This window comes from Salmo salar, chromosome 20 (assembly GCF_965601325.2).
Source record: "Salmo salar chromosome 20, fSalSal1, whole genome shotgun sequence".
NCBI lineage: Eukaryota > Metazoa > Chordata > Actinopteri > Salmoniformes > Salmonidae > Salmo > Salmo salar.
In genome coordinates, this window is record NC_138310.1 from 92,252,819 (window position 1) to 92,324,907 (window position 72,089).

The 72,089-nt window shown below is 44.4% G+C and overlaps 1 protein-coding gene across 2 annotated transcripts; it reads left to right on the forward strand.

The window, feature by feature from the left end:
- Positions 1 to 731: 731 nt before the first annotated feature.
- On the forward strand, positions 732 to 55,793 carry prcp (prolylcarboxypeptidase (angiotensinase C)). 2 transcript variants are annotated; one of them, XM_045704146.2, is made up of 9 exons: positions 732 to 1,123; positions 10,770 to 10,910; positions 11,615 to 11,716; positions 11,922 to 12,103; positions 19,275 to 19,432; positions 22,594 to 22,763; positions 27,157 to 27,327; positions 45,089 to 45,276; positions 54,029 to 55,793. In XM_045704146.2, the coding sequence occupies exons 1-9, from the start codon at positions 938 to 940 to the stop codon at positions 54,240 to 54,242; spliced, it is 1,512 nt and encodes a 503-aa protein (XP_045560102.1). In that variant the 5' UTR covers positions 732 to 937; the 3' UTR covers positions 54,243 to 55,793. The 2 variants fall into 2 exon arrangements, with proteins under 2 accessions (XP_045560102.1, XP_082822954.1); XM_082966828.1 differs by lacking the exons at positions 732 to 1,123; positions 10,770 to 10,910 and adding an exon at positions 11,251 to 11,261.
- Positions 55,794 to 72,089: the final 16,296 nt, after the last annotated feature.

A 72,089-nucleotide genomic window follows, 5' to 3' on the forward strand; every position in this document is an offset into this window, starting at 1 on the left:
AGATGGAATAGCATCAAAGACTATGGTCAACTCTCTAGGTGTTACAGGGATATTGTAACAAGTAAAAAAAAAATCCTCATTATTGAGTAACAATCCTTCTACATTAAACACTTGACTCACCAGCAGGATATGATTATTGAACCAGTTCTTAAAAATTAAAGTGGGGGAAAAAAATACGTTTATATAACAACGACCACGCAATGAATACTTGTCTATGAGAAAGCAGATAATTTTGCAGGAATCTTATCAATGTTACGTGATAGCTTCATTGTTCATCAATTTGCGACAAGCACACGTCACAGAGTTTCTAAACCCAGAAGCGTAACATCGCGAGATTTATGAGAATTGAGGAACAGACCATGCTGGTGTGTTTTGAGGAGGTTTGAGAAGTCAATGAGAGAAGTGAAACATTTGTCCTTAGTTGTTAATTTTCTCCAAATCTAAAAACGCACAACTTACATTCGAGACAATTTCTTAAGTCGTTGAACATGTTATTACTCCAAACTCGTAGTAAAAGTGATAAACTGACACGTTTTCATTTTCGTCAAAAAACAACTTCATATAAGGAGTGCCTTTTGAATTTTTGACGGCTCGCACATGCGCAGTTCATCGCGATACGAACGTATTAGACGCGATTACGTATTTTTTTTACACATGAGCGTAGCGTCGCCATGACGTCGCCTAAAAAAAGCCTTATAAGGGATTTCTATTGGAGAAGCAGTTTTTAGCCTCTCTTCATACTGTACTGTCTTTGCATTGCACTTTTGATTTGCTGACAGGCAATTTGACTTCCTCTTAGTGAAACATCAACAAATCTTAACTAGGTTCTTCCTTCCTACTCACCGCTGCTGCATCATGCGACTGCAGCCCACACAGATCACTTTATATAGACTGTTCATACAGGTTTTTCTTTAGTATAGTCCTGGCCACTGCAGATATGAGGTCTGGAGGATTCGTTTCGGTATCCAGACCGGCCTTAACGTCTATCGTTCTCATCTTATCGCTCTATTGTTTTCATGTGTTGGCGCTCAAGTCGCAACTTTTGACGAGGCATGGCGGGGTTACAGATCTCAATGCTCAGGACACCGTCATCAACTATGAAACATGGTATTTTGACCAGAAGGTACGTTTCTTTTCGCTATAATAATATCATAAAGTTATTGACGGCTGTCATGATGTCTGTCAACAATCACTGTCTAGACAAAGGGACTAGACTAATCAGCTCTGTAGATTAGCAGGACACACACTGCACGTTTAGGCTATCTGACAGATATGTTAGTAAGAACTTTACAACTTTAAAAAGTTTGCGCTAATGTAGTAATAATAACGTTATAACGGTTGAGTTGATGCATTTTATTTACATGTGCACCAATTTGTGCACAGTTATGTAGCTATGTTTTTTTTTTGTTGTAATGATTATTTACCACAACTAGATTTGGTAGTTGTTTTTTAGGGAATATATTATCTCGTTCCACTATGGCCATTGGCCACCAAGTCATTGAAATTAAATGAGCATTGTTTATATTGACGCTTATTGCCTAATTTACTATTGACCGTAGTTTTTATTTGTTTGTGGTGAACTTATAACTGCACCGCTGGCTTTCCTTGGAGGATTTCCTTAATTCTCTGTGTACTTTAAATCACTTCTAAACTGTCTGGGTATTGTGTCTGCAGACAATCAGCGTATCCGCTCTGCTTCCTGGTAGGACGGGAAAGCCATCCATACTCTGGGCTGTTTTCCTGCCAACACAACTCAATCCCTGCTGGCATCCTGCCCAGAGGAACTGCAGTGTACTGCCATAAAAGTGAATTTAAAGTAGGCTACTATAGACTAAAGAACATTAAAGATCCTGGAGGTTACAGCTTTCCCCCAAGAAATGCATGTGCTATAGGTAGCCTAGTGGTTAGAGTGTTGGACTAGTAACCAAAAGGTTGCTGGATCGAATCCCCGAGCTGACAAGGTACAAATCTGTCATTCTGCCCATGAACAAGGCAGTTAACCCACTGTTCCAAGGGTGTCAGAATTTGTTCTTAACTGACTTGCCTCGTTAAATAAAGGTAAAATACAAATGATTTGAACACTTCATATCCATTTTGTTAGGTTGTCTAGTAAAGCTATGGCTAGATAGCATTATCAACTGTTTTGTAGATAATTGTGATTCATGTGAGTTGAAATGCTTTCTTGTAACTCGTGATCTCAGATTGGTGTGTTAAAAAGGTGTGTTTTAAGATCTATTTTAAATATGTCCACAGTTTCGTCCCCCATCAGGTTCTCTGGCAGGCTATTCCAGAGGCTGGGGGCATAGTAACTAAAGGCTGTCTCTCCATGCCTCTTGGTCCTGGGCTTTGGGATAGTTAAAAGGCTGCTCTCTCCATGCCTCTTGGTCCTGGGCTTTGGGATAGTTAAAAGGCTGCTCTCTCCATGCCTCTTGGTCCTAGGCTTTGGGATAGTTAAAAGGCTGCTCTCTCCATGCCTCTTGGTCCTGGGCTTTGGGATAGTTAAAAGGCTGCTCTCTCCATGCCTCTTGGTCCTAGGCTTTGGGATAGTTAAAAGGCTGCTCTCTCCATGCCTCTTGGTCCTAGGCTTTGGGATAGTTAAAAGGCTGCTCTCTCCATGCCTCTTGGTCCTGGGCGTTGGGATAGTTAAAAGGCTGTCTCTCCATGCCTCTTGGTCCTGGGCTTTGGGATAGTTAAAAGGCTGCTCTCTCCATGCCTCTTGGTCCTGGGCTTTGGGATAGTTAAAAGGCTGCTCTCTCCATGCCTCTTGGTCCTAGGCTTTGGGATAGTTAAAAGGCTGTCTCTCCATGCCTCTTGGTCCTAGGCTTTGGGATAGTTAAAAGGCTGCTCTCTCCATGCCTCTTGGTCCTAGGCTTTGGGATAGTTAAAAGGCTGCTCTCTCCATGCCTCTTGGTCCTAGGCTTTGGGATAGTTAAAAGGCTGCTCTCTCCATGCCTCTTGGTCCTGGGCTTTGGGATAGTTAAAAGGCTGCTCTCTCCATGCCTCTTGGTCCTAGGCTTTGGGATAGTTAAAAGGCTGCTCTCTCCATGCCTCTTGGTCCTGGGCTTTGGGATAGTTAAAAGGCTGCTCTCTCCATGCCTCTTGGTCCTGGGCTTTGGGATAGTTAAAAGGCTGCTCTCTCCATGCCTCTTGGTCCTAGGCTTTGGGATAGTTAAAAGGCTGCTCTCTCCATGCCTCTTGGTCCTAGGCTTTGGGATAGTTAAAAGGCTGCTCTCTCCATGCCTCTTGGTCCTAGGCTTTGGGATAGTTAAAAGGCTGCTCTCTCCATGCCTCTTGGTCCTAGGCTTTGGGATAGTTAAAAGGCTGCTCTCTCCATGCCTCTTGGTCCTGGGCTTTGGGATAGTTAAAAGGCTGCTCTCTCCATGCCTCTTGGTCCTAGGCTTTGGGATAGTTAAAAGGCTGCTCTCTCCATGCCTCTTGGTCCTGGGCTTTGGGATAGTTAAAAGGCTGCTCTCTCCATGCCTCTTGGTCCTAGGCTTTGGGATAGTTAAAAGGCTGCTCTCTCCATGCCTCTTGGTCCTAGGCTTTGGGATAGTTAAAAGGCTGTCTCTCCATGCCTCTTGGTCCTGGGCTTTGGGATAGTTAAAAGGCTGCTCTCTCCATGCCTCCTGGTCCTAGGCTTTGGGATAGTTAAAAGGCTGCTCTCTCCATGCCTCTTGGTCCTAGGCTTTGGGATAGTTAAAAGGCTGCTCTCTCCATGCCTCTTGGTCCTAGGCTTTGGGATAGTTAAAAGGCTGCTCTCTCCATGCCTCTTGGTCCTGGGCTTTGGGATAGTTAAAAGGCTGCTCTCTCCATGCCTCTTGGTCCTGGGCTTTGGGATAGTTAAAAGGCTGCTCTCTCCATGCCTCTTGGTCCTAGGCTTTGGGATAGTTAAAAGGCTGCTCTCTCCATGCCTCTTGGTCCTGGGCTTTGGGATAGTTAAAAGGCTGTCTCTCCATGCCTCTTGGTCCTGGGCTTTGGGATAGTTAAAAGGCTGCTCTCTCCATGCCTCTTGGTCCTGGGCTTTGGGATAGTTAAAAGGCTGCTCTCTCCATGCCTCTTGGTCCTGGGCTTTGGGATAGTTAAAAGGCTGCTCTCTCCATGCCTCTTGGTCCTAGGCTTTGGGATAGTTAAAAGGCTGCTCTCTCCATGCCTCTTGGTCCTGGGCTTTGGGATAGTTAAAAGGCTGTCTCTCCATGCCTCTTGGTCCTGGGCTTTGGGATAGTTAAAAGGCTGCTCTCTCCATGCCTCTTGGTCCTAGGCTTTGGGATAGTTAAAAGGCCAGAGGACCTGAGGGACCTACTGGGTAAATAACTTAAAAGCATGTCTGACATGTATTGGAGTGAACAATCGTGGATTGATTTAAAAACCAATAGAAGAATCTTAAAATGAATTCTAAAACTCACAGGCAGCCAGTGCAGAGACCCTTTAAAAGAAAATACAACAGTTCCATAACTAGTGGTTGTATCCCTTATAGCACCATATTCCCTACAATAGTGAACTACCCATTGGGCTCTGGCCAAAAGTAGTGCAATATATGGGGAATAGGGTGCCATTTGGGAACACAGGCAATGGTTCTGCCTCATCACCACGCACATTTTTTTACATTTTAGTCATTTAGCAGACGCTCTTATCCAGAGCGACTTACAGTAGTGAATGCATACATTTCATTCATTTTTTTCTACGTACTGGTCCCCCATGGGAATCGAACCCACAACCCTGGCGTTGCAAACACCATGCTCTACCAACTGAGCCACACGGGACACACACACACCGACTCTCCCACAAATACACGCACACGCACGCACACACACGCACACGCACGCACACACACGCACACGACACACACACACACACACACACACACACACACACACACACACACACACACACACACACACACACACACACACACACACACACACACACACACACACACACACACACACACACACACACACACACACACACACACACACACACACCAGGGCCGTGCACAGACCTTTCAGGGGGCAGGTACTCAAAATGAAAAAAAATGTCCCCTGATTGATTTATTGTTGTTGTTGACTTTCATATCTCATAACACACCAAATGCCAAGCTAGTTACAGTTACCAAATATTGATGATGATGTTTATAACCTATGGGTTAAATCAAATGTTATGCTGCAGTGGCAGTACTGTTGATTAGTTAAACTAGGTGGCTCCACACACTCCACCGATGACCGCATCTCTCAAGCCATGCATGTTTGAATATATTACGCGTGCGATCTCTGTACCCGGATAGCCTGGGGGGGGGGGGGGGGGGGAAGGTGCATGCGAACTCTGTACAGGGCGGGGTGGGGTAGGCGCAACCAACGGGCAGGGTAGCAAACTTGACAATATCACAACGACTTAAAGGCAGTGCTTTACGAACAATGACAAAACATTTATACAAAAGGAGGATGGGATGGGATGGCTGGCTGGTCTGAAGGGAATCAAGCGATCTAGCAGTTATCCAGGAAATCCTCTTGGCTTCTCTCTTCTCCTGGAATAAAGAATGGAGTCCTGTTTTTAGCATCAATTGTGAACTGTACATTAACCTCTCTGGTATCATCGGGACACTAGCGTCCCACTTCCACAACAGCCAGTGAAATTGCAGGGCGCCAAATTCAAACAACAGAAATCCCATAATTAAAACATACAAGTATTATCCACCATTTTAAAGATTAACTTCTTGTTAATCCAACCGCAGTGTCCGATTTCAAAAAGGCTTCACGGCGAAAGCAAACCATGTGATTATGTTAGGACAGCGCCTAACCACAAAACGCCATACAGACATTTTCCAGCCAAGGAGAGGACTCACAAAAGACAGAAGTGGCGATTAAATTAATCACTTACCTTTGATGATCTTCATCTGGTGGCACTCCCAGTACTCCATGTTACACAATAAATGTTTGTTTTGTTCAATAAAGTCCCTCTTTATGTCCAAAAACCTCAGTTTTGTTGGTGCATTTAGTTCAGTAATCCAAAGGCACAAAGCGCGCTCTCAACACCCAGACAAAAAGTCAAAAAAGTACAATAAAAGTTCGTAGAAACATGTCAAACGATGTTTAAAATCAATCCTCAGGTTGTTTTTGTCATAAATAATCAATAATATTTTAACTGGACAAAAGCTTCATCAATAGAAAAGGAGAAACAAGAATGTCGCTCCCCCGATCGCGCGCTGGACTTCCACTGTCCACTCATTGAAAGTGCTGTATCTCCCTCATTTTTCAGAGTAAAACCCTGAAACAATGCCTAAAGACTGGCCACATGTAGAAGAAGCCATAGAGATCGTGAACTGGGTCCTAAGTCTTTGTATGGTGGATAGGCTTTCAATGGAAATACAGCCTTTCAAAGTAATAGTACTTCCTGGATGGATTTTCGCCTGCCATATCAGTTCTGTTATACTCACAGACATTATTTTAACAGTTCTGGAAACTTTAGAGTGTACCAATTATATGCATATCCTAGCTTCTGGACCTGAGTAGCAGGCAGTTTAATTTGGGCACGCTTTTCATCCAAAATTCCAAATGCTGCACCCTACCCTAATGAAGTTAACTACTGTCCTTTACATTTTAGTCATTTAGCAGACGCTCTTATCCAGAGCGACTTACAGTAGTGAATGCATACATTTCAATTCATACTTTTTTTTTCTTCTTTTCGTACTGGCCCCCCGTGGGAATCGAACCCACAACCCTGGCGTTGCAAACACCATTGCAAACACCATGCTCTACCAACTGAGCCACAGGGAGGCCTTTACTCTGAATACAGCAGTAGAGGCTGCTCAGGGGAGTGACGGCTCAAGATAATGGCTGGAACGGAGTGAATGGAATGGCATGGCATCAAAAACCATGTGTTTGATACCATTCCACCTATTCCGCTCCAGCCATTACCACGAGCCCATCCTCCCCAATTAAGGTGCCACCAACCTCCTATGTTCATCAGTTGTTTCCTACATTGGCTTTGTCATTTATTAATTTTTTGGCCATTTTTTTTCATACTATAACATTTAGTTGTAAGTAATGTTTACCTCACTGCTTTTCAGAAGCTACAGATTTTGCAGCATTTGACTTGACATACAATGTGTCAGCAGATTTCGCCTAATGAGTTTCCTGTAACTAAATGCTACCAGCATATACCACAAGGTGGCAGTATTAGGTTTGGTAGTAAGACATGGACATCAACGCTATGAAGGTTACAGTTCCCTTATGAAACCATATTATAAAACCATATTATAAAAACCATATTATAAAATACATATTATAAAACCATATTATTAAACCATATTATAAAACCATATTATAAAACCATATTATAAAACCATATTATTAAACCATATTATTAAACCATATTATAAAACCATATTATAAAACCATATTATTAAACCATATTATAAAACCATATTATTAAACCATATTATAAAATACATATTATAAAACCATATTATTAAACCATATTATGAAACCATATTATAAAACCATATTATAAAACCATATTTTAAAACCATATTATTAAACCATATTATAAAACCATATTATAAAACCATATTATTAAACCATATTATAAAACCATAGCCATATTATTAAACCATAGCCATATTATTAAACCATATTATAAAACCATATTATAAAACCATATTATTAAACCATAGCCATATTATTAAACCATAGCCATATTATTAAACCATATTATAAAACCATAGCCATATTATTAAACCATAGCCATATTATTAAACCATATTATAAAACCATATTATTAAACCATAGCCATATTATTAAACCATAGCCATATTATTAAACCATATTATAAAACCATAGCCATATTATTAAACCATATTATAAAACCTTATCTATATTATAAAACCATATTATGAAACCATAAGCACAAACACAGGGAAAATCTCCAGCCCAGATTGGCTTAACACTGAGTTAGAACCACTCAGCTAGAATAGCAGCTATAGATTTTTAATCTATTTCCTAGAGTACCTTCTTGAGTGATGTAAAACCTATTTTTGGATCATCCAACAGAATTGGAATTAATATGTAATTTTTTATTTATTACAGAGAATATACTATTTGCAGATGAAATTGACAAAACATTTTCAGTCTGGATTTCAATGTGGTTTTCCTGTCCCGCTAGCCCAGTGCCAAGCTGCAGAGAGGCTCCAGAAGTGGATGAATGAACACATTCAAGCCTGAAATCTTTTCCCTGTCATTGGCTCATAAAATTGGTGGCTCCTTTTGTAGGCGCTGGGAAGGGAGAGAGAGAGAGAGAGAGAGAGAGAGAGAGAGAGAGAGGGAGAGAGAGAGAGGGTGCAAACACAACAAAAACATTCTTTATCAAGTGTTGGGCGGGTTTCAAGTAGGGGACAACTCGTCTTTAGCCACACAGTGGTGGCATTAGGCTGGAGAGAGGGAATAGCGTCCCAAATAGCGTAGTGCACTGTATAGGATTCAATTTGGGAGGCAGATGTGCTAGTGGAACTAACGTGGCATCCCTGGAACTGTCTCTCTCTCTCTGGGTTTTAATACAAATTGAGGCTAATTATCCTAGCGTTCTGCATTGGGGTTGTCACCGACTCACTGCACAGTACAAAGTGCTGTATGGCAGAAGGCCAGGGCCACAAAGATCACACCCTACGGGCACGTTGGAGGGACAGAGAGGTCACCCTCTGGAGAAGGTGCTACTGTACTGTCTCTCACATTGGAACCTTTACAAGGTGTCTGTCAGAGGGGAACTGGAACCTTTACAAGGTGTCTGTCAGAGGGGAACTGGAACCTTTACAAGGTGTCTGTCTGAGGGGAACTGGAACCTTTACAAGGTGTCTGTCTGAGGGGAACTGGAACCTTTACAAGGTGTCTGTCAGAGGGGAACTGGAACCTTTACAAGGTGTCTGTCAGAGGGGAACTGGAACCTTTACAAGGTGTCTGTCAGAGGGGAACTGGAACCTTTACAAGGTGTCTGTCTGAGGGGAACTGGAACCTTTACAAGGTGTCTGTCAGAGGGGAACTGGAACCTTTACAAGGTGTCTGTCAGAGGGGAACTGGAACCTTTACAAGGTGTCTGTCTGAGGGGAACTGGAACCTTTACAAGGTGTCTGTCTGAGGGGAACTGGAACCTTTACAAGGTGTCTGTCTGAGGGGAACTGGAACCTTTACAAGGTGTCTGTCAGAGGGGAACTGGAACCTTTACAAGGTGTCTGTCTGAGGGGAACTGGAACCTTTACAAGGTGTCTGTCAGAGGGGAACTGGAACCTTTACAAGGTGTCTGTCTGAGGGGAACTGGAACCTTTACAAGGTGTCTGTCTGAGGGGAACTGGAACCTTTACAAGGTGTCTGTCAGAGGGGAACTGGAACCTTTACAAGGTGTCTGTCAGAGGGGAACTGGAACCTTTACAAGGTGTCTGTCTGAGGGGAACTGGAACCTTTACAAGGTGTCTGTCTGAGGGGAACTGGAACCTTTACAAGGTGTCTGTCTGAGGGGAACTGGAACCTTTACAAGGTGTCTGTCAGAGGGGAACTGGAACCTTTACAAGGTGTCTGTCAGAGGGGAACTGGAACCTTTACAAGGTGTCTGTCAGAGGGGAACTGGAACCTTTACAAGGTGTCTGTCAGAGGGGAACTGGAACCTTTACAAGGTGTCTGTCAGAGGGGAACTGGAACCTTTACAAGGTGTCTGTCTGAGGGGAACTGGAACCTTTACAAGGTGTCTGTCTGAGGGGAACTGGAACCTTTACAAGGTGTCTGTCAGAGGGGAACTGGAACCTTTACATGGTGTCTGTCTGAGGGGAACTGGAACCTTTACAAGGTGTCTGTCTGAGAGGAACTGGAACCTTTACAAGGTGTCTGTCAGAGGGGAACTGGAACCTTTACAAGGTGTCTGTCAGAGGGGAACTGGAACCTTTACAAGGTGTCTGTCTGAGGGGAACTGGAACCTTTACAAGGTGTCTGTCTGAGGGGAACTGGAACCTTTACAAGGTGTCTGTCTGAGGGTAACTGGAACCTTTACAAGGTGTCTGTCTGAGGGGAACTGTTGGTTCTCAGCTTGACAGCCTGCTGAATCCCAGTTCCATTCCACTGGAAGTCAGGGCCGCATTATAACTGCCTCGATTTAGAGTTAAAGTCAGAGACTTTGAAATGGATTCGTAACACATTGATTCGATTTCTTCTCCTGAGTCTTCATCTCATCTCAAGCTAAATATGAATATCTTAGAGACTAGGTGTCATGCTGGTATAAATTATTCGGCGAGAGAGACAGGTGCAGGAATGGGTAATAGGGATTTTAATTTACCCAAATTACAGCGTGCCGTGTAAAGGCACGGGGACGACGACCAAACAAACACGTAACAAAACCACAGGGTTGAAACCCAAACAAAAGAGCGAGGAGTACCTCGAATAAATAACACGCGCACACAATGATTAACACACGGGACGAGACCCGTAATCATCTGCGCAATGGAACGAAAGCCCAAAACACACAGCACAGGTACTCACACGCACCAACGGACATAGTAACAATGATGGACAGCCCAATGGAAACCAAAGGGCACACCTATACAAGTACTAATCAGTGGGAAATAGGGGACAGGTGTTCGTGATGAACGTTCCGGAGGGATCCGTGACACTAGGTTGGGTTTAAAGTAGCAGCATGTCGTATTTTAGCCATCGTCCTCTTGATTTCTTCATGGGTTTTTCTAAAATGGCGTCGGTCATGTTTTTCTTTTCTTCTGATGTATTTCTCTGTCCTTACAGATTGATCACTTTGGTTTCCTGGAGGATGGCACCTTTAAGCAGAGATACCTGGTTAATAATGAACACTGGGATCAGAAGGGAGGGCCTATCCTGTTCTACACCGGCAATGAAGGAGACATTACCTGGTTCTGCAATAACACTGTAATAATCACTCTACTCTGTTCTGCAATAACACTGTAATAATCACTCTACTCTGTTCTACAATAACACTGTAATAATTACTCTTCTCTGTTCTGTAATAATCACTCTACTCTGTTCTGCAATAACACTAATAATTACTCTGTTCTGTTCTGCAATAACACTGTAATAATCACTCTGTTCTGTTCTGCAATAACACTGTAATAATCACTCTGTTCTGCAATAACACTGTAATAATCACTCTGTTCTGCAATAACACTGTAATAATCACTCTACTCTGTTCTGTAATAATTACTCTTCTCTGTTCTGCAATAACACTGTAATAATTACTCTACTCTGTTCTGCAATAACACTGTAATAATTACTCTACTCTGTTCTGTAATGTATTGATCTTCTCTGTTCTGTAATGTATTGATCTTCTCTGTTCTGTAATGTATTGATCTTCTCTTCTCTGTTCCGTAATGTATTGATCTTCTCTGTTCTGTAATGTATTGATCTTCTCTGTTCAGTAATGTATTGATCTTCTCTGTTCTGTAATGTATTGATCTTCTCTGTTCTGTAATGTATTGATCTTCTCCGTTCTGTAATGTATTGATCTTCTCCGTTCTGTAATGTATTGATCTTCTCTGTTCTGTAATGTATTGATCTTCTCTGTTCTGTAATGTATTGATCTACACAGCATGCCTTACTTGTACTTTTATCCGTAGGGTTTCATGTGGGACGTTGCAGAGGAACTGGGAGCTATGTTGGTGTTTGCAGAACATCGTTACTATGGAGAATCCCTGCCGTTTGGACAAGACTCTTACAGTGTAAATGAACCGTTATGCCTTTGCAGACACACACACACACACACACACACACACACACACACACACACACACACACACACACACACACACACACACACACACACACACACACACACACACACACACACACGTGGTATATAACGTGATGGTTTATTACACGTTTAGAAACAACATTCTTTAAAACGTGCTTTGTGTTCCCAAACAGGACGCCAAGCACCTGAACTACCTGACGTCTGAGCAGGCGCTAGCTGACTTCTCTGTGCTGATCAGAGAACTGAAGAGGACTGTGCTTGGAGCTCAGAAAAGTCCTGTGATCGCCATCGGAGGGTCCTACGGAGGGATGCTCTCTGCCTGGTTGAGAATGAAATACCCTAATGTTGTTGTTGGGTAAGAGATACTGTGTACAGGTCTTCATGTGGTCCTATATATATATATATATTTGTTTATATAGTGAACTACTTTTCACCAGGGCTCATAGGGCTGTGGCCAAAGCAGTGTGATTTATAGGGAATAGGGTGCTATTTGACCTGATGAAAACCTCAGACCAAAACGTCACTATTACTGTCATGCCCTGACCTTAGAGAGCTTTTTATTCTCTTTGTTGGTTAGGTCAGGGTGTGACTAGGGTGGGTAATCTAGGTTGTTCTATTTCTATGTTGGCCTGGTATGGTTCCCAATCAGAGGCAGCCGTTTATCGTTGTCTCTGATTGGGGATCATATTTAGGCAGCCATTTCCCCACTGTGTTTTGTGGGATCTTGTTATGTTTTTGTGTAGTTGCCTGTGAGCACTCCAGAACGTCACGTTTCGTTTGTTCTTTATTGTTTTTTTTGTGCGGTTCACCTCAAATAAAATGTCGAACCGATTTCACGGTGCGCTTTGGTCTGAATGTTCTTACGACGAGCGTGACAGAAGATCCCACCACAACAGGACCAAGCAGCGTGCCCAGGAGGAGAGAGTATCCTGGACATGGGAAGAGATTTTGGATGGGAATGGATCCTGGACTTGGGAGGAAATCCTGGCAGGACAGGATCGCCTTCTTTGGCGGCAGACGCAAGGAGAGAAGGGAGGACAGCGACGACGCCGGGGTTCGCGGCCACAAGGAAAGCCCAAAGGACAGCCCCCCCCCCAAAAAATGGGGGGGGGGGGGCACACGGGGTGGTCGGCGGAGCCGAGGAGCGAACCAGAGCCAATCTGGGAGAAGAGGGAGAAATTGGAGGAGAGTGAACGGAGAGAGTCAGAGACCGTTAGTGAGTTGATGGAGAAATTGGAGGAGAGAGAAATGAGAGAGTTGTTGTGTTGGTGTGTGATGCACGACATTTGCCCTAAGGAGCGTGTTCTCTGTTTGATGCCACCTGAGTCAGCTCTCTGTACTCTTCCTGAGGAGCGTGCTAGCAGTCTGGTAAAAACTGTGCCAGCTCCACGCACCAGGTCTCCAGTGCGCCTCCACAGCCCAGTACGTCCTGCGCCAGCTCCTCGCACTCGCCCTGAAGTGCGTGTCCCCAGTCCGGAACCTCCGGCGGCGGTCCCCAGTCCGGAACCTCCGGCGACGTTCCCCAGTCCGGAACCTCCGGCGACGGTCCCCAGTCCGGAACCTCCGGCGACGGTCCCCAGTCCGGAACCTCCGGCGACGGTCCCCAGTCCGGAACCTCCGGCGACGGTCCCCAGTCCGGAACCTCCGGCGACGGTGCCCAGTCCGGAACCTCCGGCGACGGTCCCCAGTCCGGAACCTCCGGCGACGGTGCCCAGTCCAGACACGGCGTCCAGTGTAGAGGTCGACCGATTATGATTTTTCAACGCCAATACCGATTATTGGAGGACCAAAAAAAGCCGATACCGATTAATCGTCCATTTTTTTAAATGTTATTTATTTGTAATAATGACAATTACAACAATACTGAATGAACACTTATTTTAACTTAATATAATACATAAATAAAATCAATTTAGCCTCAAATAAATAATTAAACATGTTAAATTTGGTTTAAATAATGCAAAAACAAAGTGTTGGAGAAGAAAGTAAAAGTGCAATATATGCCATGTAAGAAAGCTAACGTTTAAGTTCCTTGCTCAGAACATGAGAACATATGAAAGCTGGTGGTTCCTTTTAACATGAGTCTTCAATATTCCCAGGTAAGAAGTTTTAGGTTGTAGTTATTATAGGAATTATAGGACTATTTCTCTCTATACGATTTGTATTTCATATACCTTTGACTATTGGATGTTCTTATAGGCACTTTAGTATTGCCAGTGTAACAGTATAGCTTCCGTCCCTCTCCTCGCTCCTACCTGGGCTCGAACCAGGAACACATCGACAACAGCCACCCTCGAAGCAGCGTTACCCATGCAGAGCAAGGGGAACAACTACTCCAAGTCTCAGAGCGAGTGACGTTTGAAACGCTATTAGCGCGCACCCCGCTAACTAGCTAGCCATTTCACATCGGTTACACCATCCTCATCTTGGGAGTTGACAGGCTTGAAGTCATAAACATCGCAATGCTTGAAGCACAGCGAAGAGCTGCTGGCAAAACGTATGAAAGTGCTGTTTGAATGAATGCTTACGAGCCTGCTGCTGCCTAACACCGCTCAGTCAGACTGCTCTATTAAATCATAGACTTAATTATAATATAATAAACACACAGAAATACGAGCCTTAGGTCATTAATATGGTCGAATCCGGAAACTATCATCTCAAAAACAAAATGTTTTTCCTTTCAGTGAAATACGGAACCATTCTGTATTTTACCTAACGGGTGGCATCCCTAAGTCTAAATATTCCTGTTACATTGCACAACCTTCAATGTTATGTCAGTTGGTAGAGCATGGTGTTTGCAACGCCAGGGTTGTGGGTTCGATTCCCACGGGGGACCAGTACGGGGAATTTTTTTAATAAAATGTATGCATTCACTACTGTAAGTCGCTCTGGATAAGAGCGTCTGCTAAATGACTAAAATGTAAATAATTACGTAAAATTCTGGCAAATTATTTCGCAACGAGCCAGGCGGCCCAAACTGTTGCATCTACCCTGACTCTGCGTGCAATGAACGGAAGAGAAGTGACACAATTTCACCTGGTTAATATTGCCTGCTAACCTGGATTTCTTTTAGCTAAATATGCAGGTTTAAAAATATATACTTCTATGTATTGATTTTAAGAAAGTCATTGATGTTTATGGTTTGGTACAGTCGTGCAACGATTGTGCTTTTTTCGCAAATGCGCTTTTGTTAAATCATCCCCCGTTTGGCGAAGTCGGCTGTCTTTGTTAGGAAGAAATAGTCTTCACAGTTCGCAACGAGCCAGGTGGCCCAAACTGCTGCATATACCCTGACTCTGTTGCAAGAGAAGTGACACATTTTCCCTAGTTAAAAGAAATTCATGTTAGCAGGCAATATTAACTAAATATGCAGGTTTAAAAATATATACTTGTGTATTGATTTTAAGAAAGGCATTGATGTTTATGGTTGGAGCAACGTGTACCTAAGCGATTATATGCAACGCAGGACAGGCTAGATAAACTAGTAATATCATCAACCATGTGTAGTTAACTAGTGATAATGATTGGTTGATTGTTTTTTATAAGATAAGTTTAATGCTAGCTAGCAACTTACCTTGGCTTCTTACTGCATTCGCGTAACAGGCAGGCTCCTCGTGGAGTGCAATGTAAAGCAGGTGGTTAGAGCGTTGGACTAGTTAACCAGAAGGTTGCTAGATTGAATCCCCGAGCTGACAAGGTAAATATCTGTCGTTCTGCCCCTGAACAAGGCAGTTAACCCACCGTTCCTACAGGGGCGGAAATCCCGGGGGGGACGGGGGACACACGACCCCCCCATCCTGGGAAAAATATGATTTGTCCCCCCCAATATATCACTGAAACATAACTATGTAATTTAAATAATATTAATAATACGCAATGAAAGCAATTGTGCTGATTATAGACACTTAATAGCGCGTTTTTAAGTTTCAAAAGATTGCAACCCCCCCACCCTTTGCCTCACAATGGTTTGATCCACTGCCAGTTTCTTAGCTTGCTCGGTAACAGAGAGTTCGTATCTTCTGTCTGAAAGGCACTCAATGCACGTAACTGGCGTGAGGTTAATCCAGTCAATCGCGCACACACACTAGCTGAATATGCAGAGCTAGCGCGCAAATATTAACTATTAAGCTAGCTAGTACCTATTCCATTTATGTGGCGTCGTCAAAGATGGAGTCAGCATGCAGATGATGTAAGTTAGTGCTTCAAAGTCCCTGTGATAAGGTTAGCGATAAACTGAAATCCAAACTGAACAGAACTACACTCTCTTCCACCATTGTCTTAAATATATTTAATGGTCTCGTTGCAAAAGCTAAATTGTCGCAAGTGAACTTTTATGTATTTATTTTATTTCACCTTTATTTCACCCGGGTAGCAAAGATTATAGCAAACACCACTGAAACTGAATTGGTGCTCGCTAGCTTTGCAAATTCAGCTATTGTTGGAAGCCAGCCAATATGAAACAAACTATTAAAATTACAAAAGGTTGCAGCATATGTTGTGTAAATGGTGAACTCATACAGCTGTCAACTCTTGTCATTTTAATCCATTTCACATTTGCTAGCTACCTTTTAGATCGAAGCCCAAATAGAATGATAGAAGATGATAGAAGCCCATCTCCTACTGTAAATAACCTACACACTGTGTGTGTGTGTAGCCAGCCAGCCAGGTAGAAAAATGGCAGAAAAATAAAAGACGGACATCAGAGTATTTATCAATACACCAAAACGCATAGTAAGAACCCTAGTAGCCTAATATCTCAAAGACTAGTTGATAAAATGTTCATAAGAAAGAAATGAAATTCTAATGGAAATGTTTCACAATGATGTCATTGGGCAGAGCAGGCAACATATGGCACGCAGACAGCAGAGTTGGGGACAGATATGCAGGGACAGACTGGCAGAGACAGGGAGTCTCAGGTAAGTTTGTTGAGTCTTTGTTTGGCAACATTATGAAAGGTTCTCAATTTTTTTTACTTGTAAAATAGGAACATAATTGGAAAATGCCATGGATACCCCCACTCCCAACTTAAACTGGTGACTGAACTAAGATTTGTTAAAGGCAATGGTATTGCTGTTGTGATTAGTTGTGTAGTTTTGGGTACCGGTAGTTAGGAGTACGGCAAACACCTTATTTCTTTGGTTCCTCAATATACATTTACCATATTACAATGTAGGCTATGTGTTACAGCACTACTTTTGGTGTCCCCCCCCCCAGGAATTGCTCTTGAGAAGATTTCATGTAATTGTCCCCTCCAAAGATTATATCACATTTTCGCCCCTGCGTTCTTAGGCCATCATTGAAAATAAGAATGTGTTCTTAACTGACTTGCCCAGTTAAATAAAGGTGTAAAAAAATAAAAGAATAAAATAAAAATAAAAAACGGCCAAATCGGCGTCCAAAAATACCGATTTCCGTTCGTTATGAAAATTTGAAATCGGCCCTAATTAATCGGCCATTCCGATTAATCGGTCGACCTCTAGTCCCGCTCCAAGGCCGGAGCCTTCCTCGGCGCCGGTGCACAGTCTGGGTGTGGCGTTCAACTCAGCTCCATGGCCGGACCCGTGGGCTGGGCTGGGACAAAGTCCCGCACCGGAGCCGCCACCGACGCTAGATGCCCACCCGGACCCTCCCCTATAGAGTCAGGTTTTGCGGCCGTAGTCTGCACCTTTGGGGGGGGGGGGGGGGGGGGGTAGTGTCATGCCCTGACCTTAGAGAGCCTTTTATTCTCTTTGTTGGTTAGGTCGGGGTGTGACTAGGGTGGGTTATCTAGGTTGTTCTATTTCTATGTTGGCCTGGTATGGTTCCCAATCAGAGGCAGCCGTTTATCGTTGTCTCTGATTGGGGATCATATTTAGGCAGCCATTTCCCCACTGTGTTTTGTGGGATCTTGTTATGTTTTTGTGTAGTTGCCTGTGAGCACTCCAGAACGTCACGTTTCGTTTGTTCTTTATTGTTTTTTTTGTGCGGTTCACCTCAAATAAAATGTCGAACCGATTTCACGCTGCGCTTTGGTCTGAATGTTCTTACGTGACAATTACAAGAAGGTGCTATAAGGAGTTTTAAAGTGTTCAGGCTTCTTTTTGTATTTTTTAAGAGATAAATACCCCCTAAATGTTACTGTAAAGTGCAGAATTGTATCTTAGTGTCTGTGTGGATAACAATGGGTTCTAACTGTCTCTCTGTGTATTCCAGAGCTCTGGCTGCCTCTGTGTGGTTAACAATGGGTTCTAACTGTCTCTCTGTGTATTCCAGAGTTCTGGCTGCCTCTGTGTGGTTAACAATGGGTTCTAACTGTCTCTCTCTGTGTATTCCAGAGTTCTGGCTGCCTCTGTGTGGTTAACAATGGGTTCTAACTGTCTCTCTCTGTGTATTCCAGAGCTCTGGCTGCCTCTGTGTGGTTAACAATGGGTTCTAACTGTCTCTCTGTGTATTCCAGAGTTCTGGCTGCCTCTGTGTGGTTAACAATGGGTTCTAACTGTCTCTCTGTGTATTCCAGAGTTCTGGCTGCCTCTGTGTGGTTAACAATGGGTTCTAACTGTCTCTCTGTGTATTCCAGAGTTCTGGCTGCCTCTGTGTGGTTAACAATGGGTTCTAACTGTCTGTGTATTCCAGAGCTCTGGCTGCCTCTGTGTGGTTAACAATGGGTTCTAACTGTCTCTCTGTGTATTCCAGAGCTCTGGCTGCCTCTGTGTGGTTAACAATGGGTTCTAACTGTCTCTCTGTGTATTCCAGAGCTCTGGCTGCCTCTGTGTGGTTAACAATGGGTTCTAACTGTCTCTCTCTGTGTATTCCAGAGTTCTGGCTGCCTCTGTGTGGTTAACAATGGGTTCTAACTGTCTCTCTGTGTATTCCAGAGCTCTGGCTGCCTCTGTGTGGTTAACAATGGGTTCTAACTGTCTCTCTCTGTGTATTCCAGAGTTCTGGCTGCCTCTGTGTGGTTAACAATGGGTTCTAACTGTCTCTCTGTGTATTCCAGAGTTCTGGCTGCCTCTGTGTGGTTAACAATGGGTTCTAACTGTCTCTCTGTGTATTCCAGAGTTCTGGCTGCCTCTGTGTGGTTAACAATGGGTTCTAACTGTCTCTCTCTGTGTATTCCAGAGTTCTGGCTGCCTCTGTGTGGTTAACAATGGGTTCTAACTGTCTCTCTGTGTGTATTCCAGAGTTCTGGCTGCCTCTGTGTGGTTAACAATGGGTTCTAACTGTCTCTCTCTGTGTATTCCAGAGTTCTGGCTGCCTCTGTGTGGTTAACAATGGGTTCTAACTGTCTCTCTGTGTATTCCAGAGCTCTGGCTGCCTCTGTGTGGTTAACAATGGGTTCTAACTGTCTCTCTGTGTATTCCAGAGCTCTGGCTGCCTCTGTGTGGTTAACAATGGGTTCTAACTGTCTCTCTGTGTATTCCAGAGTTCTGGCTGCCTCTGTGTGGTTAACAATGGGTTCTAACTGTCTCTCTCTGTGTATTCCAGAGTTCTGGCTGCCTCTGTGTGGTTAACAATGGGTTCTAACTGTCTCTCTCTGTGTATTCCAGAGCTCTGGCTGCTTCTGCTCCCATATGGCAGTTCCCTGACATGGTTCCATGTGGAGACTTCTATAAGATAGTCACCCAGGACTTCGCCAGGAGTGGACTGAACTGTGACGTTAACATCAGGAGGTCCTGGAAGGCCATCGACAACATCACAGCAACTGGTAGGATGAATTAGCCTGTCTTTGAATGACAACATCACAGCAACTGGTAGGATGAATTAGCCTGTCTGAATGACAACATCACAGCAACTGGTAGGATGAATTAGCCTGTCTGAATGACAACATCACAGCAACTGGTAGGATGAATTAGCCTGTCTGAATGACAACATCACAGCAAGTGGTAGGATGAATTAGCCTGTCTGAATGACAACATCACAGCAACTGGTAGGATGAATTAGCCTGTCTGAATGACAACATCACAGCAACTGGTAGGATGAATTAGCCTGTCTGAATGACAACATCACAGCAACTGGTAGGATGAATTAGCCTGTCTGAATGACAATATCACAGCAACTGGTAGGATGAATTAGCCTGTCTGAATGACAACATCACAGCAACTGTAGGATGAATTAGCCTGTCTGAATGACAACATCACAGCAACTGGTAGGATGAATTAGCCTGTCTGAATGACAACATCACAGCAACTGGTAGGATGAATTAGCCTGTCTGAATGACAATATCACAGCAACTGGTAGGATGAATTAGCCTGTCTGAATGACAATATCACAGCAACTGGTAGGATGAATTAGCCTGTCTGAATGACAACATCACAGCAACTGGTAGAATTAGCCTGTCTGAATGACAACATCACAGCAACTGGTAGGATGAATTAGCCTGTCTGAATGACAACATCACAGCAACTGGTAGGATGAATTAGCCTGTCTGAATGACAATATCACAGCAACTGGTAGGATGAATTAGCCTGTCTGAATGACAATATCACAGCAACTGGTAGGATGAATTAGCCTGTCTGAATGACAACATCACAGCAACTGGTAGGATGAATTAGCCTGTCTGAATGACAACATCACAGCAAGTGGTAGGATGAATTAGCCTGTCTGAATGACAACATCACAGCAACTGGTAGGATGAATTAGCCTGTCTGAATGACAACATCACAGCAAGTGGTAGGATGAATTAGCCTGTCTGAATGACAATATCACAGCAACTGGTAGGATGAATTAGCCTGTCTGAATGACAACGTCACAGCAACTGGTAGGATGAATTAGCCTGTCTGAATGACAATATCACAGCAACTGGTAGGATGAATTAGCCTGTCTGAATGACAACGTCACTGCAAGTGGTAGGATGAATTAGCCTGTCTTTGAATGACAATATCACAGCAACTGGTAGGATGAATTAGCCTGTCTGAATGACAACATCACAGCAACTGGTAGGATGAATTAGCCTGTCTGAATGACAACATCACAGCAACTGGTAGGATGAATTAGCCTGTCTGAATGACAATATCACAGCAACTGGTAGGATGAATTAGCCTGTCTGAATGACAATATCACAGCAACTGGTAGGATGAATTAGCCTGTCTGAATGACAACATCACAGCAACTGGTAGGATGAATTAGCCTGTCTGAATGACAACATCACAGCAACTGGTAGGATGAATTAGCCTGTTTTTGAATGACAACATCACAGCAACTGGTAGGACGAATTAGCCTGTCTTTGAATGACAACATCACAGCAACTGGTAGGATGAATTAGCCTGTCTGAATGACAATATCACAGCAACTGGTAGGATGAATTAGCCTGTCTGAATGACAACATCACAGCAACTGGTAGGATGAATTAGCCTGTCTGAATGACAATATCACAGCAACTGGTAGGACGAATTAGCCTGTCTGAATGACAACATCACAGCAACTGGTAGGACGAATTAGCCTGTTTTTGAATGACAACATCATAGCAAGTGGTAGGATGAATTAGCCTGTCTTTGAATGACAACATCATAGCAAGTGGTAGGATGAATTAGCCTGTCTGAATGACAACGTCACTGCAAGTGGTAGGATGAATTAGCCTGTCTGAATGACAATATCACAGCAACTGGTAGGATGAATTAGCCTGTCTGAATGACAACATCACAGCAACTGGTAGGATGAATTAGCCTGTCTGAATGACAACATCACAGCAACTGGTAGGATGAATTAGCCTGTTTTTGAATGACAACATCACAGCAACTGGTAGGACGAATTAGCCTGTCTTTGAATGACAACATCACAGCAACTGGTAGGATGAATTAGCCTGTCTGAATGACAACGTCACTGCAAGTGGTAGGATGAATTAGCCTGTCTTTGAATGACAACATCACAGCAACTGGTAGGATGAATTAGCCTGTCTTTGAATGACAACATCACAGCAACTGGTAGGATGAATTAGCCTGTCTGAATGACAACATCACAGCAACTGGTAGGATGAATTAGCCTGTCTTTGAATGACAACATCACAGCAACTGGTAGGATGAATTAGCCTGTCTTTGAATGACAACATCACAGCAACTGGTAGGATGAATTAGCCTGTCTTTGAATGACAACATCACAGCAACTGGTAGGATGAATTAGCCTGTCTGAATGACAACGTCACTGCAAGTGGTAGGATGAATTAGCCTGTCTTTGAATGACAACATCACAGCAACTGGTAGGATGAATTAGCCTGTCTTTGAATGACAACATCACAGCAACTGGTAGGATGAATTAGCCTGTCTGAATGACAACATCACAGCAACTGGTAGGATGAATTAGCCTGTCTTTGAATGACAACATCACAGCAACTGGTAGGATGAATTAGCCTGTTTTTGAATGACAACATCACAGCAACTGGTAGGACGAATTAGCCTGTCTTTGAATGACAACATCACAGCAACTGGTAGGATGAATTAGCCTGTCTGAATGACAACGTCACTGCAAGTGGTAGGATGAATTAGCCTGTCTTTGAATGACAACATCACAGCAACTGGTAGGATGAATTAGCCTGTCTTTGAATGACAACATCACAGCAACTGGTAGGATGAATTAGCCTGTCTGAATGACAACATCACAGCAACTGGTAGGATGAATTAGCCTGTCTTTGAATGACAACATCACAGCAACTGGTAGGATGAATTAGCCTGTCTTTGAATGACAACATCACAGCAACTGGTAGGATGAATTAGCCTGTCTTTGAATGACAACATCACAGCAACTGGTAGGATGAATTAGCCTGTCTGAATGACAACATCACAGCAACTGGTAGGATGAAAGCCTTTTTTTTTTCAAAGCTAGTTTAAAGCATAGTTTTAACTCATGAGGACTATTTTCCTCATCTCTGTACAGATGATGGCCTCCAGTGGCTGTCTGGTGAGTTTAGCTTATGTTCCCCGCTCAAGAAGACGGACTTGGATGGTTTTAAGGCCTGGCTCCAAGAGACCTGGGTGAATCTGGCCATGGTTGACTATCCTTACGAAGCTAATTTCCTCCAACCTCTCCCACGCTGGCCAATACAGGTACATATATATATATATATATACAATTTTGTATACCTTTCATAATAATGTGGCAGGGCTGACTCCTTTTGTGGCAGGGCTGAAATGCAGTGGAAATGTTTGTTTTTTTGGGGGGGGGGGGGGGGATTCAGTTCATTTGCATGGCAAAGAGGGACATTGCAATTCATCTGATCACTCTTCATAACATTCTGGAGTATATGCAAATTACCATCATACAAACTGAGGCAGCAGACTTTGAAAATGTATATTTTTGTCATTCTCAAAACTTTTGGCCACGACTGTACATAGGGGACATGGTGCCATTTGACTGTACCCTGTACGACTGTACATAGGGAACATGGTGCCATTTGGGACTTGTATATTTCCTGTGGGGTTGTGAGGTGGCTTTTCTCTTCAGAACAGCAGCTACAACTTTTCAACTGCACAGACAGACAGACAGACAGACAGACAGACAGACAGACAGACAGACAGACAGACAGACAGACAGACAGACAGACAGACAGACAGACAGACAGACAGACAGAGATAATTTATTTTCCGTTTTGTACTTTAACCATTTTTACATCGTTACAACACTGTAAATAGACATAATATGACATTTGTAATGTCTTTATTCTTTTGGAACTTCTGTGAGTGTAATATTTGCTGTTCATTTTTATTGTTTATTTCACTTTTGTTTATTATCTATTTCACTTGCTCTGGCAATGTTAACATATGTTTCCCCATGACAATAAAGCCCCTTGAATTGAATTGAGAGAGAGATAGAGGGAGACAGAGATACCGAAAGAGAGAGGAGAGAGAGAGAGAGAGAGGAGAGAGAGAGGAGAGAGGAGAGAGAGGAGAGAGGAGAGAGGAGAGAGAGAGAGAGAGAGAGAGAGAGAGAGAGGACATTTTACACAGTAGGCCTCAGAAGTGCATCTGTAGCGTTTTCTGCTCCACTAAACCCTGTTTGTCTGACATGGCAACAGTACTATGTAACTTGATGATATCAGCTGTATACTTTTTAACTCTTAAAGCTGCAATATGTCACTTTTTGGGCGAGCCGTCCAAATTCACATAGAAATGTGAGTTATAGATCTGCCATTGTCATTTGAAAGCAAGTTTAAGAAGCGGAAGATACGTTCTATGTGCGCTATTTCTATGCTTCCCGTTCTTAAGTTTTGTTTTTGCCTCTTTTACTTTCAGGTTTTGTACACCAGCTTTAAAACAGCTGGATATATAATATTTTTGATTATGGAAAATATATTAATTATTTGAAATTATGTTCCGGCCCCCTGACCATCCACTCAAGAAAAAATGTAGGGTGTTAAAGAAGGTCCCTGTACTATAGATGCTATTATAGAAGGCTGAATGACTCAGTGATCCCTGTATTATAGAGACTGTTAAAGAAGGTCCCTGTACTATAGATGCTAATATAGAAGGCTGAAGGACTCAGTGATCCCTGGACTGTAGAGACTGTTATAGAAGGCTGAAGGACTCAGTGATACCTGTATTATAGAGACTGTTATAGAAGGCTGAAGGACTCAGTGATACCTGTATTATAGATGCTATTATAGAAGGCTGAAGGACTCAGTGATCCCTGTATTATAGAGACTGTTATAGAAGGCTGAAGGACTCAGTGATCCCTGTATTATAGAGACTGTTATAGAAGGCTGAAGGACTCAGTGATACCTGTACTATAGATGCTATTATAGGAGGCTGAAGGACTCAGTGATCCCTGGACTGTAGAGACTGTTGTAGAAGGCTGAATGACTCAGTGATACCTGTATTATAGATGCTATTATAGAAGGCTGAAGGACTCAGTGATCCCTGGACTGTAGAGACTGTTGTAGAAGGCTGAATGACTCAGTGATACCTGTATTATAGAGACTGTTATAGAAGGCTGAAGGACTCAGTGTTACCTGTATTATAGAGATTGTTATAGAAGGCTGAAGGACTCAGTGATCCCTGGACTGTAGAGACTGTTGTAGAAGGCTGAAGGACTCAGTGATCCCTGTATTATAGAGACTGTTATAGAAGGCTGAAGGACTCAGTGATCCCTGTATTATAGAGACTGTTATAGAAGGCTGAAGGACTCAGTGATACCTGGGTCAGGGTTCCATAGCCGCAGGCAGAACAGTTGAAACTGAAGCAGCAGCACATCCAGGTGGACTGGGGTCAGCAAGGAGTCATCATGCCAGGTAGTCCTGAGGCATGGTCCTAGGGCTCAGGTCCTCCGAGAGAGAGACAGAAAGAGAGAAAGATCGAAAGAGAGCATACTTAAATTCACACAGGACACCGGATAAGACAGGAGAAATACTCCAGATATAACAGACTGACCCTAGCCCCCCGACACATAAACTACTGCAGCATAAAAACTGGAGGCTGAGACACTGTGGCCCCATCCGATGATACCCCCAGACAGGGCCAGACAGGCAGGATATAACCCCACCCACTTTGCCAAAGCACAGCCCCCACACCACTAGAGAGATATCTTCAACCACCAACTTACCATCCTGAGACAAGGCCGAGTATAGCCCACAAAGATCTCCGCCACGGCACAACCCAAGGGGGGGGGGGCGCCAACCCAGACAGGAAGACCACGTCAGTGACTCAACCCACTCAAGTGACGCACCCCTCCCATGGACGGCATGGAAGAACACCAGTAAGCCAGTGACTCAGCCCCTGTAATAGGGGTAGAGGCAGAGAATCCCAGTGGAGAGAGGGGGAACCGGCCAGGCAGAGACAGCAAGGGCGGTTCGTTATGGAAGGCTGAAGGAATGTGACCCATCATTCTTTGTACCAGCTCCCCTGACACGGCACGTCACCAACCAAGGCACACATTAACCCTAAACCCTAAACCCTGAACCCTAAACCCTAAACCCTGAACCCTGAATCCTAAACCCTAAACCCTAAACCCTGAACCCTAAACCCTGAACCCTAAACCCTAAACCCTGATAGTGCTTGCTCTCCCTCCTGGGGTGCTCCAATCATCCTATAACATATATAAATATATCACTTTCAGTGCAACTTAATTTTTTTTTTTTTTTTAAATAAACATTTGCGGTCCTCATCGATATATATATATAAATCCTAAATCCCCTAGTGGTGCAGCAGGTTAGCAGACACGGAGAAGCTAAATGGACATTTGAAGCCGTTGTGGCTCAGTGCCTGTAATGTATGCCTGCCCTATGGGTGGTTTAAGCGGTTTAGCCAGTGAGCTTTTTTAATGACAAAGCTAATGTGATTATGTGAGTGACTGTGGGAAGGGAGTATTGAGGGCTTAAAGGGGGGGAAATCTGTTGGCAAAGATGAATGTAGGAGACTAATCCTATCTGAAAAGTAGAGAGGAGATGCTTTAGACCAATTGCAGGAGTTTTTTTTTTCGTTTTTTTTTCATGGTATAAATCTGTGGTTCAGACATGCCTGTTGCTCTACCCCTCCTTCTCATATATCCATCGACATCCTCCCCCTTCCTCCTCAACCTCCTCCTCCTCCTCCTCCTCCTCCCTAGCCCGCCTGTAGACAAAAGCCTCAGTAACAGCCTCCATTCTGCCAGAACTCCAGTCCAATGTCCTAACAAGCAGCCACAGTCTCTCCAGTCTCTCCAGCAGCCTTACAAAGACTGACAAGAACAAAAAACAGCGACAGAACAGGACAGGCAGCAAACTCTGCTGCTACCATGACAACTACCAATACAGTAACTATGTCTGAAAGCAAACCCCACGAACGATGAAGGGGGAAAAAAAAAAAAAATGTATCTCAACTGCACTAATCGTCACTATAGATGAAACAGTCACTTTTATAAAGTTGAGAAGTTGTCCTGGTAGGGTGAGATTGGGGCGGAGGGGGGCGGGGGGGGGGGGGGGGGGGAACCATAGCTAGGTCGTTAAATCCTTTAACATCCTCATGCATGGCTAAATGAAATATGTCTTCTCTCTTTGCAAAGCGCAGAGCTATACATTCAAGTTAAGCCTTTAGTTCCATTCCACTCAATTTCATATGTAAATTAGACACTACATTTTTTTTATAGTGAAATCAACCGGTGAACAGCTCTGAGACGAGAGAGAGAGAGAGAGAGAGAGGAGAGAGAGAGAGAGAGAGAGAGAGAGAGAGAGAGAGAGAGAGAGAGAGAGAGAGAGAGAGAGAGAGAGAGAGAGAGAGTTACCTAAAAAAAAAAAAAACTCTTACTTATTACCTAGTATTACTATTTAATTAGCGGGTAAAGTATTTTCACTCTGCCATTGTTAGACATGTATTAATTCATTAGTAATTGTTCCATCTTTGTGCCTCGTGACGAACACTGACCAAAAATATCCTGTATTTAGTATACTGAGACAATAATTGTCATTTCTGCCTACTTTTTTAAATATATTTTTTAATTCCTCTACATCTTTTCTTGTTTTGTTCCCAGGTGGTGTGCAAGCACCTTGGTTTTGACCCCAGCGTTGTGTCAGACTACCAGTTGTTAGGGGGTATCTCCGAAGCTGCTAGAGTCTACTACAACTACACAGGAAACTGTCCCTGTCTCAACACCTCCTCTACGGCTACAGGGAACCTGGGCTTCATCGGCTGGTACTACCAGGTAACACAAACTCACAGGCTGTTTCTAAAATGGCACCCTATTCCCTATATAGAGCTCTGTTCAAAAGTAGTGCGCTAATTAGGGAATAGGGCTCTGGTCAAAGGTCGTGCGCTAATTAGGGAATAGGGCTCTGGTCAAAGGTCGTGCTCTAATTAGGGAATAGGGCTCTGGTCAAAGGTTGTGCGCTAATTAAGGAATAGGGCTCTGGTCAAAGGTCGTGCTCTAATTAGGGAATAGGGCTCTGGTCAAAGGTAATGCTGTGTATATTTAATGTGTATTTAATCATCAGAGTCATGGAGGTGTATTTAATCAGAGTCACGGCGGTGTGTTTAATCAGAGTCACGGCGGTGTATTTAATCATCAGAGTCACGGCGGTGTATTTAATCATCAGGGTCACAGCGGTGTATTTAATCAGGGTCACAGCGGTGTATTTAATCAGAGTCACGGCGGTTTATTTAATCAGGGTCACAGCGGTGTATTTAATCATCAGAGTCACGGCGGTGTATTTAATCAGGGTCACAGCGGTGTATTTAATCAGAGTCACAGCGGTGTATTTAATCAGAGTCACGGCGGTTTATTTAATCATCAGAGTCACAGCGGTGTATTTAATCAGAGTCACGGCGGTGTATTTAATCAGAGTCACGGCGGTTTATTTAATCAGGGTCACAGCGGTTTATTTAATCATCAGGGTCACGGCGGTGTATTTAATCAGAGTCACAGCGGTGTATTTAATCATCAGAGTCACGGCGGTGTATTTAATCATCAGAGTCACGGCGGTGTATTTAATCAGGGTCACAGCGGTGTATTTAATCATCAGAGTCACGGCGGTGTATTTAATCAGAGTCACAGCGGTGTATTTAATCAGGGTCACAGCGGTGTATTTAATCAGGGTCACAGCGGTGTATTTAATCAGAGTCACAGCGGTGTATTTAATCAGAGTCACGGCGGTGTATTTAATCAGAGTCACGGCGGTGTATTTAATCATCAGAGTCACGGCGGTGTATTTAATCATCAGAGTCACAGCGGTGTATTTAATCAGGGTCACGGCGGTGTATTTAATCAGAGTCACGGCGGTGTATTTAATCATCAGAGTCACGGCGGTGTATTTAATCATCAGAGTCACAGCGGTGTGTTTAATCAGAGTCACGGCGGTGTATTTAATCATCAGGGTCACAGCGGTGTGTTTAATCAGAGTCACGGCGGTGTATTTAATCATCAGAGTCACAGCGGTGTGTTTAATCAGAGTCACGGCGGTGTATTTAATCATCAGAGTCACGGCGGTGTATTTAATCATCAGAGTCACGGCGGTGTATTTAATCAGAGTCACAGCGGTGTATTTAATCAGAGTCACGGCGGTGTATTTAATCAGAGTCACAGCGGTGTATTTAATCATCAGAGTCACGGCGGTGTATTTAATCAGAGTCACAGCGGTGTATTTAATCAGAGTCACGGCGGTGTATTTAATCAGAGTCACAGCGGTGTATTTAATCATCAGAGTCACAGCGGTGTATTTAATCAGGGTCACAGCGGTGTATTTAATCAGAGTCACAGCGGTGTGTTTAATCAGAGTCACAGCGGTGTGTTTAATCATCAGAGTCACAGCGGTGTGTTTAATCAGAGTCACGGCGGTGTATTTAATCATCAGAGTCACAGCGGTGTATTTAATCAGAGTCACGGCGGTGTATTTAATGTGCTAGCACGAGCAGCAGGAGCTTCCTTCTTTTGCGGGAGTGAAGTGACAAACTGTCCAAACTCAGAATAAAATATACTTCCCAAAAATAAGATGGTCGCTGTGGTGGAACGTTGATTTTGATTGGTTATTTTCTGCATTTATCAGAGTCCCATCAGGCACTGTCCATGTTAACAGGATCAGGTAGCTTGATTTCAGATGTGTCCATGGAAACAGGATCAGGTGGCCTGATTTCAGATGTGTCCATGGAAACAGGATCAGGTGGCCTGATTTCAGATGTGTCCATGGAAACAGGATCAGGTGGCCTGATTTCAGATGTGTCCATGGAAACAGGATCAGGTGGCCTGATTTCAGATGTGTCCATGGAAACAGGATCAGGTGGCCTGATTTCAGATGTGTCCATGGAAACAGGATCAGGTGGCCTGATTTCAGATGTGTCCATGGAAACAGGATCAGGTGGCCTGATTTCAGATGTGTCCATGGAAACAGGATCAGTAGAGAAATTGTTCTTCTTGCAAAGCGTGTAAACGTTTAAACCAAACTATTATATTAATCTGACTATCCACAATAATCTCATTATTGTGTGTATGTAACCGTACAATATATTTTTTGGCTTAGTTGTGGTCAATTTACAGTGTTCAAAATTATTATATTTATGTCCCCCCCGTCCCCCGACTATCTGCTCCAACCAAACTCGTCCCGAGGCTGAATGTAGTTCCCTACCCCTGGAATAGAGAATATTAGTTCCCTACCTCTGGAATAGAGAATAGAAGTTCCCTACCTCTGGAATAGAGAATAGTAGTTCCCTACCTCTGGAATAGAGAATAGAAGTTCCCTACCTCTGGAATAGAGAATAGTAGTTCCCTACCTCTGGAATAGAGAATAGTAGTTCCCTACCTCTGGAATAGAGAATAGTAGTTCCCTACCTCTGGAATAGAGAATAGTAGTTCCCTACCTCTGGAATAGAGAATAGTAGTTCCCTACCTCTGGAATAGAGAATAGTAGTTCCCTACCTCTGGAATAGAGAATAGTAGTTCCCTACCTCTGGAATAGAGAATAGTAGTTCCCTACCTCTGGAATAGAGAATAGTAGTTCCCTACCTCTGGAATAGTAGTTCCCTACCTCTGGAATAGAGAATAGTAGTTCCCTACCTCTGGAATAGAGAATAGTAGTTCCCTACCTCTGGAATAGAGAATAGTAGTTCCCTACCTCTGGAATAGAGAATAGAAGTTCCCTACCTCTGGAATAGTAGTTCCCTACCTCTGGAATAGAGAATAGTAGTTCCCTACCTCTGGAATAGAGAATAGTAGTTCCCTACCTCTGGAATAGAGAATAGTAGTTCCCTACCTCTGGAATAGTAGTTCCCTACCTCTGGAATAGAGAATAGTAGTTCCCTACCTCTGGAATAGAGAATAGTAGTTCCCTACCTCTGGAATAGTAGTTCCCTACCTCTGGAATAGAGAATAGTAGTTCCCTACCTCTGGAATAGAGAATAGTAGTTCCCTACCTCTGGAATAGAGAATAGTAGTTCCCTACCTCTGGAATAGAGAATAGTAGTTCCCTACCTCTGGAATAGTAGTTCCCTACCTCTGGAATAGAGAATAGTAGTTCCCTACCTCTGGAATAGTAGTTCCCTACCTCTGGAATAGAGAATAGTAGTTCCCTACCTCTGGAATAGAGAATAGTAGTTCCCTACCTCTGGAATAGAGAATAGTAGTTCCCTACCTCTGGAATAGAGAATAGTAGTTCCCTACCTCTGGAATAGAGAATAGTAGTTCCCTACCTCTGGAATAGAGAATAGTAGTTCCCTACCTCTGGAATAGAGAATAGTAGTTCCCTACCTCTGGAATAGAGAATAGTAGTTCCCTACCTCTGGAATAGAGAATAGTAGTTCCCTACCTCTGGAATAGAGAATAGTAGTTCCCTACCTCTGGAATAGAGAATAGTAGTTCCCTACCTCTGGAATAGAGAATATAGTTCCCTACCTCTGGAATAGTAGTTCCCTACCTCTGGAATAGAGAATAGTAGTTCCCTACCTCTGGAATAGAGAATAGTAGTTCCCTACCTCTGGAATAGAGAATAGTAGTTCCCTACCTCTGGAATAGAGAATAGTAGTTCCCTACCTCTGGAATAGAGAATAGTAGTCCCTACCTCTGGAATAGAGAATAGTAGTTCCCTACCTCTGGAATAGTAGTTCCCTACCTCTGGAATAGTAGTTCCCTACCTCTGGAATAGAGAATAGTAGTTCCCTACCTCTGGAATAGAGAATAGTAGTTCCCTACCTCTGGAATAGAGAATAGTAGTTCCCTACCTCTGGAATAGAGAATAGTAGTTCCCTACCTCTGGAATAGAGAATAGTAGTTCCCTACCTCTGGAATAGAGAATAGTAGTTCCCTACCTCTGGAATAGAGAATAGTAGTTCCCTACCTCTGGAATAGAGAATAGTAGTTCCCTACCTCTGGAATAGAGAATAGTAGTTCCCTACCTCTGGAATAGAGAATAGTAGTTCCCTACCTCTGGAATAGAGAATAGTAGTTCCCTACCTCTGGAATAGAGAATAGTAGTTCCCTACCTCTGGAATAGTAGTTCCCTACCTCTGGAATAGAGAATAGTAGTTCCCTACCTCTGGAATAGAGAATAGTAGTTCCCTACCTCTGGAATAGAGAATAGTAGTTCCCTACCTCTGGAATAGAGAATAGTAGTTCCCTACCTCTGGAATAGAGAATAGTAGTTCCCTACCTCTGGAATAGTAGTTCCCTACCTCTGGAATAGAGAATAGTAGTTCCCTACCTCTGGAATAGAGAATAGTAGTTCCCTACCTCTGGAATAGAGAATAGTAGTTCCCTACCTCTGGAATAGTAGTTCCCTACCTCTGGAATAGAGAATAGTAGTTCCCTACCTCTGGAATAGAGAATAGTAGTTCCCTACCTCTGGAATAGAGAATAGTAGTTCCCTACCTCTGGAATAGAGAATAGTAGTTCCCTACCTCTGGAATAGAGAATAGTAGTTCCCTACCTCTGGAATAGAGAATAGTAGTTCCCTACCTCTGGAATAGAGAATAGTAGTTCCCTACCTCTGGAATAGAGAATAGTAGTTCCCTACCTCTGGAATAGAGAATAGTAGTTCCCTACCTCTGGAATAGAGAATAGTAGTTCCCTACCTCTGGAATAGAGAATAGTAGTCCCTACCTCTGGAATAGAGAATAGTAGTTCCCTACCTCTGGAATAGAGAATAGTAGTTCCCTACCTCTGGAATAGAGAATAGTAGTTCCCTACCTCTGGAATAGAGAATAGTAGTTCCCTACCTCTGGAATAGAGAATAGTAGTTCCCTACCTCTGGAATAGTAGTTCCCTACCTCTGGAATAGAGAATAGTAGTTCCCTACCTCTGGAATAGAGAATAGTAGTTCCCTACCTCTGGAATAGAGAATAGTAGTTCCCTACCTCTGGAATAGTAGTTTCCCTACCTCTGGAATAGAGAATAGTAGTTCCCTACCTCTGGAATAGTAGTTCCCTACCTCTGGAATAGTAGTTCCCTACCTCTGGAATAGTAGTATCGTAGTTCCCTACCTCTGGAATAGAGAATAGTAGTTCCCTACCTCTGGAATAGTAGTTCCCTACCTCTGGAATAGAGAATAGTAGTTCCCTACCTCTGGAATAGTAGTTCCCTACCTCTGGAATAGAGAATAGTAGTTCCCTACCTCTGGAATAGAGAATAGTAGTTCCCTACCTCTGGAATAGTAGTTCCCTACCTCTGGAATAGAGAATAGTAGTTCCCTACCTCTGGAATAGAGAATAGTAGTTCCCTACCTCTGGAATAGAGAATAGTAGTTCCCTACCTCTGGAATAGAGAATAGTAGTTCCCTACCTCTGGAATAGAGAATAGTAGTTCCCTACCTCTGGAATAGAGAATAGTAGTTCCCTACCTCTGGAATAGAGAATAGTAGTTCCCTACCTCTGGAATAGAGAATAGTAGTTCCCTACCTCTGGAATAGAGAATAGTAGTTCCCTACCTCTGGAATAGTAGTTCCCTACCTCTGGAATAGAGAATAGTAGTTCCCTACCTCTGGAATAGTAGTTCCCTACCTCTGGAATAGAGAATAGTAGTTCCCTACCTCTGGAATAGAGAATAGTAGTTCCCTACCTCTGGAATAGAGAATAGTAGTTCCCTACCTCTGGAATAGAGAATAGTAGTTCCCTACCTCTGGAATAGAGAATAGTAGTTCCCTACCTCTGGAATAGAGAATAGTAGTTCCCTACCTCTGGAATAGAGAATAGTAGTTCCCTACCTCTGGAATAGAGAATAGTAGTTCCCTACCTCTGGAATAGAGAATAGTAGTTCCCTACCTCTGGAATAGAGAATAGTAGTTCCCTACCTCTGGAATAGAGAATAGTAGTTCCCTACCTCTGGAATAGAGAATAGTAGTTCCCTACCTCTGGAATAGAGAATAGTAGTTCCCTACCTCTGGAATAGAGAATAGTAGTTCCCTACCTCTGGAATAGTAGTTCCCTACCTCTGGAATAGAGAATAGTAGTTCCCTACCTCTGGAATAGTAGTTCCCTACCTCTGGAATAGAGAATAGTAGTTCCCTACCTCTGGAATAGAGAATAGTAGTTCCCTACCTCTGGAATAGTAGTTCCCTACCTCTGGAATAGAGAATAGTAGTTCCCTACCTCTGGAATAGTAGTTCCCTACCTCTGGAATAGAGAATAGTAGTTCCCTACCTCTGGAATAGAGAATAGTAGTTCCCTACCTCTGGAATAGAGAATAGTAGTTCCCTACCTCTGGAATAGTAGTTCCCTACCTCTGGAATAGAGAATAGTAGTTCCCTACCTCTGGAATAGAGAATAGTAGTTCCCTACCTCTGGAATAGAGAATAGTAGTTCCCTACCTCTGGAATAGAGAATAGTAGTTCCCTACCTCTGGAATAGAGAATAGTAGTTCCCTACCTCTGGAATAGAGAATAGTAGTTCCCTACCTCTGGAATAGAGAATAGTAGTTCCCTACCTCTGGAATAGAGAATAGTAGTTCCCTGCCTCTGGAATAGAGAATAGTAGTTCCCTACCTCTGGAATAGAGAATAGTAGTTCCCTACCTCTGGAATAGAGAATAGTAGTTCCCTACCTCTGGAATAGAGAATAGTAGTTCCCTACCTCTGGAATAGAGAATAGTAGTTCCCTACCTCTGGAATAGAGAATAGTAGTTCCCTACCTCTGGAATAGAGAATAGTAGTTCCCTACCTCTGGAATAGAGAATAGTAGTTCCCTACCTCTGGAATAGAGAATAGTAGTTCCCTACCTCTGGAATAGAGAATAGTAGTTCCCTACCTCTGGAATAGAGAATAGTAGTTCCCTACCTCTGGAATAGAGAATAGTAGTTCCCTACCTCTGGAATAGAGAATAGTAGTTCCCTACCTCTGGAATAGTAGTTCCCTACCTCTGGAATAGAGAATAGTAGTTCCCTACCTCTGGAATAGAGAATAGTAGTTCCCTACCTCTGGAATAGAGAATAGTAGTTCCCTACCTCTGGAATAGAGAATAGTAGTTCCCTACCTCTGGAATAGAGAATAGTAGTTCCCTACCTCTGGAATAGAGAATAGTAGTTCCCTACCTCTGGAATAGAGAATAGTAGTTCCCTACCTCTGGAATAGAGAATAGTAGTTCCCTACCTCTGGAATAGAGAATAGTAGTTCCCTACCTCTGGAATAGTAGTTCCCTACCTCTGGAATAGAGAATAGTAGTTCCCTACCTCTGGAATAGAGAATAGTAGTTCCCTACCTCTGGAATAGAGAATAGTAGTTCCCTACCTCTGGAATAGAGAATAGTAGTTCCCTACCTCTGGAATAGAGAATAGTAGTTCCCTACCTCTGGAATAGAGAATAGTAGTTCCCTACCTCTGGAATAGAGAATAGTAGTTCCCTACCTCTGGAATAGAGAATAGTAGTTCCCTACCTCTGGAATAGTAGTTCCCTACCTCTGGAATAGAGAATAGTAGTTCCCTACCTCTGGAATAGAGAATAGTAGTTCCCTACCTCTGGAATAGAGAATAGTAGTTCCCTACCTCTGGAATAGAGAATAGTAGTTCCCTACCTCTGGAATAGAGAATAGTAGTTCCCTACCTCTGGAATAGAGAATAGTAGTTCCCTACCTCTGGAATAGAGATCCCTACCCTGGAAGTAGTTCCCTACCTCTGGAATAGAGAATAGTAGTTCCCTACCTCTGGAATAGTAGTTCCCTACCTCTGGAATAGAGAATAGTAGTTCCCTACCTCTGGAATAGTAGTTCCCTACCTCTGGAATAGAGAATAGTAGTTCCCTACCTCTGGAATAGAGAATAGTAGTTCCCTACCTCTGGAATAGAGAATAGTAGTTCCCTACCTCTGGAATAGAGAATAGTAGTTCCCTACCTCTGGAATAGTAGTTCCCTACCTCTGGAATAGAGAATAGTAGTTCCCTACCTCTGGAATAGAGAATAGTAGTTCCCTACCTCTGGAATAGTAGTTCCCTACCTCTGGAATAGAGAATAGTAGTTCCCTACCTCTGGAATAGAGAATAGTAGTTTCCTACCTCTGGAATAGAGAATAGTAGTTCCCTACCTCTGGAATAGAGAATAGTAGTTCCCTACCTCTGGAATAGAGAATAGTAGTTCCCTACCTCTGGAATAGAGAATAGTAGTTCCCTACCTCTGGAATAGAGAATAGTAGTTCCCTACCTCTGGAATAGAGAATAGTAGTTCCCTACCTCTGGAATAGTAGTTCCCTACCTCTGGAATAGAGAATAGTAGTTCCCTACCTCTGGAATAGAGAATAGTAGTTCCCTACCTCTGGAATAGAGAATAGTAGTTCCCTACCTCTGGAATAGAGAATAGTAGTTCCCTACCTCTGGAATAGAGAATAGTAGTTCCCTACCTCTGGAATAGAGAATAGTAGTTCCCTACCTCTGGAATAGAGAATAGTAGTTCCCTACCTCTGGAATAGTAGTTCCCTACCCTGGAATAGTAGTTCCCTACCTCTGGAATAGAGAATAGTAGTTCCCTACCTCTGGAATAGAGAATAGTAGTTCCCTACCTCTGGAATAGAGAATAGTAGTTCCCTACCTCTGGAATAGAGAATAGTAGTTCCCTACCTCTGGAATAGTAGTTCCCTACCTCTGGAATAGAGAATAGTAGTTCCCTACCTCTGGAATAGAGAATAGTAGTTCCCTACCTCTGGAATAGTAGTTCCCTACCTCTGGAATAGAGAATAGTAGTTCCCTACCTCTGGAATAGAGAATAGTAGTTCCCTACCTCTGGAATAGAGAATAGTAGTTCCCTACCTCTGGAATAGAGAATAGTAGTTCCCTACCTCTGGAATAGAGAATATTAGTTCCCTACCTCTGGAATAGAGAATAGTAGTTCCCTACCTCTGGAATAGTAGTTCCCTACCTCTGGAATAGAGAATAGTAGTTCCCTACCTCTGGAATAGAGAATAGTAGTTCCCTACCTCTGGAATAGTAGTTCCCTACCTCTGGAATAGAGAATAGTAGTTCCCTACCTCTGGAATAGAGAATAGTAGTTCCCTACCTCTGGAATAGAGAATAGTAGTTCCCTACCTCTGGAATAGAGAATAGTAGTTCCCTACCTCTGGAATAGAGAATAGTAGTTCCCTACCTCTGGAATAGAGAATAGTAGTTCCCTACCTCTGGAATAGAGAATAGTAGTTCCCTACCTCTGGAATAGTAGTTCCCTACCCTGGAATAGTAGTTCCCTACCTCTGGAATAGAGAATAGTAGTTCCCTACCTCTGGAATAGAGAATAGTAGTTCCCTACCTCTGGAATAGAGAATAGTAGTTCCCTACCTCTGGAATAGAGAATAGTAGTTCCCTACCTCTGGAATAGAGAATAGTAGTTCCCTACCTCTGGAATAGAGAATAGTAGTTCCCTACCTCTGGAATAGAGAATAGTAGTTCCCTACCTCTGGAATAGAGAATAGTAGTTCCCTACCTCTGGAATAGTAGTTCCCTACCTCTGGAATAGAGAATAGTAGTTCCCTACCTCTGGAATAGAGAATAGTAGTTCCCTACCTCTGGAATAGAGAATAGTAGTTCCCTACCTCTGGAATAGTAGTTCCCTACCTCTGGAATAGAGAATAGTAGTTCCCTACCTCTGGAATAGAGAATAGTAGTTCCCTACCTCTGGAATAGAGAATAGTAGTTCCCTACCTCTGGAATAGAGAATAGTAGTTCCCTACCTCTGGAATAGAGAATAGTAGTTCCCTACCTCTGGAATAGAGAATAGTAGTTCCCTACCTCTGGAATAGAGAATAGTAGTTCCCTACCTCTGGAATAGTAGTTCCCTACCTCTGGAATAGAGAATAGTAGTTCCCTACCTCTGGAATAGAGAATAGTAGTTCCCTACCTCTGGAATAGAGAATAGTAGTTCCCTACCCCTGGAATAGAGAATAGTAGTTCCCTACCTCTGGAATAGAGAATAGTAGTTCCCTACCTCTGGAATAGAGAATAGTAGTTCCCTACCTCTGGAATAGAGAATAGTAGTTCCCTACCTCTGGAATAGAGAATAGTAGTTCCCTACCTCTGGAATAGTAGTTCCCTACCTCTGGAATAGAGAATAGTAGTTCCCTACCTCTGGAATAGAGAATAGTAGTTCCCTACCTCTGGAATAGAGAATAGTAGTTCCCTACCCCTGGAATAGAGAATAGTAGTTCCCTACCTCTGGAATAGAGAATAGTAGTTCCCTACCTCTGGAATAGAGAATAGTAGTTCCCTACCTCTGGAATAGTAGTTCCCTACCTCTGGAATAGAGAATAGTAGTTCCCTACCTCTGGAATAGAGAATAGTAGTTCCCTACCTCTGGAATAGAGAATAGTAGTTCCCTACCTCTGGAATAGAGAATAGTAGTTCCCTACCTCTGGAATAGAGAATAGTAGTTCCCTACCTCTGGAATAGAGAATAGTAGTTCCCTACCTCTGGAATAGAGAATAGTAGTTCCCTACCTCTGGAATAGTAGTTCCCTACCTCTGGAATAGAGAATAGTAGTTCCCTACCTCTGGAATAGAGAATAGTAGTTCCCTACCTCTGGAATAGAGAATAGTAGTTCCCTACCTCTGGAATAGAGAATAGTAGTTCCCTACCTCTGGAATAGTAGTTCCCTACCCTGGTGGAATAGTAGTTCCCTACCTCTGGAATAGTAGTTCCCTACCTCTGGAATAGAGAATAGTAGTTCCCTACCTCTGGAATAGAGAATAGTAGTTCCCTACCTCTGGAATAGAGAATAGTAGTTCCCTACCTCTGGAATAGTAGTTCCCTACCTCTGGAATAGAGAATAGTAGTTCCCTACCTCTGGAATAGTAGTTCCCTACCTCTGGAATAGAGAATAGTAGTTCCCTACCTCTGGAATAGTAGTTCCCTACCTCTGGAATAGAGAATAGTAGTTCCCTACCTCTGGAATAGTAGTTCCCTACCTCTGGAATAGAGAATAGTAGTTCCCTACCTCTGGAATAGTAGTTCCCTACCCCTGGAATAGAGAATAGTAGTTCCCTACCTCTGGAATAGTAGTTCCCTACCTCTGGAATAGAGAATAGTAGTTCCCTACCTCTGGAATAGAGAATAGTAGTTCCCTACCTCTGGAATAGAGAATAGTAGTTCCCTACCTCTGGAATAGAGAATAGTAGTTTCCTACCTCTGGAATAGAGAATAGTAGTTCCCTACCTCTGGAATAGAGAATAGTAGTTCCCTACCTCTGGAATAGTAGTTCCCTACCTCTGGAATAGAGAATAGTAGTTTCCTACCTCTGGAATAGAGAATAGTAGTTCCCTACCTCTGGAATAGAGAATAGTAGTTCCCTACCTCTGGAATAGTAGTTCCCTACCTCTGGAATAGAGAATAGTAGTTCCCTACCTCTGGAATAGTAGTTCCCTACCCCTGGAATAGAGAATAGTAGTTCCCTACCTCTGGAATAGAGAATAGTAGTTCCCTACCTCTGGAATAGAGAATAGTAGTTCCCTACCTCTGGAATAGAGAATAGTAGTTCCCTACCTCTGGAATAGAGAATAGTAGTTCCCTACCTCTGGAATAGAGAATAGTAGTTCCCTACCTCTGGAATAGTAGTTCCCTACCTCTGGAATAGAGAATAGTAGTTCCCTACCCCTGGAATAGAGAATAGTAGTTCCCTACCTCTGGAATAGAGAATAGTAGTTCCCTACCTCTGGAATAGTAGTTCCCTACCTCTGGAATAGAGAATAGTAGTTCCCTACCTCTGGAATAGTAGTTCCCTACCTCTGGAATAGAGAATAGTAGTTCCCTGCCTCTGGAATAGAGAATAGTAGTTCCCTGCCTCTGGAATAGAGAATAGTAGTTCCCTACCTCTGGAATAGTAGTTCCCTACCTCTGGAATAGAGAATAGTAGTTCCCTACCTCTGGAATAGTAGTTCCCTACCTCTGGAATAGAGAATAGTAGTTCCCTACCTCTGGAATAGAGAATAGTAGTTCCCTGCCTCTGGAATAGAGAATAGTAGTTCCCTACCTCTGGAATAGAGAATAGTAGTTCCCTACCTCTGGAATAGTAGTTCCCTACCTCTGGAATAGAGAATAGTAGTTCCCTACCTCTGGAATAGAGAATAGTAGTTCCCTACCTCTGGAATAGTAGTTCCCTACCTCTGGAATAGAGAATAGTAGTTCCCTACCTCTGGAATAGAGAATAGTAGTTCCCTACCTCTGGAATAGTAGTTCCCTACCTCTGGAATAGAGAATAGTAGTTCCCTACCTCTGGAATAGTAGTTCTCTACCTCTGGAATAGAGAATAGTAGTTCCCTACCCCTGGAATAGAGAATAGTAGTTCCCTACCTCTGGAATAGAGAATAGTAGTTCCCTACCTCTGGAATAGAGAATAGTAGTTCCCTACCTCTGGAATAGTAGTTCCCTACCTCTGGAATAGAGAATAGTAGTTCCCTACCTCTGGAATAGTAGTTCCCTACCTCTGGAATAGTAGTTCCCTACCTCTGGAATAGTAGTTCCCTACCTCTGGAATAGAGAATAGTAGTTCCCTACCTCTGGAATAGAGAATAGTAGTTCCCTGCCTCTGGAATAGTAGTTCCCTACCTCTGGAATAGAGAATAGTAGTTCCCTACCTCTGGAATAGTAGTTCCCTACCTCTGGAATAGTAGTTCCCTACCTCTGGAATAGTAGTTCCCTACCTCTGGAATAGAGAATAGTAGTTCCCTACCTCTGGAATAGTAGTTCCCTACCTCTGGAATAGAGAATAGTAGTTCCCTACCTCTGGAATAGTAGTTCCCTACCTCTGGAATAGTAGTTCCCTACCTCTGGAATAGTAGTTCCCTGCCTCTGGAATAGAGAATAGTAGTTCCCTGCCTCTGGAATAGAGAATAGTAGTTCCCTACCTCTGGAATAGAGAATAGTAGTTCCCTACCTCTGGAATAGAGAATAGTAGTTCCCTACCTCTGGAATAGAGAATAGTAGTTCCCTACCTCTGGAATAGAGAATAGTAGTTCCCTACCTCTGGAATAGAGAATAGTAGTTCCCTACCTCTGGAATAGAGAATAGTAGTTCCCTACCTCTGGAATAGTAGTTCCCTACCTCTGGAATAGTAGTTCCCTACCTCTGGAATAGAGAATAGTAGTTCCCTACCTCTGGAATAGAGAATAGTAGTTCCCTACCTCTGGAATAGAGAATAGTAGTTCCCTACCTCTGGAATAGAGAATAGTAGTTCCCTACCTCTGGAATAGAGAATAGTAGTTCCCTACCTCTGGAATAGAGAATAGTAGTTCCCTACCTCTGGAATAGAGAATAGTAGTTCCCTACCTCTGGAATAGTAGTTCCCTACCTCTGGAATAGTAGTTCCCTACCTCTGGAATAGAGAATAGTAGTTCCCTACCTCTGGAATAGAGAATAGTAGTTCCCTACCTCTGGAATAGTAGTTCCCTACCTCTGGAATAGTAGTTCCCTACCTCTGGAATAGAGAATAGTAGTTCCCTACCTCTGGAATAGAGAATAGTAGTTCCCTACCTCTGGAATAGAGAATAGTAGTTCCCTACCTCTGGAATAGAGAATAGTAGTTCCCTACCTCTGGAATAGAGAATAGTAGTTCCCTACCTCTGGAATAGAGAATAGTAGTTCCCTGCCTCTGGAATAGAGAATAGTAGTTTCCTACCTCTGGAATAGAGAATAGTAGTTCCCTACCTCTGGAATAGAGAATAGTAGTTCCCTACCTCTGGAATAGAGAATAGTAGTTCCCTACCTCTGGAATAGTAGTTCCCTACCTCTGGAATAGAGAATAGTAGTTCCCTACCTCTGGAATAGTAGTTCCCTACCTCTGGAATAGAGAATAGTAGTTCCCTACCTCTGGAATAGTAGTTCCCTACCTCTGGAATAGAGAATAGTAGTTCCCTACCTCTGGAATAGTAGTTCCCTACCTCTGGAATAGAGAATAGTAGTTCCCTACCTCTGGAATAGAGAATAGTAGTTCCCTACCCCTGGAATAGAGAATAGTAGTTCCCTACCTCTGGAATAGAGAATAGTAGTTCCCTACCTCTGGAATAGAGAATAGTAGTTCCCTACCTCTGGAATAGAGAATAGTAGTTCCCTACCTCTGGAATAGAGAATAGTAGTTCCCTACCTCTGGAATAGAGAATAGTAGTTCCCTACCTCTGGAATAGAGAATAGTAGTTCCCTACCTCTGGAATAGTAGTTCCCTACCTCTGGAATAGAGAATAGTAGTTCCCTACCTCTGGAATAGAGAATAGTAGTTCCCTACCTCTGGAATAGAGAATAGTAGTTCCCTACCTCTGGAATAGTAGTTCCCTACCTCTGGAATAGAGAATAGTAGTTCCCTACCTCTGGAATAGAGAATAGTAGTTCCCTACCTCTGGAATAGTAGTTCCCTACCTCTGGAATAGAGAATAGTAGTTCCCTACCTCTGGAATAGAGAATAGTAGTTCCCTACCTCTGGAATAGAGAATAGTAGTTCCCTACCTCTGGAATAGAGAATAGTAGTTCCCTACCTCTGGAATAGAGAATAGTAGTTCCCTACCTCTGGAATAGAGAATAGTAGTTCCCTACCTCTGGAATAGAGAATGGTAGTTCCATTTCAGATGCATATTTCTCTTCAGGGTCTTCCAGATCAAGGAATGTATTTGTGAGGACCCTCTAGTCTGGTCCTCTGTATGGACCCAGTTAGTCTGGTCCTCTATATGGACCCAGTTAGTCTGGTCCTCTGTATGGACCCAGTTAGTCTGGTCCTCTGTATGGACCCAGTTAGTCTGGGCCTCTATATGGACCCAGTTAGTCTGGTCCTCTGTATGGACCCAGTTAGTCTGGTCCTCTGTATGGACCCAGTTAGTCTGGGCCTCTATATGGACCCAGTTAGTCTGGGCCTCTATATGGACCCAGTTAGTCTGGTCCTCTATATGGACCCAGTTAGTCTGGTCCTCTATATGGACCCAGTTAGTCTGGGCCTCTATATGGACCCAGTTAGTCTGGGCCTCTGTATGGACCCAGTTAGTCTGGGCCTCTATATGGACCCAGTTAGTCTGGTCCTCTGTATGGACCCAGTTAGTCTGGTCCTCTGTATGGACCCAGTTAGTCTGGGCCTCTATATGGACCCAGTTAGTCTGGGCCTCTATATGGACCCAGTTAGTCTGGTCCTCTATATGGACCCAGTTAGTCTGGTCCTCTATATGGACCCAGTTAGTCTGGGCCTCTATATGGACCCAGTTAGTCTGGGCCTCTATATGGACCCAGTTAGTCTGGTCCTCTATATGGACCCAGTTAGTCTGGTCCTCTGTATGGACTCTCTAGTCTGGTCCTCTATATGGACCCAGTTAGTCTGGTCCTCTATATGGACCCAGTTAGTCTGGTCCTCTGTATGGACTCTCTAGTCTGGTCCTCTATATGGACCCAGTTAGTCTGGTCCTCTGTATGGACCCAGTTAGTCTGGTCCTCTGTATGGACCCAGTTAGTCTGGTCCTCTATATGGACCCAGTTAGTCTGGTCCTCTGTATGGACCCAGTTAGTCTGGTCCTCTGTATGGACCCAGTTAGTCTGGTCCTCTGTATGGACCCAGTTAGTCTGGTCCTCTATATGGACCCAGTTAGTCTGGTCCTCTGTATGGACCCAGTTAGTCTGGTCCTCTGTATGGACCCAGTTAGTCTGGTCCTCTGTATGGACCCAGTTAGTCTGGTCCTCTATATGGACCCAGTTAGTCTGGTCCTCTGTATGGACCCAGTTAGTCTGGTCCTCTGTATGGACCCAGTTAGTCTGGTCCTCTATATGGACCCAGTTAGTCTGGTCCTCTGTATGGACCCAGTTAGTCTGGTCCTCTGTATGGACCCAGTTAGTCTGGTCCTCTATATGGACCCAGTTAGTCTGGTCCTCTGTATGGACCCAGTTAGTCTGGTCCTCTGTATGGACCCAGTTAGTCTGGTCCTCTGTATGGACCCAGTTAGTCTGGTCCTCTATATGGACCCTGTTAATCTGGTCCTCTGTATGGACTTTCTAGTCTGGTCCTCTGTATGGACCCAGTTAGTCTGGTCCTCTATATGGACCCTGTTAGTCTGGTCCTCTCTATGGACCCAGTTAGTCTGGTCCTCTATATGGACCCAGTTAGTCTGGTCCTCTGTATGGACTCTCTAGTCTGGTCCTCTATATGGACCCAGTTAGTCTGGTCCTCTATATGGACCCAGTTAGTCTGGTCCTCTATATGGACCCAGTTAGTCTGGTCCTCTATATGGACCCAGTTAGTCTGGTCCTCTGTATGGACTCTCTAGTCTGGTCCTCTATATGGACCCAGTTAGTCTGGTCCTCTGTATGGACTCTCTAGTCTGGTCCTCTGTATGGACCCAGTTAGTCTGGTCCTCTGTATGGACCCAGTTAGTCTGGTCCTCTGTATGGACCCAGTTAGTCTGGTCCTCTGTATGGACCCAGTTAGTCTGGTCCTCTGTATGGACCCAGTTAGTCTGGTCCTCTGTATGGACCCAGTTAGTCTGGTCCTCTGTATGGACTCTCTAGTCTGGTCCTCTTTATTTGTGGGGACCCTGTTAGTCTGGTCCTCTATATGGACCCAGTTAGTCTGGTCCTCTGTATGGACTCTCTAGTCTGGTCCTCTTTATTTGTGGGGACCCTGTTAGTCTGGTCCTCTGTATGGACCCAGTTAGTCTGGTCCTCTGTATGGACCCAGTTAGTCTGGTCCTCTGTATGGACTCTCTAGTCTGGTCCTCTATATGGACCCAGTTAGTCTGGGCCTCTATATGGACCCAGTTAGTCTGGTCCTCTATATGGACCCAGTTAGTCTGGTCCTCTGTATGGACCCAGTTAGTCTGGTCCTCTGTATGGACTCTCTAGTCTGGTCCTCTATATGGACCCAGTTAGTCTGGTCCTCTATATGGACCCAGTTAGTCTGGTCCTCTATATGGACCCAGTTAGTCTGGTCCTCTGTATGGACCCAGTTAGTCTGGTCCTCTGTATGGACCCAGTTAGTCTGGTCCTCTATATGGACCCAGTTAGTCTGGTCCTCTGTATGGACCCAGTTAGTCTGGTCCTCTGTATGGACCCAGTTAGTCTGGTCCTCTATATGGACCCAGTTAGTCTGGTCCTCTGTATGGACCCTGTTAGTCTGGTCCTCTGTATGGACCCAGTTAGTCTGGTCCTCTGTATGGACTCTCTAGTCTGGTCCTCTTTATTTGTGGGGACCCAGTTAGTCTGGTCCTCTTTATTTGTGGGGACCCTGTTAGTCTGGTCCTCTTTATTTGTGGGGACCCTGTTAGTCTGGTCCTCTTCATTTGTGGGGACCCTGTTAGTCTGGTCCTCTTTATTTGTGGGGACCCTGTTAGTCTGGTCCTCTGTATGGACTCTCTAGTCTGGTCCTCTTTATGGACCCAGTTAGTCTGGTCCTCTTTATTTGTGGGGACCCTGTTAGTCTGGTCCTCTGTATGGACTCTCTAGTCTGGTCCTCTTTATTTGTGGGGACCCTGTTAGTCTCTACAGTAAAATGTTTCGATGTCTGAAGAGCAGTAGGTCACCTTGGTTTCAGTCCTTAACTGCTCCTTTCCCCCTCTCCCTCCCTCAGGCGTGTACAGAGATGGTGATGCCGCTCTGCACTGACGGGGTGCAGGACATGTTTGAGCCCCAGGACTGGAACTTCCAGGCCTTCTCAGATGAGTGTCACTCCCTGTTCGGGGTGCGTCCACGGCCTGACTGGGCAGACACCGTTTACGGAGGACTGGACATCGCTTCTCACAGTAACATCATCTTCAGGTAAACTAACAGCTGCTGATTTTACTGAGTGAGGGACAGAAGATTTACCTGTGACCGTGTAACTAGAGATTGCGACTGGAATTGTTCCCGGACACGTCAATCTAACTTGGACCATGGCTAAGTACAGCCCTCGCCATGTGTTATTTACCATAATTAACAGGTTCTCATGTCTTATAGCTTAAATAATACACTGTTACCCAGAGGTTCAGCCATCTTAATTAATACACTGTTACCCAATAGAGGTTCAGCCATCATAAATAATACACTGTTACCCAGAGGTTCAGCCATCTTAAATAATACACTGTTACCCAATAGAGGTTCAGCCATCTTAAATAATACACTGTTACCCAATAGAGGTTCAGCCATCTTAAATAATACACTGTTACCCAGAGGTTCAGCCATCTTAAATAATACACTGTTACCCAATAGAGGTTCAGCCATCTTAAATAATACACTGTTACCCAATAGAGGTTCAGCCATCTTAAATAATACACTGTTACCCAATAGAGGTTCAGCCATCTTAAATAATACACTGTTACCCAGAGGTTCAGCCATCTTAAATAATACACTGTTACCCAATAGAGGTTCAGCCATCTTAAATAATACACTGTTACCCAATAGAGGTTCAGCCATCTTAAATAATACACTGTTACCCAGAGGTTCAGCCATCTTAAATAATACACTGTTACCCAATAGAGGTTCAGCCATCTTCATTAATACACTGTTACCCAATAGAGGTTCAGCCATCTTAAATAATACACTGTTACCCAATAGAGGTTCAGCCATCTTAAATAATACACTGTTACCCAATAGAAGTTCAGCCATCTTAAATAATACACTGTTACCCAGAGGTTCAGCCATCTTAAATAATACACTGTTACCCAATAGAGGTTCAGCCATCTTAAATAATACACTGTTACCCAATAGAGGTTCAGCCATCTTCATTAATACACTGTTACCCAATAGAGGTTCAGCCATCTTAAATAATACACTGTTACCCAATAGAGGTTCAGCCATCTTAAATAATACACTGTTACCCAATAGAGGTTCAGCCATCTTCATTAATACACTGTTACCCAATAGAGGTTCAGCCATCTTAAATAATACACTGTTACCCAATAGAGGTTCAGCCATCTTAAATAATACACTGTTACCCAGAGGTTCAGCCATCTTAAATAATACACTGTTACCCAGAGGTTCAGCCATCTTAAATAATACCACTGTTACCCAGAGGTTCAGCCATCTTAAATAATACACTGTTATCCAATAGAGGTTCAGCCATCTTAAATAATACACTGTTACCCAATAGAGGTTCAGCCATCTTAATTAACACACTGTTACCCAGAGGTTCAGCCATCTTAATTAATACACTGTTACCCAGAGGTTCAGCCATCTTAAATAATACACTGTTACCCAATAGAGGTTCAGCCATCTTAAATAATACACTGTTACTGTCACGTCCTGACCAGTATAAGGTTAATTGGTATTGTAGTTTGGTCAGGGCGTGGCAGAGGGTATTCGTTTTATGTGGTTCGGGGTGGTGTGTTTTGTTGAAGGGGCATTTGGTTTAAGTATTCCGGGGGTTTTGGGCACTGTTTGGTTTTCAGGTATTCTATGATTTTGTCTAGTATGTCTGTTTCTATGTTTGGTTAGTTGGGGTTGGGACTCTCAGTTGAAGGCAGGTGTTGTCTATCTGCCTTTGATTGAGAGTCCCATATATGAGGGTGTGTTTGTGTTTGTTATTTGTGGGTGATTATTCTGTGTTTAGCCTTGTGCCTTACCAGAATGTTTTTGTTGATCGTTCGTTCTTTGTTATTTTGGTGTTCATTTTGTATTTATTAAAAAGCAAGATGAGCATACACATACCTGCTGCGTTTTGGTCCTCCATTTCCAACGACAACCGTGACAGAACCACCCACCAACTATGGACCAAGCAGCAGAAGAAGGAGCAGAGGGACTTCGAGTTGGACTGGCGGGAGAAGTGGACCTGGGAGGAAGTACTGGACAGGGCCGGACCTTGGCACCAGGCTGGGGATTATCGCCGCCCGCAGTGGGAAATTGAGGCAGCCAAGGCAGAGAGGCGGAGGTACGAGGCCATGTACGCGCTGAGGGTGAAGCACGAGAGGCACCCCCAAGAATTCTTGGGGGGGGCACACGGGTAGTTTGGCTAGGCCTAGGAAGAGCCGTAAGCCAGCTACCCGTGGTTATATGGAGGAGCGTATGGGGTGGAGAGCGCCATGTTTCGCTGAGGAGCGCACTATCTCACCCATACGCACGCACAGTCCGGTGAGCGTTGTTCCAGCCCCTCGCAGGTGCCGTGCTAGAGCGGGCATCCAGCCTGGTAGGAGGATGCCTGCGCAGCGCATCTGGTCGCCGGTACGCCTCCGAGGACCAGGCTACCCAACTCCCGCTCTACGCACGGCTACCATCAGGCCCCTGCACAGTCCAGTCTGCCCTGTACAAGCACCCCGCTCGTACAGGGCTACTAGTTCCATCCAGCCAAGACGGGTTGTGTGCAGGAGGTAAGATCAAGACCGACTGTGCGCCTCCATAGCCCTGGGTTTCCAGCTCCTGTCTCTCGTGCGGACCCGGAAGTGCGTCAACCCAGTCCGACTCGTCCTGTTCCCGCTCCCCGCACTAGCCTGGAGGTGCGTGTTCCCAATCTGGTACGCCCAGTACCCGCTCCCCGCACCAGGCTTCAAGTGCGTAAACCCAGCCACGCCAGTCAACAGTCACCGGAGCTGCCCGCCAGTCAACAGTTGTCATCAGAGCTGCCCGCCAGTCAACAGTCGTCATCAGAGCTGCCCGCCAGTCAACAGTTGTCATCAGAGCTGCCCGCCAGTCAACAGTTGTCATCAGAGCTGCCCGCCAGTCAACAGTCGTCATCAGAGCTGCCCGCCAGTCAACAGTCGTCATCAGAGCTGCCCGCCAGTCAACAGTCGTCATCAGAGCTGCCCGCCAGTCAACAGTCGTCATCAGAGCTGCCCGCCAGTCAACAGTCGTCATCAGAGCTGCCCGCCAGTCAACAGTCGTCATCAGAGCTGCCCGCCAGTCAACAGTCGTCATCAGAGCTGCCCGCCAGTCAACAGTCGTCATCAGAGCTGCCCGCCAGTCAACAGTCGTCATCAGAGCTGCCCGCCAGTCAACAGTCGTCATCAGAGCTGCCCGCCAGTCAACAGTCGTCATCAGAGCTGCCCGCCAGTCAACAGTCGTCATCAGAGCTGCCCGCCAGTCAACAGTCGCCGGAGTGGCCAGACTGCCCTGAACTGCCGGAGTGGCCAGACTGCCCTGAACTGCCAGAGTGGCCAGACTGCCCTGAACTGCCGGAGTGGCCAGACTGCCCTGAACTGCCGGAGTGGCCAGACTGCCCTGAACTGCCGGAGTGGCCAGACTGCCCCGACTGTCCCGAGTTGCCAGACTGCCCCGACTGTCCCGAGTTGCCAGACTGCCCCGACTGTCCCGAGTTGCCAGACTGCCCCGACTGTCCCGAGTTGCCAGACTGCCCCGACTGTCCCGAGTTGCCAGACTGCCCCGACTGTCCCGAGTTGCCAGACTGCCCCGACAGCCTGGAACGGCCTGAGCCGGAGCCACCTCCAGAGATAGGTGGGTTGGGGAGGGGGGGTGTAGCACAGTGCCGTCGTTGACGGCAGCCACCCTCCCTTCCCTCCCTTTAGTAAGGGGGAATTTTTCTTTTTGGTGTTGCTTGGGGTTATTTTTGTTAAGGTGCTGTTGGGGTTAGCACCTTTAAGGGGGGGGTACTGTCACGTCCTGACCAGTATAAGGTTAAATGGTATTGTAGTTTGGTCAGGACGTGGCAGAGGGTATTCGTTTTATGTGGTTCGGGGTGGTGTGTTTTGTTGAAGGGGCATTTGGTTTAAGTATTCCGGGGTTTTTGGGCACTGTTTGGTTTTCAGGTATTCTATGATTTTGTCTAGTATGTCTGTTTCTATGTTTGGTTAGTTGGGGTTGGGACTCTCAGTTGAAGGCAGGTGTTGTCTATCTGCCTTTGATTGAGAGTCCCATATATGAGGGTGTGTTTGTTATTTGTGGGTGATTATTCTGTGTTTAGCCTTGTGCCTTACCAGACTGTTTTTGTTGATCGTTCGTTCTTTGTTATTTTGGTGTTCATTTTGTATTTATTAAAAAGCAAGATGAGCATACACATACCTGCTGCGTTTTGGTCCTCCATTTCCAACGACAACCGTGACAGTTACTCAATAGAGGTTCAGCCATCTTAATTAATACACTGTTACCCAATAAAGGTTCAGCCATCTTAAATAATACACTGTTACCCAATAGAGCTTCAGCCATCTTAATTAATACACTATTACCCAATAAAGGTTCAGCCATCTTAAATAATACACTGTTACCCAATAGAGGTTCAGCCATCTTAAATAATACCCTGCTGTTCTCTGGATCCAGGATGCTGATTGGACAAGCAGCATTCCAAGCCGTGCTGTTTTGGCCGTTACAGGCACACTATGCCTGCAGACAGTTTCCATCTGAAAATGATCACTGCGCCTCCATAAGAATATCATGGTCATAGATGTGATAAAGGAGTCAGTGGAACGCGACGTTCCATTGACCCAGACGTTCCATTGACCCAGACGTTCCGTTGACCAGACGTTCCGTTGACCAGACGTTCCGTTGACCCAGACGTTCCGTGTTGACCCAGACGTTCCGTGTTGACCCAGACGTTCCGTGTTGACCCAGACGTTCCGTGTTGACCCAGACGTTCCGTTGACCCAGACGTTCCGTTGACCAGACGTTCCGTTGACCCAGACGTTCCGTTGACCCAGACGTTCCGTTGACCAGACGTTCCGTTGACCCAGACGTTCCGTTGACCCAGACGTTCCGTTGACCAGACGTTCCGTTGACCAGATTGGCTCACATTCAACAAATCTGATCTAACAAAGTGGATATTCGTCAAATGCTACATGATTTGTGTAGTGTAACAGGCCCACAATATGGTTACTGAAGTCCGATTTGGATATACAGTTGAAGTCGGAAGTTTACATACACTTTGGTTGGAGTCATTAAAACTTGTTTTTCAACCACTCCACAAATTTCTTGTTAACAAACTATAGTTTTGTCAAGTCAGTTAGGACATCTACTTTGTGCATGACACAAGTAATTTTTCCAACAATTGTTTACAGACTGATTATTTCACTTATAATTCACTGTATCACAATTCCAGTGGGTCAGAAGTTTACATACACTAAGTTGACTGCCTTTAAACAGCTTGGAAAATTCCAGAAAATGATGTCATGGCTTTAGAAGCTTCTGACAAGCTAATTGACATCATTTGAGTCATTTGGAGGTGTACCTGTGGATGTATTTCAAGGCCTGCCTTCAAACTCAGTGCCTCTTTGATTGACATCATGGGAAAATCAAAAGAAATCAGCCACGATATCAGAAAAAAATTGTAGAACTCCACAAGTCTGGTTTATCCTTGGGAGCAATTTCCAAACGCCTGAAGGTACCACGTTCATCTGTACAAACAATAGTACGCAAGTATAAACACGATGGGACCAAACAGCCGTCATACCGCTCAGGAAGGAGACACGTTCTGTCTCCTAGAGATGAACGTACTTTGGTGCGAAAAGTGCAAATCAATCCCAGAACAACAGCAAAGGACCTTGTGAAGATGCTGGAGGAAACAGGTACAAAATGATCTATATCCACAGTAAAACGAGTCCTATATCGACATAACCTGAAAAGCCCGTCAGCAAGGAAGAAGCCACTGCTCCAAAACCGCCATAAAAAGCCAGACTACGGTTTGCAACTGCACATGGGGACAAAAATCTTACTTTTTGGAGAAATGTCCTCTGGTCTGATGAAACAAAAATAGAACTGTTTGGTCATAATGACCATCGTTATGTTTGGAGGAAAAAGGGGGAGGCTTGCAAGCCGAAGAACACCATCCCAACCGTGAAGCACGAGGGTGGCAGCATCATGTTGTGGGGGTGCTTTGCTGCAGGAGGACTGGGGCACTTCACAAACTAGATGGCATCATGAGAGGGGACAATTATGTGGATATATTGAAGAAACATCTCAAGACATCAGTCAGGAAGTTAAAGCTTGGTCGCAAATGGGTCTTCCAAATGGACAATGACCCCAAGCATACTTCCAAAGTTGTGGCAAAATGGCTTAAGGACAACAAAGTCAAGGTATTGGAGTGGCCATCACAAAGGCCTGACCTCAATCCCATAGAAAATTTGTGGGCAGAACTGAAAAAGTGTGTGTGAGCAAGGAGGCATACAAACCTGACTCAGTTACACCAGCTCTGTCAGGAGGAATGGGCCAAAATCCGCCCAACTTATTGTGGGAAGCTTGTGGAAGGCTACCCGAAACGTTTGACCCAAGTTAAACAATTTAAAGGCAATGCTACCAAATACTAATTGAGTGTATGAAAACTTCTGACCCACTGGGAATGTGATGAAAGAAATAAAAGCTGAAATAAATAATTCTCTCTACTATTATTCTGACATTTCACATTCTTATAATAAAGTGGTGATCCTAACTGACCTAAGACAGGGAATTCTTACTAGGATTAAATGTCAGGAATTGTGAAACTGAGTTTAAATGTATTTGGCTAAGGTGTATGTAAACTTCCGACTTCAACTGTATTTGCTGCATAACATCCCTTTTCAGGTTTCGAATCAAATCAAATCAAATTGTATTAGTCACATGCGCTGAATGCAACAGGTGTAGAGCTTACAGTGAAATGCTTACCTACAAGCCTTTAACCAACAATGCAGTTAAAAAAAAAAATAAGAATAAGAGATAAAAGTAACAAGTAATTAAAGAGCAGCAGTGAAATAACAATAGCGATACTATATACAGGGGAAGTGGCTGCTAAATGCTATCTCCCATTCGTGTAAGCTGGTTAGCATAGCTAGCATACAGAAATCAGTGTTGGTAGTCAAAGTCGTTTTTGAACTGTAATACAGTTGATTTGTGACGATGACATAAATGTGTTGGGGTTGACATCCATACAAACATTATACTCAGATTTTTACCTCAACATAATGTGAAATATACATATACACAATATTCTAATTATAGGCTAATTTGGCTGGGGTGGGGGGGGGGGCAATAAGGAGATTCGGTATCATTCCCCCACAGTATCTTTCCCCCCCATGCGTTTCCATGGCAATTCCATTGTTTTGGTTGAGTTTGATTTAACGAATCTACAGTATGTTGCTGTCTGTGGTTTTTACTATCTCTTGTATTTATCTCAACTCACACATTATTTCCCCAGGCTTCCAGTCTATCATTTAGTTTGTTACAGCGGGGGTTGATTTAAGCCTATCATTTAGTCTGGTACAGGGGGAGTTAATTTAAGCCTAGCATTTAGTCTGGTACAGCGGGGGTTAATATAAGCCTCACTGTCTGCCTGTCTGACCTCGGGAAACAATGTTTAACTTTTGAATTATCAATATCCGTACCATACATAGAATGAATGGTTCCCCAGACACGACAACTTTTTCCGAGCCAGTCGAAATCACACATCATCGTCATTATCGCGGACATATCCAAGTAAATGCAATAGAAAAAAAGGCTCAAAGAAAGGAAAATGCACTAGTGTCCTGTAATTCCAGGTTCAATGTTTGACGTGACTGAGTTAGCTGAGCTAGCTGAGTTAGCTGAGCTAGCTGAGTTAGCTGAGCTAGCTGAGTTAGCTGAGCTAGCTGAGTTAGCTGAGTTAGCTGAGCTAGCTGAGTTAGCTGAGCTAGCTAGCAGGTGACTAGAACGTTATCCAGCCTGAATAGCGACCATTTTGTTTAGAACCGACGACCAAGCCTTTTGCATAGCAACTATTTTAACATAATGAATGACTGGCAGGCGTCTGTAGCAACATGACCAAAATAACTAACAACCAGAGTTTTGTCCAGACTATATCTTCTGGTGGAAGAATTACATTGTATGAATTTACTTATCAAAATAACTTTTAAATTAAAATATCAAATTTATTGTTATTTTAATATGTTGGCAACAGTTTTAGGCACACGTCGGGCCGAACGTTTAAGGCTATCACGTCGGGTCGAAGAACGGCATTTTCCTGTGACTGCTGTATCATGAATACACTGCCTCTTACCTGTGACTGTATTCATGCTGCAGCACTGCCTCTTACCTGTGACTGTATTCACGATTCAGCACTGCCTCTTACCTGTGACTGTATTCATGCTGCAGCACTGCCTCTTACCTGTGACTGTATTCATGCTGCAGCACTGCCTCTTACCTGTGACTGTATTCATGCTGCAGCACTGCCTCTTACCTGTGACTGTATTCACGATTCAGCACTGCCTCTTACCTGTGACTGTATTCACGATACAGCACTGCCTCTTACCTGTGACTGTATTCACGATACAGCACTGTCTCTTACCTGTGACTGTATTCACGATTCAGCACTGCCTCTTACCTGTGACTGTATTCACGATACAGCACTGCCTCTTACCTGTGACTGTATTCATGCTGCAGCACTGCCTCTTACCTGTGACTGTATTCATGCTGCAGCACTGCCTCTTACCTGTGACTGTATTCATGCTGCAGCACTGCCTCTTACCTGTGACTGTATTCATGATTCAGCACTGCCTCTTGTGCCTTATTGCTTAAATAGAGGTTAATCCATTTGATGTTATTCTATGTTAACTTTCTCTGCTTCACCTGCTTCACCTTTTGATCCTCCTTCCTTAAAAAAAGGTAATATAATGTGATTGATTGATCCCTCTCCTCTAAACTCTTACAGTAACGGTGGACTGGACCCGTGGTCAAGTGGCGGGGTGACCCGAAACATCTCGGACTCGTTGGTTGCCATAGTGATACCTGACGGAGCTCACCACCTGGACCTACGCTACAACAACGAGTATGACCCTCACACCGTTCTCTCAGCCCGCGTCCTGGAGGTGAAATACTTCAAACTGTGGATCACACAGGCCAGGAAACTACAAATACCAGGTTAAATCACTCTGAACAACAACTACCAAGCTAAATCACTCTGGATTACAACTCCCAGGTTAAATCACTCTGAACTACAACTCTCATGCTAAGTCACTCTGAACTACAACTCCCAGGTTAAATCACTCTGAACTACAACTACCGAGCTAAATCACTCTGAACTACAACTCCCAGGTTAAATCACTCTAAACTACAACTACCCAGCTATATCACTCTGGATTACAACTCCCAGGTTAAATCACTCTGAACTACAACTGCCAGGCAAAATCACTCTGAACTACAACTACCAGGCTAAATCATTCTGAACTACAACTACCAAGCGAAATCACTCTGAACTACAACTCTCATGCTAAGTCACTCTGAACTACAACTCCCAGGTTAAATCACTCTGAACTACAATTGCTAAATCAAACAGAACTAAAACTGCCAGACTAAATCACTCTGAACTTAAACACCCAGGGTCGGCCTGAAATTTCACCCTATTCCCTATATAGTGCACTACTTTTATCCAGGACCCCTAGGACTCTGGTCAGAAGTAGGGCACGAGATGCAGCCCCAGCCTCTCAAACTACCTGAAGCTAAAAGACCAGAGCATATAACATGTGGCTTTGTTGCAATGCCCACTCTAGCATACTACTAAAAAGGGAGCAATGTATTGAATGTGTATTCTAAGTGATATGCTAGTGTGGACGTTGAAACTAAGCCAATGTTTGCATCCCAAAAGTTACCCTATTCCCTATATAGTGCACTACTTTTGACCAGAGGCCCCTATGGACCCTCTTTTTTAAAAGGAGTTCACTATGTAGGGAATAGGATGCCATATAATACTCTACCACCAGAATGTACTGATGTATTTTCAGTGGAATATTGTTTTCAGATGTGATGAGTTTAAGGAAGAACTACTTGCACCAATAATCAGGTTTAGTTAAGTAGCTATTTCAATGTTGATGTATTGATTCCAATGATTGGTTACAGTGTTTTCTGTTTCATGACAAAGTCTTTTTTTTTTTACGAGTGGCAGAAAGGGCTAGAATATCAAATTTAAAACTAAAGAAATATTTTCTTTAATTTGAAAATTAAAGACATTTTCACATAACACCAGATTCAGTTACAGTATTTATGAATTGTGTTTAATTGAAGTTTGATAGCTTACACAAACTGTATATCAGAACAACACTTGTGTTTATTGGATAATTAGTACAGAAAATATTTATTTAACAACTCTCGTTAAGTGTTTACAATTCTTTTTAATTTACCATTTCTGTTAAACTAGAATTAGCATTAGTCAGTGATTCTAAAGGTTTTTCAAACAAACAATTGATAACATTCACTTGTAGTTTACAGTTTTTATACTACGGCATGAGTTGTATTTGGTCCAGGAATTGACCCATATTTAACAACAATGGCAGCAGAAGGGCTGGACCCAGCAGTGTCTCTCAATGTAGTGTTACCATGATTCATTGACTTTAATGGCTATGGCTGTTAATCAATATCCCTTTAATGTCTTACTGCTATTGCCATGTGTTGTGCCCAGATTAAAAGCAATTTTACTTTGATGCTGTTTCTGTCTATCTTGGCAACTCTAAACTCACGAACGGAATACTCGCTAAATAAATCATGTGTGTACTACATTGAACATTCGAAAGATATGGATATTTGATGGACGAGTCATTGGCGTAACAATTATTCATGTGTAGACGTGCTGAAACATCAGAGGGCTACTTCTATAATCTATATATTCATCCCGTCTCGCTGAGCGTTCCCCGTCATTCTGAGCGTTCCCCGTCACGCTGAGCGTTCCCCGTCGTTCCCCGTCACTCTGAGCGTTCCCCGTCGTTCCCCGTCACACTGAGCGTTCCCCGTCACACTGAGCGTTCTCCGTCACGCTGAGCGTTCCCCGTGACTCTGAGCGTTCCCCGTCACGCTGAGCGTTCCCCGTCACGCTGAGCGTTCCCCGTCACGCTGAGCGTTCCCCGTCACGCTGAGCGTTCCCCGTCGTTCCCCGTCACGCTGAGCGTTCCCCGTCACTGAGCGTTCCCCGTCACTGAGCGTTCCCCGTCACTGAGCGTTCCCCGTCACTCTGAGCGTTCCCCGTCGTTCCCCGTCACGCTGAGCGTTCCCCGTCACGCTGAGCGTTCTCCGTCAGGCTGAGCGTTCTCCGTCAGGCTGAGCGTTCCCCGTCACGCTGAGCGTTCCCCGTCACGCTGAGCGTTCCCCGTCAGGCTGAGCGTTCTCCGTCAGGCTGAGCGTTCTCCGTCACGCTGAGCGTTCCCCGTCACGCTGAGCGTTCCCCGTCACTCTGAGCGTTCCCCGTCGTTCCCCGTCACGCTGAGCGTTCCCCGTCACTGAGCGTTCCCCGTCACTGAGCGTTCCCCGTCACTCTGAGCGTTCCCCGTCGTTCCCCGTCACGCTGAGCGTTCCCCGTCACGCTGAGCGTTCCCCGTCACGCTGAGCGTTCTCCGTCAGGCTGAGCGTTCTCCGTCAGGCTGAGCGTTCTCCGTCAGGCTGAGCGTTCCCCGTCACTCCGAGCGTTCCCCGTCACTCCGAGCGTTCCCCGTCACTCTGAGCGTTCCCCGTCACACTGAGCGTTCCCCGTCGTTCCCCGTCACGCTGAGCGTTCCCCGTCACGCTGCTCGTTCCCCGTCACACTGAGCGTTCCCCATCACTCTGAGCGTTCCCCGTGACTCTGAGCGTTCCCCGTCACGCTGAGCGTTCTCCGTCAGGCTGAGTGTTCTCCGTCAGGCTGAGCGTTCTCCGTCAGGCTGAGCGTTCCCCGTCACGCTGAGCGTTCCCCGTCACTGAGCGTTCCCCGTCACTCTGAGCGTTCCCCGTCACTCTGAGCGTTCCCCGTCACTCCGAGCGTTCCCCGTCACTCCGAGCGTTCCCCGTCACGCTGAGCGTTCCCCGTCGTTCCCCGTCGCGCTGAGCGTTCCCCGTCGCGCTGAGCGTTCCCCGTCACTCTGAGCGTTCCCCGTCACTCTGAGCGTTCCCCGTCACTCTGAGCATTCCCGTCACGCTGAGCGTTCCCCGTCGTTCCCCATCGCGCTGAGCGTTCCCCGTCACTCTGAGCGTTCCCCGTCACTCTGAGCGTTCCCCGTCACACTGAGCGTTCCCCGTCGTTCCCCGTCACACTGAGCGTTCCCCATCACTCTGAGCGTTCCCCGTCAGGCTGAGCGTTCCCCGTCACTCTGAGCGTTCCCCGTCACGCTGAGCGTTCCCCGTCACACTGAGCGTTCTCCGTCAGGCTGAGCGTTCTCCGTCAGGCTGAGCGTTCCCCGTCACTCTGAGCGTTCCCCGTCACTCTGAGCGTTTCCCGTCACTCTGAGCGTTCCCCGTCACGCTGAGCGTTCCCCGTCACACTGAGCGTTCCCCCGTCACACTGAGCGTTCCCCGTCACTCTGAGCGTTCCCCGTCACGCTGAGCGTTCCCCGTCGTTCCCCGTCACACTGAGCGTTCCCCGTCATGCTGAGCGTTCCCCGTCGTTCCCCGTCACGCTGAGCGTTCCCCGTCGTTCCCCGTCACGCTGAGCGTTCCCCGTCACGCTGAGCGTTCCCCGTCGTTCCCCGTCACGCTGAGCGTTCCCCGTCACGCTGAGCAAGGCTTCATTATACACTTAGTAGACAAAACATTAAGGACACCTGCTCTTTCCATGACATACTGACCAGGTAAATCCAGGTTATGATCTCTTATTGATGTCACTTGTTAAATCCACTTCAATCAGTGTAGATGAGGGGGAGGAGACAGGTTAAAGAAGGATTTTTAAACCTTGAGACCATTGAGACATGGATTGTGTCTGTGTGCCATTCAGAGGGTGAATGAACAAGACATAAATATTGAAGTGCCTTTGAACGGGGTGTGGTAGTAGGTACCAGGCACACCGGTTTATGTTAAGAACTGCAACGCTGCTGGGTTTTTCACACTCAACAGTTTCATGTTGAATGGTCCTCCACCCAAAGGACATCCAGCCAACTTGACACAACTGTGGGAAGCATTGGAGTCAACATGGGCCCAGCGCCCCTGTGAAACCGGCTTTCAACACCTCGTAGAGTCCATGCCATGACGAATTTAGGTTGTTCTGAGGGCAAAAAAGGGGGGGGTGCAACTCAATATTAGGAAAGTGTTCCTAATGTTTTGTTCACTCAGTGTATATATTCATTCTGTTGCCAATCACCACAGTAGCATGTGGTTGTGATTTAATAACAAAAAGCATAGAAAGCCAAATCGGAGGAGACCAATAACGGCGCTGGTGGGAGGGGATAGAGGTTGGTGGGGTAAATCCACAGGCTTGCGTCCCATTTGGCACCATATTGCCTATATATATATATATAGTGCACTACGTTTAGACCAGGACTCAAGTTGTGCACTATATAATAGGCAATAGGGTACCATTTGGGATGCAAGGGATTGAAGTGTTGACCCTTACCCCATGCGGACCAGCTTGTGGGATTCCCCCTGGAACAGATTCATACAGCTGGGAACCTCAAAGCTTTTTAAATTGCTGTACCTAGACGGGCCATGGTCCCCCGTCAGTTTACCCCTGCTAGCAATATTATTACTACTACACATGGGGGGCCAGAGAGGGTGGGAAGGAGGGAGGGAGGGCCAGAGAGGGTGGGAAGGAGGGAGGGCCAGGGTGGGAAGGATGGAGGGCCAGGGTGGGAAGGAGGGAGGGCCAGGGTGGGAAGGAGGGAGGGCCAGGGTGGGAAGGATGGAGGGCCAGGGTGGGAAGGAGGGAGGGCCAGGGTGGGAAGGAGGGAGGGCCAGGGTGGGAAGGATGGAGGGCCAGGGTGGGAAGGAGGGAGGGCCAGGGTGGGAAGGAGGGAGGGCCAGGGTGGGAAGGAGGGAGGGCCTTGGTAGGAAGGAGGGAGGGAAGGCTAGGGTGGGAAGGAAGGAGGGAGGGCCTTGGTTTGCAGGAGGGAGGGAGGGCTAGGGTGGGAGGGAGGGCCATGGTAGGTAGGTAGGAGGGAGGGAGGGAGGGCTAGGGTGGGAGGGAGGGAGGGAGGGAGGGCTAGGGTGGGAAGGAGGGAGGGAGGGAGGGCTAGGGTGGGAAGGAGGGAGGGAGGGAAGGGGGGGGGTGGAGTGGTTGTATGAGGGAGGTGGGGGGGGGGGGTAATGGGAGAGGAGATGAAGGAGAAAAGGAGGGAGGGAGGGGAGGGATGGTTAGGATAGAGGCAGGGGTACGGAGGGAGGGGAGGGATGGTTAGGAGAGAGGCAGGGGTATGGAGGGAGGGGAGGGATGGTTAGGAGAGAGGCAGGGGTACGGAGGGAGGGGAGGGATGGTTAGGAGAGAGGCAGGGGTACGGAGGGAGGGCAGGGATGGTTAGGAGAGAGGCAGGGGTACGGAGGGAGGGCAGGGATGGTTGGGAGAGAGGCAGGGGTACGGAGGGAGGGGAGGACAGAGGGAGGGAGGACAGAGGGAGGGGAGGACAGAGGGAGGGAAGGAGAGTTGATGGGTTTTTGTGGTTCACAGTAAAGTCACTGCTCTCAGAATCGTGTAGATTTGATGACTACATTATCACACACAACTCTTCAGACCTTTATAGTTGAGAACATTTGTCAACATTCACAGCGACAGCAATATCAGTGGTAATGACTTGGTTTTCATTTGGAGTCCTCTTTTTGTGATGGTTTTCTACATCATTTAGTTGGAAAATTATCCTGAACTTGTCAGTTATTGTGGTGTTGTATAAGGAGGGTTCATGTATTGTGCTGTATGCTGAATACAACAGGTGTAGACCTTACAGTGAAATGCTGAATACAACAGGTGTAGTAGACCTTACAGTGAAATGCTGAATACAACAGGTGTAGACCTTACAGTGAAATGCTGAATACAACAGGTGTAGTAGACCTTACAGTGAAATGCTGAATACAACAGGTGTAGACCTTTACAGTAAAATGCTGACTTACAAGCCCTTAACCAACAATACAGTTTTAAGAAAAATACACAAAAAAATAAAGACATAAAAGTAACAAATAATTCAAGAGCAGCAGTAAAATAACAATGTGGAGGCTATATACAGGGGGTACCGGTACAGAGTCAATGTGGAGGCTATATACAGTTGGTACCGGTACAGAGTCAATGTGGAGGCTATATACAGGGGGTACCGGTACAGAGTCAATGTGGAGGCTATATACAGGGGGTACCGGTACAGAGTCAATGTGGAGGCTATATACAGGGGGTACCGGTACAGAGTCAATGTGGAGGCTATATACAGGGGGTACCGGTACAGAGTCAATGTGGAGGCTATATACAGGGGGTACCGGTACAGAGTCAATGTGGAGGCTATATACAGGGGGTACCGGTACAGAGTCAATGTGGAGGCTATATACAGGGGGTACCGGTACAGAGTCAATGTGGAGGCTATATACAGGGGGTACCGGTACAGAGTCAATGTGGAGGCTATATACAGGGGGTACCAGTACAGAGTCAATGTGGAGGCTATATACAGGGGGTACCGGTACAGAGTCAATGTGGAGGCTATATACAGGGGGTACCGGTACAGAGTCAATGTGGAGGCTATATACATGGGGTACCGGTACAGAGTCAATGTGGAGGCTATATACAGGGGGTACCGGTACAGAGTCAATGTGGAGGCTATATACAGGGGGTACCAGTACAGAGTCAATGTGGAGGCTATATACAGGGGGTACCGGTACAGAGTCAATGTGGAGGCTATATACATGGGGTACCGGTACAGAGTCAATGTGGAGGCTATATACAGGGGGTACCGGTACAGAGTCAATGTGCGTGATTACCGGTTAGTCGAGGTAATTGAGGTAATATGTACATGTAGGTAGAGTTATTAAAGTGACTATGCATAGATAATAACAGAGAGTAGCAGCAGCGTAAAGGGAGGGGGGGAATGCAAATAGTCTGGGTAGCCATGTGATTACCTGTTCAGGAGTCTTATGGCTTGGGGGGTAGAAGCTGTTTAGAAACCTCTTGGACCTAGACTTGATGCTCTGGTACCGCTTGCCGTGCGGTAGCTGAGAGAACAGTCTATGACTAGGGTGGCTGGAGTCTTTGACAATTTTTACGACCTTCCTCTGACACCGCCTTGTGAGGTCCTGGATGGCAGCAAGCTTGGCCCCAGTGATGTACTGGGCTGTACGCACTACCCACTACCCTCGGGCCGAGCAGTTGCCATACCAGGCAGTGATGCAACCAGTCAGGATGCTCTCGATGGTGCAGCTGTAGAACCTTTTGAGGATCTCAGGACCCATGCCAAATCTTTTCAGTCTCCTGAGGGGGAATAGGCATTGTCGTGCCCTCTTCACAACTGTCTTGGTGTGCTTGGACCATGTTAGTTTGTTGGTGATGTGGACACCAAGGAACTTGAAGCTTTCAACCTGCTCCACTACAGCCCCGTCGATGAGAATGGGGGCGTGCTCGGGTCCTCCTTTTTCCAGTCGTCCACAATCATCTCCTTAGTCTTGATCACGTTGAGGGAGAGGTTGTTGTCCTGGCACCACACGGCCAAAACATCAGCTATGTGGGTGTCGGCTAACACCGGTTAACGCTTGTTCTGATTGGATCTAGGCCTTTGTCTCACCTGTCCGACTATCAGAGGTCCCTTAGGTAAAAAAACCTCCTCAGTCTTTCTTCGACATGGTTTGCTACATTATTTAGTTGGAATATATTGGTGAGAGTGTAGAGCTTGATATTGAGTATGTTGTTTATCAGTGTATTGGTAGACAGTATGTTGTTTATCAGTGTATTGGTAGACAGTATGTTGTTTATCAGTGTATTGGTAGACAGTATGTTGTTTATCAGTGTATTGGTAGACAGTATGTTGTTTATCAGTGTATTGGTAGACAGTATGTTGTTTATCAGTGTATTGATAGACAGTATGTTGTTTATCAGTGTATTGGTAGACAGTATGTTGTTTATCAGTGTATTGGTAGACAGTGTGTTGTTTATCAGTGTATTGGTAGACAGTATGTTGTTTATCAGTGTATTGGTAGACAGTATGTTGTTTATCAGTGTATTGATAGACAGTGTGTTGTTTATCAGTGTATTGGTAGACAGTGTGTTGTTTATCAGTGTATTGATAGACAGTGTGTTGTTTATCAGTGTATTGGTAGACAGTATGTTGTTTATCAGTGTATTGGTAGACAGTGTGTTGTTTATCAGTGTATTGGTAGACAGTATGTTGTTTATCAGTGTATTGGTAGACAGTGTGTTGTTTATCAGTGTATTGGTAGACAGTATGTTGTTTATCAGTGTATTGGTAGACAGTATGTTGTTTATCAGTGTATTGGTAGACAGTGTGTTGTTTATCAGTGTATTGGTAGACAGTATGTTGTTTATCAGTGTATTGATAGACAGTGTGTTGTTTATCAGTGTATTGGTAGACAGTATGTTGTTTATCAGTGTATTGGTAGACAGTATGTTGTTTATCAGTGTATTGGTAGACAGTATGTTGTTTATCAGTGTATTGGTAGACAGTATGTTGTTTATCAGTGTATTGATAGACAGTATGTTGTTTATCAGTGTATTGATAGACAGTGTGTTGTTTATCAGTGTATTGGTAGACAGTATGTTGTTTATCAGTGTATTGGTAGACAGTATGTTGTTTATCAGTGTATTGATAGACAGTGTGTTGTTTATCAGTGTATTGGTAGACAGTATGTTGTTTATCAGTGTATTGGTAGACAGTATGTTGTTTATCAGTGTATTGGTAGACAGTATGTTGTTTATCAGTGTATTGGTAGACAGTATGTTGTTTATCAGTGTATTGATAGACAGTATGTTGTTTATCAGTGTATTGATAGACAGTGTGTTGTTTATCAGTGTATTGGTAGACAGTATGTTGTTTATCAGTGTATTGGTAGACAGTATGTTGTTTATCAGTGTATTGGTAGACAGTATGTTGTTTATCAGTGTATTGGTAGACAGTATGTTGTTTATCAGTGTATTGGTAGACAGTATGTTGTTTATCAGTGTATTGGTAGACAGTATGTTGTTTATCAGTGTATTGGTAGACAGTATGTTGTTTATCAGGTCAGTGTATCGGTAGACAGTGTGTTGTTTATCAGTGTATTGATAGACACAAAGCCAGACTTCCATGCCATTTTGTCCAGATCTCAGAGGTTCCTCCCTGGTATAGAAACCCTCAGAAATAATCTAACCACAGGCGAGGAGGTCCCCTAGCTAACAGATCCTTAGCTTTTCCTCCTCTGAACAGCAACTCCCAGTCATTAATTTGGGCTGACCCTGTTCTGTTGCCCACTGACACTCCCATCAATCAACTGTGTTCTCAGTGTGGGCCTGACCTTTGGGCTCTGAGTGTGTCATAGAGCAGGCAGGGACCACCCACTACTGGGAGGAGATTAGGGCTCTGGGTGTCGCATCCCATCGCCCTGAGGAGGGCTGGGTGGGGAGGGGGACAGGGTGGGTACCTGGGGGATATTGTTGGGTGGGGGGGGGGGGGGGGGGGGGGGGGCGTTGCTGAGTAAGTACATTCCAATGGAAGAGGAGGGTGTGATGGCCGATGTTTAACAATATCCAAACAATATGGGAACTGTGTACTTGGGAAAGAAAATATTCTTGCTCACCAGTGGGCTAGTTAGTAGCAATGGATGGGACACAGAAAAGGGTTTAATTAATCCACCAAAAAAATGTTCACCAGTTGTCAGTTTTATTCACAGGGTTTGGCCTGGGGTAGGTTTGTTTTGGTAGATTTTTCTATGTTATTACATATTACTGCTGTTCCTATGTCAAATCAAATCAAATGTTATTGGTCACATACACATGGTTAGCAGATGTTAATGCAAGTGTAGTGAAATGCTTGTGCTTCTAGTACCGACAATGCAGTAATATCTAACAATTTCACAACAACTACCTTATACACACAAGTGTAAAAGGATGGAATAAGAATATGTACATATAAATATATGGCTGAGCGATGGCCGAGCGGCATAGGCAAGATGCAGTAGATGGTATAAAATACAGTATATACATATGAGATGAGTAATGTAAGATATGTAAACATTATTAATGTGGCATTATTTAAAGTGACTAGTGGTCCATTTATTAAAGGGGCCAATGATTTGAGTCTGTATGTTGGCAGCAGCCTCTCTGTGTTAGTGATGGCTGTTTAGCAGTCTGATGGCCTTGAGATAGAAGCTGTTTTCAGTCTTTCGGTCCCAGCTGTGATGCACCTGTACTGACCTCGCCTTCTGGATGATAGCGGGGTGAACAGGCAGTGGCTCAGGTGGTTGTTGTCCTTGATGATCTTTTTGGCCTTCCTGTGACATCGGGTGGTGTAGGTGTCCTGGAGGGCAGGTAGTTTGCCCCCGGTGATGCGTTGTGCAGACCTCACTACCCTCTGGAGAGCCTTACGGTTATGGGCGGAGCAGTTGCTGTACCAGGCGGTGATACAGCCCGACAGGATGCTCTCGATTGTGCATCTGTAAAAGTTTGAGGGTTTTAGGTGACAAGCCAAATTTCTTCAGCCTCCTGAGGTTGAAGAGGCGCTGTTTCGCCTTCTTCACCATGCAGTCTGTGTGGGTGGACCATTTCAGTTTGTCCGTGATGTGTACGCCGAGGAACTTAAAACTCTCCACCCTCTCCACTGCTGTCTCGTCGATGTGGATAGGGGGCTGCTCCCTCTGCTGTTTCCTGAAGCCCACGATCATCTCCTTTGTTTTGTTGACGTTGAGTGTGAGGTTATTTTCCTGACACCACACTCCGAGGGCCCTCACCTCCTCCCTGTAGGCAGTCTCATTGTTGTTGGTAATCAAGCCTACCACTGTAGTGTCGTCTGCAAACTTGATGATTAAGTTGGAGGTGTGCATGGCGACGCTGTCATGGGTAAACAGGGAGTACAGGAGAGGGCTGAGAACGCACCCTTGTGGGGCCCCAGTGTTGAAGATCAGCAGAGTATAGATGTTGTTTCTTACCCTCACCACCTGGGGGCGGCCCGTCAGAAAATCCAGGACCCAGTTGCACAGGGTGGGGTCGAGATCCAGGGTCTCAAGCTTAATGATGAGTTTGGAGGGTACTATGGTGTTAAATGCTGAGCTGTAGTCGATGAGCAGCATTCTTACATAGGTATTCCGCTTGTCCAGATGGGATAGGGCAGTGCGCAGTGTGATTGCGATTACGTCGTCTGTGGACCTATTGTGGCGGTAAGCAAATTGGAGTGGGTCTAGGGTATCAGGTAAGGTGGAGGTGATATGGTCCTTGACTAGTCTCTCAAAGCACTTCATGATGATGGAAGTGAGTGCTACGGGGCGATTGTCATTTAGCTCAGTTACCTTAGCTTTCTTGGGAACAGGAACAATGGTGGCCCTCTTGAAGCATGTGGAAACAGCAGACTGGGATAGGGATTGATTGAATATGTCCGTAAACACACCAGCCAGCTGGTCTGCGCATGTTCTGAGGACACGGGTAGGGATGCCGTCTGGGCCGGCAGCCTTGCGAGGGTTAACACGTTTAAATGTTTTACTCACATTGGCTGAGGTGAAGGAGAGCCCGCAGGTTTTGGTTGCGGGCCGTGTCGGTGGCACTGTATTGTCCTCAAAGCGAGCAAAGAAGTTGTTTAGTTTGTCTGGGAGCAAGGCATCGGGGTCCGCGACATGGCTGGTTTTCTTTTTGTAGTCCGTGATTGACTGTAGACCCTGCCACATACATCTTGTGTCTGAGCCGTTGAATTGCGACTCTACTTTGTCTCTATACTGACGCTTAGCTTGTTTGGTTGCCTTGCGGAGGGAATAGCTACACTGTTTGTATTCGGTCATGCTTCCGGTCGCCTTTCCCTAATTGAAAGCAGTGTTTCGCACTTTCAGTTTTGCGCGAATGCTGCCATCAACCCACGGTTTCTGGTTCGGAAAGGTTTTAATAGTCGCCGTGGGTACAACATCACCGATACACTTGCTAATAAACTCGCTCATCGAATCAGCATATACATCAATGTTGTTGTTCGACGCTATCCGGAACATATCCCAGTCCACCTGATCAAAGCAATCTTGAAGCGTGGAATCAGATTGGTCGGACCAGTGTTGAACAGACCTGAGGGCGGGAGCTTCCTGTTTTAGTTTCTGTCTATAGGCTGGGAGCAACAAAATGGAGTCGTGGTCAGATTTTCCGAAAGGAGGGCGGGGGAGGGCTTTGTATGCGTCGCGGAAGTTACAGTAACAATGATCCAGAATTTTTCCAGCCCGGGTCGCGCATTCGATATGCTGATAAAATTTAGGGAGCCTTGTTTTCAGATTAGCCAGGTTAAAATCCCCAGCTACAATAAATGCAGCCTCAGGATATGTGGTTTCCAGTTTACATAGAGTCCAATGAAGTTTTTTTCAGGGCCGTCGAGGTGTCTGCTTGGGCGGGGTATACATGACTGTGATTATAATCGAAGAGAATTCTCTTGGTAGATAATGCGGTGGGCATTTGATTGTAAGGAATTCTAGGTCAGGTGAACAAAAAGACTTGAGTTCTGTTATGTAATAACACTAACAGACTGTCTCTATGTAGTAACACTAACAGACTGTCTCTATGTAGTAACACTAACAGACTGTCTCTATCTAGTAACACTAACAGACTGTCTCTATGTAATAACACTAACAGACTGTCTCTATGTAGTAACACTAACAGACTGTCTCTATGTAATAACACTAACAGACTGTCTCTATGTAATAACACTAACAGACTGTCTCTATGTAATAACACTAACAGACTGTCTCTATGTAGTAACACTAACAGACTGTCTCTATGTAATAACACTAACAGACTGTCTCTATGTAATAACACTAACAGACTGTCTCTATGTAATAACACTAACAGACTGTCTCTATCTAGTAACACTAACAGACTGTCTCTATGTAATAACACTAACAGACTGTCTCTATGTAATAACACTAACAGACTGTCTCTATGTAATAACACTAACAGACTGTCTCTATGTAATAACACTAACAGACTGTCTCTATGTAATAACACTAACAGACTGTCTCTATGTAATAACACTAACAGACTGTCTCTATGTAATAACACTAACAGACTGTCTCTATGTAATAACACTAACAGACTGTCTCTATGTAATAACACTAACAGACTGTCTCTATGTAATAACACTAACAGACTGTCTCTATGTAATAACACTAACAGACTGTCTCTATGTAATAACACTAACAGACTGTCTCTATGTAATAACACTAACAGACTGTCTCTATGTAACAACACTAACAGACTGTCTCTATGTAATAACACTAACAGACTGTCTCTATGTAATAACACTAACAGACTGTCTCTATGTAATAACACTAACAGACTGTCTCTATGTAATAACACTAACAGACTGTCTCTATGTAACAACACTAACAGACTGTCTCTATGTAGTAACACTAACAGACTGTCTCTATGTAATAACACTAACAGACTGTCTCTATGTAATAACACTAACAGACTGTCTCTATGTAACAACACTAACAGACTGTCTCTATGTAACAACACTAACAGACTGTCTCTATGTAATAACACTAACAGACTGTCTCTATGTAATAACACTAACAGACTGTCGCTATGTAGTAACACTAACAGACTGTCTCTATGTAATAACACTAACAGACTGTCTCTATGTAATAACACTAACAGACTGTCTCTATGTAATAACACTAACAGACTGTCTCTATGTAATAACACTAACAGACTGTCTCTATGTAATAACACTAACAGACTGTCTCTATGTAGTAACACTAACAGACTGTCTCTATGTAATAACACTAACAGACTGTCTCTATGTAGTAACACTAACAGACTGTCTCTATGTAGTAACACTAACAGACTGTCTCTATGTAATAACACTAACAGACTGTCTCTATGTAATAACACTAACAGACTGTCTCTATGTAATAACACTAACAGACTGTCTCTATGTAATAACACTAACAGACTGTCTCTATGTAGTAACACTAACAGACTGTCTCTATGTAATAACACTAACAGACTGTCTCTATGTAATAACACTAACAGACTGTCTCTATGTAGTAACACTAACAGACTGTCTCTATGTAATAACACTAACAGACTGTCTCTATGTAATAACACTAACAGACTGTCTCTATGTAATAACACTAACAGACTGTCTCTATCTAGTAACACTAACAGACTGTCTCTATGTAATAACACTAACAGACTGTCTCTATGTAATAACACTAACAGACTGTCTCTATGTAATAACACTAACAGACTGTCTCTATGTAGTAACACTAACAGACTGTCTCTATGTAATAACACTAACAGACTGTCTCTATGTAGTAACACTAACAGACTGTCTCTATGTAATAACACTAACAGACTGTCTCTATGTAATAACACTAACAGACTGTCTCTATGTAATAACACTAACAGACTGTCTCTATCTAGTAACACTAACAGACTGTCTCTATGTAATAACACTAACAGACTGTCTCTATGTAATAACACTAACAGACTGTCTCTATGTAATAACACTAACAGACTGTCTCTATGTAATAACACTAACAGACTGTCTCTATGTAATAACACTAACAGACTGTCTCTATGTAACAACACTAACAGACTGTCTCTATGTAATAACACTAACAGACTGTCTCTATGTAACAACACTAACAGACTGTCTCTATGTAATAACACTAACAGACTGTCTCTATGTAATAACACTAACAGACTGTCTCTATGTAATAACACTAACAGACTGTCTCTATGTAATAACACTAACAGACTGTCTCTATGTAATAACACTAACAGACTGTCTCTATGTAATAACACTAACAGACTGTCTCTATGTAATAACACTAACAGACTGTCTCTATGTAGTAACACTAACAGACTGTCTCTATGTAGTAACACTAACAGACTGTCTCTATGTAATAACACTAACAGACTGTCTCTATGTAGTAACACTAACAGACTGTCTCTATGTAGTAACACTAACAGACTGTCTCTATGTAGTAACACTAACAGACTGTCTCTATGTAATAACACTAACAGACTGTCTCTATGTAATAACACTAACAGACTGTCTCTATGTAATAACACTAACAGACTGTCTCTATGTAATAACACTAACAGACTGTCTCTATGTAGTAACACTAACAGACTGTCTCTATGTAACAACACTAACAGACTGTCTCTATGTAATAACACTAACAGACTGTCTCTATGTAATAACACTAACAGACTGTCTCTATGTAATAACACTAACAGACTGTCTCTATGTAGTAACACTAACAGACTGTCTCTATGTAATAACACTAACAGACTGTCTCTATGTAGTAACACTAACAGACTGTCTCTATGTAATAACACTAACAGACTGTCTCTATGTAATAACACTAACAGACTGTCTCTATGTAATAACACTAACAGACTGTCTCTATGTAATAACACTAACAGACTGTCTCTATGTAATAACACTAACAGACTGTCTCTATGTAACAACACTAACAGACTGTCTCTATGTAATAACACTAACAGACTGTCGCTATGTAGTAACACTAACAGACTGTCTCTATGTAATAACACTAACAGACTGTCTCTATGTAATAACACTAACAGACTGTCTCTATGTAATAACACTAACAGACTGTCTCTATGTAATAACACTAACAGACTGTCTCTATGTAGTAACACTAACAGACTGTCTCTATGTAATAACACTAACAGACTGTCTCTATGTAGTAACACTAACAGACTGTCTCTATGTAGTAACACTAACAGACTGTCTCTATGTAATAACACTAACAGACTGTCTCTATGTAACAACACTAACAGACTGTCTCTATGTAATAACACTAACAGACTGTCTCTATGTAATAACACTAACAGACTGTCTCTATGTAACAACACTAACAGACTGTCTCTATGTAATAACACTAACAGACTGTCTCTATGTAATAACACTAACAGACTGTCTCTATGTAATGACACTAACAGACTGTCTCTATGTAATGACACTAACAGACTGTCTCTATGTAGTAACAGACTGTTAAGTGACTGGGCATCAAAATAAGTCATCACAAAGTACACTGTTCGAACACTTAAACAACACAATGTAACTCCAAGTCAATCACACTTCTGTGAAATCAAACTGTCCACTTAGGAAGCAACACTGATTGACAATACATTTCACATGCTGTTGTGCAAATGGAATAGACAACAGGTGGAAATTATAGGCAATTAGCAAGACACTCCCAATAAAGGAGTGGTTCTGCAGGTGGGGACCACAGACCACTTCTCAGTTCCTATGCTTCCTGGCTGATGTTTTGGTCACTTTTGAATGCTGGCGGTGCTTTCACTCTAGTGGTAGCATGAGACGGAGTCTACAACCCACACAAGTGGCTCAGGTAGTGCAGCTCATCCAGGATGGCACATCAATGCGAGCTGTGGCAAGAAGGTTTGCTGTGTCTGTCAGCGTAGTGTCCAGAGCATGGAGGCGCTACCAGGAGACAGGCCAGTACATCAGGAGACGTGGAGGAGGCCGTAGGAGGGCAACAACCCAGCAGCAGGACCGCTACCTCCGCCTTTGTGCAAGGAGGAGCAGGAGGAGCACTGCCAGAGCCCTGCAAAATGACCTCCAGCAGGCCACAAATGTGCATGTGTCTGCTCAAACGGTCAGAAACAGACTCCATGAGGGTGGTATGAGGGCCCGACGTCCACAGGTGGGGGTTGTGCTTACAGCCCAACACCGTGCAGGACGTTTGGCATTTGCCAGAGAACACCAAGATTGGTAAGTTCGCCACTGGCGCCCTGTGCTCTTCACAGATGAAAGCAGGTTCACACTGAGCACGTGACAGACGTGACAGAGTCTGGCGACGCCGTGGAGAACGTTCTGCTGCCTGCAACATCCTCCAGCATGACCGGTTTGGCGGTGGGTCAGTCATGGTGTGGGGTGGCATTTCTTTGGGGGGCCGCACAGCCCTCCATGTGCTCGCCAGAGGTAGCCTGACTGCCATTAGGTACCGAGATGAGATCCTCAGACCCCTTGTGAGACCATATGCTGGTGCGGTTGGCCCTGGGTTCCTCCTAATGCAAGACAATGCTAGACCTCATGTGGCTGGAGCGTGTCAGCAGTTCCTGCAAGAGGAAGGCATTGATGCTATGGACTGGCCCGCCCGTTCCCCAGACCTGAATCCAATTGAGCACATCTGGGACATCATGTCTCGCTCCATCCACCAACGCCACGTTGCACCACAGACTGTCCAGGAGTTGGCGGATGCTTTAGTCCAGCTCTGGGAGGAGATCCCTCAGGAGACCATCCGCCACCTCATCAGGAGCATGCCCAGACGTTGTAGGGAGGTCATACAGGCACGTGAAGGCCACACACACTACTGAGCCTCATTTTGACTTGTTTTAAGGACATTACATCAAAGTTGGATCAGCCTGTAGTGTGGTTTTCCACTTTAATTTTGAGTGTGACTCCAAATCCAGACCTCCATGGGTTGATAAATTGGATTTCCATTGATTATTTTTGTGTGATTTTGTTGTCAGCACATTCAACTATGTAAAGAAAAAAGTATTTAATAAGATTATTTCTTTCATTCAGATCTAGGATGTGTTGTTTAAGTGTTCCCTTTATTTTTTTGAGCATTATATTTGTATCCTTCATACAGTAAATGTGGGTACTAGGCAGTCTTGCATCTCAACAAGTTAACAATAAATCTCCTTGGCCTCTTTCTTTAATGTGTGTTTTTCCTGCCAGCCCAGCCCCTCTCATCCTCCCTTTCCCTTAACGTAACTGTAGCGTATGGTTTCTGGAATCAGAGCATCAGGCCGGGAGCTCTGAATGACCGGCCAGAACAAAAACCAAGGCTTGTGACTTAGACGAGGGGGGGGGGCGAAATATCCTCCCTCCGCAATGGTTGTCCCA

Coding starts and splice junctions, on each gene's coding strand:
- prcp (XM_045704146.2), top strand. CDS start 938: ATGAGGTCTGGAGGATTCGTTTCGGTATCCAGACCGGCCTTAACGTCT. Junction 1,124..10,769: donor CATGGTATTTTGACCAGAAG/GTACGTTTCTTT, acceptor CTGTCCTTACAG/ATTGATCACTTTGGTTTCCT. Junction 10,911..11,614: donor CCTGGTTCTGCAATAACACT/GTAATAATCACT, acceptor TTTTATCCGTAG/GGTTTCATGTGGGACGTTGC.